Genomic DNA, 72,089 nt, shown 5'->3' on the forward strand with positions numbered 1-72,089 from the left:
CCCTTCTAGATCCATTTTTGAGCATTTTTTTGTATGATTATGTAGACACCTATGGGTGATTTTATAGCCATTTTGAGATATTGACATCATTGTATCATGAAATTATTATTTTTTGATATATATGAGATGAGACCTATTCATAACATTTATATGCTTATGTGATGATGCAATTATGCACTTTCTATGATGAGATGATTTCTTTGACGCAACAATGATGTATGCTTATAGATGCATGATACCATTATGATCTATGTGATGTTGTTTATATGATGCAATGATGTAATTCTTATGATGCACTTATTTATGACATGGTGATTCATATGCCCCTAGTATGATTATGACGCATATCCTAGATTATGATGATGCTATGATGTTATGCGATGGGTGTATCCATTTATGATGCTTATGTACTAATGCAATGGATGCAGGATATATGCATGATTTATTTTTGGTGTGTCATTATACTTAGTCAAATGATTTGTGGTTACTTAGGACGAAGGAAAATGAAGAAATTAGGCAATGGAAGGTAGAAGATATGGAGGTAAAATGAGCTTATTGTGTGTTTATCATCATTGAGCTTATTATGGTAAATGTGTTGTGAGCGACTAGATATAGGTTCGACCTAGATAGTCATTGTATCATTTGCATAAAGATCAGACAGTTGCAAACAAGGAATGCCCTTGTTCACACTAGATCCATAGTGTCCTCATATCCTTGGATGAGCCATGGTATTACTAAGAGACCATCCACAAGAAACAAATAGGTGATTGTGCCCCATCCCAACCACTCTAGTCCATAGACATCCTTGAGAAGCATAGAAAACATGACACCACAAAAGATCAAATCAAAAGAAAATCAAAGACTTGACACTAACAGATACTGAAATCTTTAAGCCACAAATGCTTCTTGCCACATGTGTTAACGTTTTTGATCTAGTCACAATTTTGTCATCTTGATAAAGGAAAAATAGTGCTAAAGAAACCTATTATAGTCAAAGTCTGCCAAAAGATTGATTTTTTGAAAGCCCACTACTGCTTGTGTCTCATCTGAAACTAACTTACTCCATGAAACCAATACTTTATTGCGGAGAAAAACAAAAACTTTATTATGGATTGGCGATGCAAGTGATCTTTTATTACGTATTATGCACAGAAAGAAGGAAGGAATGAAAAGACGATGCTCCTCACAACATGCGATGCCAAGGATCGACTTCCATCACTAGGTTTAGGATATGCTCCCAATTATAGATAGGACCTGATTTATTATGAGTGAAGGGAAAAGTGGAAAGACTTATGATGGATGGCGAATCAATCTTAGGTGGATCAATAACAAGCCATGATGGGAATGGGAAAGTTTATTATGGAATGATAGGATATGAGTGTGAGAAAAGTGAAGGGATGATATTGAGTCCTGAAGGAGGGAAGAGCAAAAGTCTCTACGCATGGATGACACCGATAACCCAATTTCCACCATGGTACTTACCCAGGGCACCATCAAAGTGGTTTTCACCATTGGACGAATTTATTTCTCTTTACTTTATTCAAATTTTAATTTTTTTTGGTGTCACAAGGCCCCTTTTTGTCATGTTTTCACCAAAGTAATGATTTATTATTATTATTTTTGCTCTTTTTTAATTTATTTTACTTTTCATTAGGATTCTCTAAAAAGCTATGTGTAAAACCTACGAAGGTGCATGCTATTGATAGGACCATCCAATGGTTCTCCTTCTAGTGTTGATAATTGATATGCACCTGAGGCATAAACCGTTGTGATGACATAAGGCCCAAGATGATTTGGTTCAAACTTGCCCCTCTTCTCTCTATCCTACTGATTTTTGGGGTTTTTTTTTAGGACCCAGTCACCTACCTAAAATGTGTGAGGTTTGACCTTGTGATTGTAACTGCAACTCATACGGTGTTGATATGATTTTAAGTGATTGAAAGCATTTTGTTGATGCTCATCTAGTAATTCAAAATCCTGCAAGCGTGAGACCTTGTAGTCTTCGTCACTGATCAAATTGCGTAAGGAGACCCATAAAGATGGTAACTCAACCTCAATGGGAAAGATGGATTCAAAACTATAGAAAAGTGAATAGGAGGTATCTCTAATAGGTGTACGAACACTTGTGTGATAGGCCCATAGTGTGGGATTAAGTTAAATGCGTGAATTGTGACAAGCATCATCGATTGTCTTTTTAAGGATTTTGGGAATAGTTTTGTTATATGCCTCAACTTGATCATTACCTTGGGGGTAGTATGAAGTGGAAAGTGATAGTGGATATGGAATTGGTGATAAATCTCATGAACATCTTGATTTTTGAAGGGACATCCATTGTCTGTGACGATGGAAATGGGAACATCTAGAGATAATGTAATTGATGATAAAAGTTGCAATTTGCTTATTAGTGATTTGTATGAGATGGATGACCTCAATCCACTTTGTGAAATACTCAGTGGCTATGATAATTAATTTATGGTTGTTAGACAATGGAGGGTGAATCTTGCCCATGAGATCGATTCCCCACTAACAAAAGAGCCATGGTGTAGTGATTGGTTGAAGTTCTTGTGTCGGTGGATGTATTAGGTCTCCATGAATCTAAAACTTCTTGTATTTCTTGACAAATTGATATGCATCATTTTCCATTGTAGGCAATTAATAACCAATCCGCATATGTTTCATGGCTAAGGTTGGACCACTAGAGTGAGCCCCGCATATACCTTTGTGGACTTCATGCAATTCAATTTGAGCTTCCTCACTCTCTAAACATCTAAGAAGATTACCATCAAGACCCTATCGGTAGAGTGTGTTGGCTATGATGATGTAACAAGAGGTTTGGCGGATGAAGGTACAACCTTGGTTATTGGAAAGGTCGGGTGGAAGGGTGTTATTGCGAAGTTAAGTCAAAATGTCATTGTACCAAGGGGAATTGGAACCAATAACACATATTAATTCAGATGGAGTGATCTCATATGCGGGGACCAAAAGATTATCCACCAAGAACTCACATCAGGTTGTGTTTTGTGGCATATCAATCAAGGAGGCAATATTAGCCATGGCATTTGCAGCTCGATTGTTTTCTATTGGTATCTGCCTAAAGACTATATCTGTGAAGTAATTCTTGAGGTCATCCATAATTTTCTTATAAAGCAATAGTTTGTCATTTTTGGTTTTATAATCATCGTTTGTTTGATGGATCACAAGTTGAGAGTCACCAAAAACATGAAGCTCTTGGATCTTCTATTGAACTACAATCCATAAACCTATAGTCAATGCCTCATATTCTACAATATTTTTCATACAAGGGAAGGATAATCGATATGATTTACAAATAGAATCCCTTTGAGGTGTAATGAAGATTATGCTTGCTCCCGCTCCATGTTGTGTGAAGGATCCATCAAAAAATAGCTTCCATAATTTTGATTTTATCACTGTGAAGATGGATTCATCCAAAAATTCTGATACAAGAGGGGAATCGTCTATCATTGGTGCATCTGTGAGTTGATCTACAATTATTTGTCCTTTGATGGATTTTTAGTCAACATACCCAATGTTGAATTCACTGAACATAATTACCCACTTGGGAAGCTTTCCTGTAAGAGTTGCCTTGTTGAGTAGATACTTTAGTGAATCAATTTTTGCTACAAGCTTTATTTTGTGAGTTAGCATGTGATGACACAATTTCTACGAAGCAAAAACTATGGCAAGACACATGTGCTCAATTGAAGTGTAATTAAGCTCATATCCTACCAATGTGCGACTAATGCAGTAAATGGCTCGTTCTTTTCCTTCATAGTCCTGTTGTGCCAAGAGTGCCCACAATATTGTTTTTGTTGATATGTAGAGTAACAATGGTTTTACTTGAATTGGTGGAATAAGTACTGGTGGATTCAAGAAATAGCCTTTGAGTAGTTGAAAATCCTGTTGGCACTTGTCATCCCACTTAAACTTGATATTCTTATGAAGAAAATGTTGAAACAAATGACAATTATCTGTGAGTTGCACTATGAGTCTACTAATTGATTGGAGCTTTCCTTGCAATGATCATAGTTGATTGATATTCTTAGGAGGAGGCATTTCTAAAATTGCTCTAACTTTGGTTGGATCTACTTCAATGCCTTGACCTGGCGTTGTGATATTATGTATCCTAGCAGTTTCTCAGAAGTCAACCCAAAGACACATTTATTAGGATTTAATTTGACTTTATACTTTTCCAAACAATCAAAGACCAATGCTAAAACATCCAAATGTTCTTCCCTTGTAACTGATTCTCTTAAAAGATCATGGACATAGTCCTCCATGATAACATGCATGATGCCATGAAAAATTATTGCCATGGCTCTCTGATATGTGGCACCTATATTCTTTAATATAAAGGGAATGACATTCCAACAAAAAGTATCCCATAGACATGTGAATGTTTTGTGTTGATCTTCAAGTGCTATCTTGATTTGATTGTATCCGGAGAACCCATCCATAAGTGACAATATTGCAAGGCATGTTGTGGGATTGATGATCAAATCAATGTTTAGTAATGGGAAATCATCCTTGGGATAAGACTTGTTTATGTCTCTTAAATTTGTGCATATCCTTATGTTGCCATCTGGTTTTCTAACATGTAAAATATTGGAAAATTATTCGGGGTAGTCGATTGGTCTAATGAAGCCAACATCCAATATTTTTTCAAGCTCAACTTTCACTAATAATGCCATTTGTGGATGCATCTTTTGTAACTTCTATTTAACTGGTTTGGCACTTGGAGTTACTGCCAAATGGTGCATAACCAAGTTAGGATCTAGTCCAGGCATATCCGCATACGACCATGCAAAAATTATTTGTCTCTTTGAAAAACCTTGTGAACTTTGGCTGTTCAATTTCTGTCAATAATTGATCAAGGAAAATATTGTGTGGCACCTCCTCGGTCCCAATGTTTGTTTTTCTGGTCTCTTCAATCAACAAAGATGACTTCTCCTGGTATGATGTCATGGGGAGGGTGTAAAGCCTTCCATCCTCCAATTCCTGAGAGAGGTTTTCACCATCCAAAGTGTCCTTTCTTTTTACATTTTTGGGGTCAGAAAATGTCATGATGCAGTTTTCACTAAAAGACCCATCATTTGTTTTTGTTTTAATATTTTTTATGGATGGAAGGTTTGACACCCTCTCCAAAATACGCCACACTATTGGGTTTAATGGTGTATCTTTCTTTATGATCCCCAAGAGGGAGATCATCTCTTATGCTCAGGTAATCAATGAAGGCCTCGTCTTTTTGGAAAGTGTCAAGTTGTTGAGATCCTTGTTGGTCCCAATCGATGAGTTGAGGGTGAATGAGGGGAAGGCCATCGATATATTGAAAGTCAGCAGGCGTAAGGGTAAAGACACAAGAGTCTTTGGATATGTAAATGAAGTCATCGGGGTCATCGTTGGTACTCTCCCCATTAGTCTTGATTGTAAGAGAATCTAAATTGGCATCACTAGAAGGAAACTTAGCAATGAGGGTTCTCACTTTTCACAATTTTTGCCTAGAGCCTCAAGACGTAGAGGGTTCAAGTGATAACTCAATGATGAACAGTGAGTACCAAACTGGTATTGAGAGGGGGGGCTGAATCAGTACAGACACAAAAACTTTTCCTGAACCTGTTTGATTGCAAACAGTGCACTTGACAGACAAACACTAATACCGGTCTAAACCATATTACTACCGGTTAAACATAATGAGACTGTGAAAGACATAAATCGGCAACACTTAGCTTTCCATACAATCTACTCCCTCACTTCCACTTTATCCTTATGCATAAATAGATAATCTATCATCAGAGATACAATAATTTACTAGAACAACATGATTCACCACTAAACAGGAAATAACAAAACATCACATGAAAGAGGCATCACACATGACACGCATATTTTTCACATGGAAACCCAACTGGGAAAAACCACGATGGGGATGAATACCCACAAGCTGTTTTTGAACTCTTTAGAAGTCTGCTCTGTTAGGAGCCTAGTCCGGTTAAAGACTATTACAACAGGTTCTGTTAGGAACCGATCCTATTAGGGATCACCCGGTTAAGGGATGGCTAGAATACCCAGTTAAGGGTTAAACCCTGTTAAAGGTTACCTTGTTAGAGGATTTTATGAACTCAATGGCTTTGAGTCACCCTGTTAAAGGATTTATAGCAAGCTAGTTAAAGCTACCGTGTTAAGGGATTTTACAACTGTTGAAGTGATTAGAGATCAACAAGTATTACAATGATCTGGTAATAGCACTCAATACCAATGCAGATCCAATTTAGTTCCTTCCTTCTGCACACACACTTTGCAGGTATCAATTCTCTTATTTGGTCTGGCAAGAATCACGTATCTGTGCACTTAGATACACACACAACATTTGCCAACAAACTCAACATGAAACACAACATCGACCTTATAGGAAACAGATAGGTCGGTAGCATAAACCCTAAACCCTAAACATTTAGGCTGAGCAATTCAGTCGGTTCAATATTGACCATTGAACACTTTGCATTTGAATACAATGGTCTTGAACAGATCTCAAGACATTCTCCATCATTCGTTCTCCACTGCTTCATGGAGGCGATAACCCATCATGCGTTCTCCACCGTTTATAGAGACTACGCACATTCCCGAGGTAGATAAGATCAATCCCCTTCATGCAAGATCCTTCACGCGCACGAGGCTGACGTGGAAACACGATCTAATCTCCATTACAATGCTAACTCATCACATAATGCCATCGGTTGAATCACACAGGCTTGAAACACTTCAACCGGAAACCCTGGGGCTGGGACTACCAACCAGTAGTCATACCATATTAAACCTTGATAGAAAACATTCCATATACTGGTTCACTTGGACAAATGTACCACTTCACCTTTTGCACATATACCGGTTCACAACATTATACCGGTTCACTTTTCCAGTTGCTTAACTTCAATAAACCGGTTCACTCTTCAACATATTATCGATTCACTCTTCAGCATATTGACATCAATGACAACACAATATCATCATGTCAACATACTCTGCACATATGCCAACATCGAGATGCCAAACATTCTTTATCAACACTTCACCACTATCTTTCTTATCTTCGGGTATAGAATATGATGATGCTTGACCATCTTTGAATAATTCTCTAGATTTTTCTTCCTCGGTGAGTTTGCCAGGTTCTCTAAAGGTTTCTGCAAGCTCATAGTCACTGGATGATTTGTCGGAACCTTGTTCCCATTCATTTTAATTTGTGGGATAATGACATTCCTCATGTTGATCATTTGTGGAAGCGACATAAGTAATTGCAATGTTGCTTGAGAATCAAGACCACGTAACCTCAAAAGTGCAAAACCAAGTCCTTTTGTCCTTTGTTTCTTTGGTACTAACTTAGGTTGTAACGGTTCCACGATGCCTTTCTTTTGTAATCCAAGAGGACGTTTTCCATCATATCCCATCTTTTGTAAGAACTTAAAGCTTTTTTTTAATGATTTTTAATTGGTGTTGTGATGTGGTCTTGATTAGGCTCTTCTTTTGGTTCTTTGTAGAGCATCTTGTAAATGTCTTCTTCCATTTCATCCCATCTCTTGAAAGTGATGGGATACTATTTTATGATTATTTTTTATATCTGTTTTGAAGGATGTGGTCTACCATAAATCTTAGGAGACTCCATTAATTGCCCTAGATACACGGTTTGATTTAGATTATATTATCCCATGTCCTTGTCCTTGAATTTTTCTTTGAGCTCTGCTTGCTTTGCTGTGGAAGCATTTAGTGATTCGGGATCAATATATGCTAAAGATGGATCAACTTCCCAATTTTTATGGACTATTATTTTATATATTGGTCAAATATTATTGCAATACATGTATTTGTGTGGATCACCTTTAACTGTGACTTTGGTTCCATTGTGTGGGAACTATATTGTATGTGAGATCAAGATCAAGGACTTGGAAAACCACATCCTTTGTTATTGTCCCAATTCAGAGAGTTAGAGTGATTGTTCCTTTTGAGGAGCATTCTTCATCATCATATGCTTTTATAGTGATCTTGTTTCTAAAATCTACAACATTTTCAGAGAATCCCAATGTTTTGATTAATTAAAAACGGGTTTTTGAAAGGATCTTGGAACCTTGTTACATAGAAGGAGAAAAATAAAGCATGAAAAAGGCATGAAACAACAGTCCCTGGTCACCCATACATAAAATAGATCCCAGTCAAAACATAAAGGGAGCACAAGACAAAGAGATCAACACTAGACAGGCCAAGGAAAGCACAAAGACAACACTGAGACAACATAAGGACAGCTAAATTTTTTTCATGAGTTCTTCCGCATGAACCACCATCTGCTTCATATTGATCGCATAATTTTTCATCTCTTCCAGCTCTTTTTCCCAGAGAATCCCAATGTTAAGACAACTTTTAAAGTGTAAATATTGAGACCTTCTCCTCTAGATATCAAGACTCATTTTATACAGTGTTTATGGAGGAAAGATTCAATGTGAAGTGGTGCATTGTGTGGTTGTTGTGGAGATGTGTCATCTGCTTCGGTGAATGTAAGGCAATGAGGGGTATAAAGATGTCCCACCATGGCTTGAAATTGGTCCATGACTAGATCGATAGGAACGAATGTCTCTTGCAAAATTTTGTTCAAAATAGCTTTGTGTGAAGTTAAAATGTGCAAAATTTCAAGGATCAAAATGAGTGTGTGTGTCTTTCCCAACTGGTCTACAAGGTCATATTGGTTGTTGGATGATGAATTAGTTTTGGACGTAGCACCTTGCAAAGTAACTTTACCTCGTTGAGTAGTGACATTGCATTCAGGGGTTTTTCCTTTTATGGTTATGGTAGACACATTGTTGTTCAATTCGGTGATATGGTTGACGGTGTAATCATAGGTCACATTAGTGTAATTGGTATTAATGTCTATTTTAGGGGCCTTTCCTTTATCATGTTTTGGAAATGGTTCTTTGAAAATTGCATGTTATTCATTGGAAGTGTGACCATCAACTTCAAGTGTGCCATAATCAATAAGATCTTGAATGAGATTCTTTAATTTGTGACAATTGCTAGTCTTATGGCCCTTGCTCTTGTGATATTCATAAAATTCATTGTCATTCCACCATGAGGGTTTTACCCTTGGCTCAAATGGTCGACTATCCGGTAATGTAATGAGCTTATTGGCAACCAACTTTTTCAATGCACTTTCAATTGGTTCTCCCAAAGGTGTGTACTTCCTTGGAGGTCTTGGTTCTCTTTGGGTATTTACTTGATTATTAGATGAACTAGCATTAGGAAAACTTATCATTGGTTTGACCATATTGGCATCAACCCCATCATTGACAGTATTCTTATTCTTATTCTAAAATTGGGGTTTGTATTTCCCATTTCCTTCATCTATGTTCTCTTTGAATATCTTGATGGTGCCTTGCTCAATGAGGACCTTCTCAATAGATAGATGCTTTTCAATAACTTCTTGGAATGTGGACAAACATACTTTACAAAGGTCATATGCAATGTCTTTATTCATATTTTGGATAAACATCTCAACCATATATTTTTGTGGAATATGACATGGGCATCGACTAGCCAAGATTCTCCATCATTATAAAAATGACACAAAAGTTTCTCCATTTTTCTGCTTTGTGTTACATAAAGAGGTGACTTATACTTCAAATTCAATGTTATATGAAGAATTTTGTATAAAATATTTTGCCAATCCATCCCCTGACTTGATCCCAAGTGGTAGTTGTGAAAACCATTCCATGACTTGTCCACCTAAACTTTGTGGAAATAATCACATCAATTAAGAGTCTTCTCATGCTAACTCTAGCAAGCCATGAAAAATTCTCTAATGCGCGCCTGTAGATCTCCTTTTCCTTTATATTTGTCAAATTTAGACACCATGAAATATGGAGGAAAAGGTGGCATTGGCATCCTTCTATCAAATGGGTAAGGATATATGTCATGAATTATGTACTTCTTAGTTGGTGTTTTCATACTTGTCATTTGTTGTTGCAATTATTTAATTTACTATTGCAAATCATTGTTAGGTGGTACTTTGTCTCTTTGAGCTATCCCTATGCTTGAGCCACTGAGAGGAGGAGGAGGGACATATTGCATGTAAGGATGATATTGGTCACAAATGTGTTCTAGTGGTGGAGGAATGTAATTTTTGTATGAGCCATCTGGTATGTTATTGTGATGTAGTGCACTAGGCCTTGGGTGATTGTACGTGTCATGACCATGTGTATAACTGGTATTGTAAGCATGATCTTGGGTATGGTCATCAAATCTGACATGAAGTCTTCTAGTATAGGCCTTATCATGATCTTGAGTATCCTCTTGTTTTTGGGTATAAACATTGGTATTCCTTCAGCCTAGAAAAGCACGTGCATGTGGTTGTTCATACATTTGTCTAGCATAATTGGTATGAGTATGAGCATTGGTCACTTTGGGTTTTTGAAAGAGGGATGATGATGACTTAGGCATGTTACACTCAGGTATATGTCCACCATCATTACCATTATCTTGATTTGGATCTTCTTCCAAAAATTTTGTCAGATCAAAATTATGGGATAATCTTACACCACCATGAATTAACATATGAAAAAATATTTGATAATGTCTTCTCAAAATTGTCTCAAGCAACCTATTAAATCTTGCATCAAACATATGATCTTGAATTTTTGCGATTGTAAAGGGCTCATTGTGAAATTATTGTGCATTATGTTGTGGATTATAAAATTCTTCGTCATCAAATACATATGAATCCATGTTTCAAGATCCTTGAGCTTCTTTGACTTGTCTTCTAGACCATTGGGATTAGGTTTCAACCATGAAAAGAATTTGGCTAAAATGGAGTATGAAATAATAGATGGAAAATGGGGTTATGAAAGATAAGGTAGTTATTAAAATGGATAATGAATCTAGGGTTGTCTTGCGATGCTCCCAAATGTTGTTCCAAAGTTGATAAGATGATCTAAGCAAGGTGTGGCTTCCTAGAGATGACAAATTCCTAAGAGTAAGTTGACCTTAACTTGAGATGTCTAAATGGTACCTAAGATGATAAATTTGATGTGGGATTTACTTAGAGAGGTATATTATGTATTTGAAAGATAAGATAAGGACTACCAAACAACCTTTTTGTTGGCATTGTATTGGCATTGTGTTGTCATTGATGTCAACCGGTATGCAAGTTGATGTTACCAGTATACAAGTAGGAGTAATTTCAAATTGTTGGCATGTTGATGTGAATCGATAAGCAAGTTGATGTTACTAGTATGCAAGTTGATGTTACCGGTATGCAAGTAGGAGTAATTGCAGATTGTTGGTAATGTGGATGTCAATTGGTAAGTATGTCAACCGGTAAGCAATCAAAGAGACAAATTGAAGGACTCGGATAAGAAGATGAAAGGATGCGAAGTGTTTGCCACTTTGGCAAAATGGTTCAGGCCTATCACCAGTAAATGATAACATGTCCTAACCGGCAAAACAAAGAAGTGCACGATATGAAGGTTAATCGGTTAATATATATCGGTAGCATGTTCGGTCAGTGACCGAGTTTGAGCTAACATAGTCAAGTGAGTTGGATGCTAACAGAGATGTCATTTGGAAACTAGGTGGGGAACATGTAGTGTTAGGTGAATGGTGCATTGGTGAGGTAGTTGCCGACCAGGTCGGTATTAAATGAAGACTACAGAAATCACATATCGATTGCAGGGGATTGCGGCTCAAAGTAGATCGAAAGGAAGAGATTTTATTTTTTGGTGTCATGATCAAAGTAGGATATTTGATCATATTGTTGATCTAGAGAAGGAAGTAGCTAGATCATTTATTTTAATCGACAAAATCAAGGCCGATGAATAGGATCCAGTTTGCTAAATATAATAAACATTTATTGGAAGAATAAAAAAGGACAAAGCCTTTTTTGTTGATCTGTTGCAGGTTGTCGATTCAAGAAGATGAGATCTGATTTGATATGGATTGTGGTCAGTGAAGAAAACCCTAGGTGCGTAAAGTTTGAGTTTTCATTTTGGTGGGAAAGCATGTGTATAAATATGTAGATCAAAGACTTAAGTTGAAGGTTGTCAGATGTGTGATGAGAAAGTGTGATTCTGCTAGGTGAGAGTTGATAAGTTTGAGTGTTTATAGCAAAAATATTGAAGTGATTGAGTGTTAGAAGAAGAACCGGTAAGAGGGGTTTAACCGACAAGCCTTAAGGTAACCGGTAAACAGTTATAGAGTTTAACAGTTCATCTAACCAACTGTGTCTAAACTGGTAAGATAGTAGCAGAGAGTGAAGGAGAGAAGAGTGATTATCAGAGGAGGTCCGATAAGGTAGAAGCTAAGTAGAAGAGAATTCAGTTAGAGAGAAATGAGATCCAGTAGAGAAGAAGAAGTGTGACAAAAAATAGTTCAATCGCCAGAGTGAATAGTTTATAAAAGTTACAAAACTCATTTGTAACAAGGTGCTTATCATTGTATTGATTTTATATCTCATTGTATTTCACTGAGTGGGTGCTCAGTATAGGGGTTGGTGCTCCTTGAGTTGGTGCTCAGAATAGATCAAGGGTTGGTGCTCCTTTGGGTAGGTGCCCATAAATTGTTAGGGGTTGGTGCTCCTTGGGTTGGTGCCCTGAAACATTGTAAAACTGTTATTTCATTGTGAGGTTGGATTGGAGTAGTAGATCTCCAACAATATTTCTCACCGAGGTTTTTCCCACATTGGGTTTTCCTCGTATATCTAGTTTTATGTGATGTGCTCTTGTGTGTGGTTTCTTGTTAGTATTTTCTTTATCCTACTGGTTGCACACATTTTTTGAAATTGTTTATAATCACTAATTCACCCCCCCTCTCAGTGATACCTTGTGTTCTACACTTTTGACTCTCGTTCAAAAGTGTAAATGAGGGGTTGAAAGTGATATCTGAAAGTGTTTGAAAATGGATGGAAAATCGTGAAAAGATAATAGTTGACTAAATGGAATCCTATGGAATCAGTCTTAGAAGCTCTTTGAATCTCAAAACCACAAACACAATACTAATCCATAGACGCATCAGAATGTCTCAATAATGTAGTTTTAAAATCCAAAAACATAGTTTCACAATTGTAGTGCAAATCTCAATTTTGTCCAAATACACAGTACAATGTCTTAAAAACATACCATAAAGTTGCACAAATGCAACATAATATCTCAAAAATGTCTTTTCTTAGTCTGTAATGTTGTTTCAATTTTGTTTGTAAACGAGCCAAAAAGTTGTATAGATGCGACAATATGTCTCAAAAACGTGTTGTATGTGAACACATACACGACTAGAATGATCGTATATGTGTTGGAAGATGCCACATACATGTTTCTAGTAAAATTTTCTATTTTCTCAAATATGTCCAAATTTTGAAAGTTATGAAAATGTGACTAGATCTTAATGTTGATGTTTTGTGGCAAGAAGACACTGTCTGAAAGTGTTTTTGTCCAAATATTGACGCAATGTGTATGTTTTATAGGCCAAAACAACCTAATTTCCATGGGTATTTGACACAAACAAATTCACTTCAAACACTTCCTAGTCCTAAGGTCAAGATCTCATGGCTATAACTCTAGCCTACATCTTGGAATCTTTGTTGACTTACATGTAGGGACACCTTAATGGGTGTGTACACTATTTTGCCTTTACATGAGAGGATAGGTGGGGGCCTCCAGGACTAGAAGGATGATCTAATCATCCTCTCCTTGAAAATCTATAAGTAGCTTATTCTAAGCCAAGGATTTTTGTCTCATCTCAAGGGAGCCTTATGGTGAGTATCTTGGGAGAAAAACTAGCTATACCCTTGCATTGAAACTATTGCAATGTTCAAACAAAAAAGGGTGGGCCACTACTAAGGTTTTCTGTCATAATCTGGGGTCACCAACACCCTGTGTGCATTTAAATCAACCTTACTTGAATTATGAAATCTCTTTTAGATTGAAGAGTACAACAAAAGCTAATATCAGTTGGGCTATGACTTTCGTCACACCCTTTTTTATATAGCGGACCAGAGGAAAGTATCACTTCGGTCATTCCCTCTAACAACATGAGGTAGACCTTCTAAAAAAAAGAGTTGCTCAATGATTTCTATTACACCCAAGGTCCGTGAAGGCAAGGGGAGAGGGTACTATTAGGAAACATCTAGGGTTCTACAACATATTGGACAAGTGCCCCAAACACTTCAAACAATTGTTCTTTTTAGTGCACCAATGGAAGTGTTTCTAATCTAATAAAAACAAGCACTCTACTAAATTACCCCTACAAGCACAAATATATTAGTAGTTTTAAAAAATTACCCCAACCTGCAACCACAAAGTTTAGATCACAAAATGAAATCAAAGGGCCTTCGACAAACGATTTGAAAGCTTCAATCTTCAACCAACCTGCAGGACAAAACATGATAGAACATACCAAAAATACGTTAAGAGTTCACAAAAATGTGATAATATCGAAACCCTATACGCGATAGGACAAGCCATAAATGCTACAAAAACACACCAAAAACCTGCAAAAATAGAAAACAATCAGAATCAGAAACATGGTAATATTGATCGTAGATGCAACAATATTAGCCAAAAACGTGGCAGGACATGTGGCAAATACAATAAGATCTAATGATGCTAGAAGCTCAGAAACCAAATGAATCAAAAAATGTGTCAATAATGCACATAAATGTACTAAGATTTGATGAAAACACACTAAGGATGACCAAAAACATACTAGAATCAAAACGTACACAAAACCCTAAAATTTACAAAAAAAAACACGATAGAAAATCATAGGCATGACAAGAACTCGCAAAAATACGTTAAAAAATAAATGACTCTATAGAAAACACAAATGTAATAGAAAAGACTGCATACCCGCTAGAAATTAAAATCATCGTACATTTCGGATCTATAAATCTAAAAACAATAAAACAACACTAAATTGTTAGAAAATAGGGACTATGGTCCCACCGAGCAATGCCAAAATATATATGGTGAAATTGGGAATTCAAAATATTGTAAAACATAAATAATATTCAACCACATAAAACCCTATTTCTACAACGAAATCCATCATGTACACCAATGAAAAACTTAAAAACATGTATAACAACGAATATGAAAGTTACCATTCACATGCTCATTAGGACTGTTTGATCTCCATTGTTTCCTATCTCCATTGATCTTTCTTGATATTGATTATGGTTGCTCTTAGATTTATGTGTGCACAAGAGCTCAATAGAGAACTGAATGTGGTTGTGTATGCAATTCGACAGAGGTAGTTACTTAAATTAATTGATTGATATGAAAGGAGAGAAAAATAGATCTCTTTTATAGAGAACACCTTAGAAATGGAGGGCTAGGGTTAAGAGGTGGAGGGATAAATGGTCGGCTAAGATTAGAGGGTAGGTATAGAAAATAGGAAAATATTAGAGAGGTGGTTAAAGGTAAATTAAGAGATGAGTGACAAGTGTCATGGAGGGAAAAAGCTAATGAATTAATTAAATAATGATTTGTGTAATTAATAGGAGAGGTGAGACCAATTAAATAAATAAAATATCTATTTAATTTAGGGAAAGGATAATTTAAACTAATAAAAATATTTATTTAAATAGGGAAAGGCTAGAAGAGGATTAGTGAATTAATTAAATAAATAAAAATCTATTTAATTAATAGAAGGCTTAGGATGAAATAATTAAATAAATAAAATATTTATTTAATTAGGCTAGGACAATTTTAGGTGTTTACACAAGATAATATATATATATATATATATATATTTCCTTGTTGATTTAATTTCTCATTCTCTTTTAAGGTATACACCTTATCTTATCCATAGTAGGTATCTTAGTTTATTAGCATACCCAACTACTATTTATTCTTCAAACTTGCATATATTAATCTAAATTGAAGCCTCATAATTATTTTGATGTAATCTTGTATCATTGATCTCTTTGTTTCAAGTTCTAAATTTAATAAATAATTTTCTGCTAATAATCCAAATCCAAAACTTGAGCTCTTATATGTTTTAACATCTTATGCCATAGTTTGATTTTTTATCCTTTATATATCTTCTTATGGAACGTTGTAAATTATCCCACCATAAGGTAGCATGAGACTTCAATTTTGATACTACAAATTTTACCATTATGGCCATCTTTTTCATGCTTTCTAGACCTCAAAATATCATTTTAACTCCTAGACCTAGTCTAGAAATAAATTTGTTTGAGTTCACCTTGGATCCTTGTCTAGATATGGCTTCAATGAGCCTACCCATAGGGTCTACTTCCCTAGATACATTTCCCAAGTTCTCTTGTTTCCCTTTAGAATAGTTTAGATATAGTCTAGCCTCAACAGCTTCTAATATTTTGGGCTATTTATTAACATTATCCCTTTGAAGAGTTGAATTCCTCTTGCCTATTCCTCCCAAATTTATATAGATTCCCCTCTATGCCACTATTATTTTCCTTGATATCACAATGATGGAGACAAGCTTCTACTCCTATAAGTTTGACCTTTAAGATATACTTCACTCTTGTAAATTATACCCAACACTAGATACACAAACAAAAAAAAACAAAAAACAAAGAAGAATTGTAGCACAAAGAAAAATCAAGCAACACAAATCAACACACACACATATCCTTAATTAAAATGTAACAACAAACATATAGGAAGAACTCACAATGAAAACTCTTCCAAGAAATGCAACAAATATCTTTGTATTTATGAAAAAATAAACTTTACAACCTCTACTTTCTCTACCTACCCAATTTATCCACACATTTATATTAATAATCCCAATTCATCCATAACTAAAACCCTACTATTATGAATCTCTTTCTAACACTAGAAATTAGCATATTTATTATCCCTTATACAAAGTAGTGTAACAATAATATTATTAAAGAGAAAATCCTAAAATATCTCAACCTAAAAGAAAACTAATAGAAAATGGAAGAATCTTCATTAAAGGTGTTCTACATTAGGTTTGGGATTATAAATCTTGGTTTTCTACACTAACTTCTTGGCATGCAAGTTTGACACAGATAAGGCAAAATTTATCTCTTAAAATAAGTGTTCGACATACTATTTGAGCAGGTTTAGGATGAAAGACTATAAGAGTGTTTCTTTTACACTTACTCTGGGTTGAACTTGACCATATATATGGTAGGTGAGATGTTGATCTTACCTTACACAAACAACTTGTTAAAATATTTAAGTACTTAACTCACATAAGTGACCATATATCTCTTTTGTAGTATATGTGGTTTTGATATTTTTGAGTTCTCCTGAGGTCCCACTTTGGATGGAAACAAAGAGAATAGTAAGACATGTAACAAGACCTTGACTATGGATGTTTATTCTTATGTTGGAGACCTAACAATTGTAGGAATTTTTCTTTGATATTTGACACAATCTATATATGATGTAAAATACACCATTGTGTACATTTTCTCTCTTTATTCTAGCCTAGTTTCATGGGATAATGAGAAGCGTTCTATTATTGCCTTATTGAATAAAAGGGATAAATATACATGAATAATGAGACAATTAAATAAATTATTTGGTTATACTAAAGTACTATAGTAAAATTGTAATAGGTCTTCTTCATTCCATATTTGCAATTAGAGTCCCATCTAAATTTTCAAGAATCTAATGTTCCATATTATAATGAAGCATATTGAAGTTCACCACCATTACATCATACACCTCATTGAGTAGTAGGTGATCCATATTTAGCATTGCAAGAAAAGGGACTAGATAATTGATATTTTCATCAAGGCCTTAGGTGAAGCCAAGTTTGTATATCTTAGAGGTCCTTTAGGCTTGTAAGAGGTCATATGAGTATTTGACATTAATATTTTATAGGGGATTGTTGTGAATGCCAAACCCCATTTTTAGATGCATTTTATTGAGAATTGTAACCCCTAACATTAAGGGGGGATGATGCCAGGTGTGTATGCCTCCACCTAGGACGTAGGAGATCAGGTATAGGGGATCAGGGGCATCAAGTCCCAGAGCAGGAGGTTCCCACGGTTGAGTGGGTACCTATGACAGTATCACGGGCTGAGCAGCCACAGGCAGAGGCACCTTGATGGATTCTCATTAGGATGTTGTCTCATCAACAACAGGATTAGATTACAGACTTACAGGCTCAGGTTCAACAGCTAGAGAGTCGACTAACATAGAGGGACTCTCAGATGGCCCAGCTAGAGACTCATATGGCTTGTCTCATAGTCGAGAGAGACGTAGCTAGGGATAGGTGTCGACAGGCCAAGGCACAGGTACAGTTGTCAGGAGAGTCTATTTCAGGGAAGACTTCCCTGAAGATGATGTGCTAGGGGATCCAAGAGGTTGAGTATTACAGAACCTTATATATTTTACTGTTGTTCTTGTTGATCGGAGGGCTCCAGGATTTTTACAGCTGAGCAGGAGATCAGGACAGAGCCAGACTGAGAGTCGAGGAGTGACAGGGCCACTTCAGAGAGCTCCCCCAGGTGGGGACTCAGGTACAAGGGTAGCAACTGGTGCTACTATATTTGCCGCATCAAGACAGAGTTACGCTCCGCGTCCTAGTGGTCACACTGATATGGGACATTGATCCATTCATGTACACACCTTTTTGTGACAAGATATTGATGATTCCCACGATGTATATTTGTGATGTATCTCATATATTTTGTGATATCATTGTACCTTGGACATTGATCTTGTTTTGATGATATGATATGCAGTCGATCCTATTCACTTTACATGACCTATGAGATGATAGATGCATTCTATTTGATATATGATTATGTTGTGCAATTATTTTCATGATGTATTCTTGATGTATGCTTTAATTTCTATATGCTTATGAATTCTAGATGATGGATACATGATGATGCAGTATTTACATGATGTATGCAAATGCAAATATGTATGGTGATGCTTTTAAGTGCTATGTGATGTGTGTGCAATGCAATGCTCTCTATGTTTATGATACTTTTATGATTTTCTCATGCATGTTAATATGAGATGGATGTAATGCAATTCAATTGTGCTACTTTATATGATTTGAGATTAGATGAATGCCATGCAATGATCTAACTAAATGAATGAATGATTTGATGCTTTATATGAATGATGCCTTAGTATGCAATGGTTACATGAGATGAACTAACTTATCATGCAGGATGAATGAATTGATTATTTTTGTTATTGTCCAATGTACTTAATCACGTAATAAAAGAGATAACACCATGTTAGTCTTTGGCCTTGGAAAAGATTAGCATTGTGATCCCATGCAGAATGAAATGCAAATCTACTTTAAAATGCAAATGAAAAAATGAAATGAAATACTGTGATCTGACTGGTCATGGATTCATTGCTTTGTTTCATCAGTGAGCCTGTAAAATGTGGGAAGTGAGTGCAAACATCAATGGTATAATTGAACCATAATGACCTGAGCACTACTTTCCTGGGTTTTGATATTGCAAGCTAGCTCAAGCATCAAGGTATAATTGAATCAAGATGACCTGAGTGTTGCTTGCGTAAAACAGGCAGTATTAACCATTTCTATATGCAAGTCTGAAATGTCTTCCATGATACTCCGATGATCATGTCTTGAGACAACTTTGCACATATTAATGATTAATTTACAGACAATAGACAAGAAAAATATCATGTTCCTTCCTCGTTCCTCTAGTCAAAGACATCCTGGAGTTACTCAGAAATCATGATAGCAAAAATCAACATAAAATAGTTGAACCATTATTGCCAAAGTGTTAAAATCATGAGTCAAGATATATCATCCATTGATATGTGTTTTGTCATGTTTAGATTGATATGTGATAGTTAATGGTTGACAATGTGATCTTATGTTCAACGTTGGATGTGTCTCAGTTTTTCGCTTGACAAGCATTGTCTAACTATTGTTCTACCTGTTTGATTAAGCTCAAAATGATCGAAACTTTTTGACCCCAGCTAGGTTCAGGATTTTGCCCCCAGCCTAGAAAAACAAAACTTTATTATGATATATACAATGATCCAAACCATGACAAGAAATCACCTGGGATGCCTGCGTATGTACAAAGGCTTTATGATGGATATGAATAGCATTGAAGGAAAAGAATGCAAGCAGAAGAATGCATGAACCAATAGACGACAGAGCTAGCTGACCGATAGCGCCTGTTTGCCAGGTTTTCACCATCTGTTTTTATTGTACTTTTTCTCATATTTGATTTTTTTAATTTTATTTTCTCATTGTTTTTCACTATTTTTGTATTTTTTGCATTTTCATTGTTTTGGGATTTTTTGCTTTTCCACTGTTTTTGGATTTTTTGCTTTTCCACTGTTTTTGGATTTTTCTGCTTTTTCAATGTTTTTTTATTTTCCTGTTTTTTCGCTGTTTTTTGATTTTCTGCTTTTTCAAACATAAAACTTCTTTAGATGCATGTTATTGATGGGTTCCTCGCGTTGATTCTCGTCTTGTGTTGATAGTCAATATGCTCCTGACCCAAATATTGTTGTGACCACAAACAAACCTAACCAGTTTGGTTCAAATTTTCCCCTCTTTTCTCGATCTGACTGGTTTCGTGGATTTTCCTTTAGTACTAGTTCCCCAACTTGAAAGACTCGTGGTTTGACCTTGTGATTATAACTCCTACGTTGATATACCTTTAAATGATCAAAGGCATTTTGTCTTCGTTCATGGATCAATTCTAACTCTTGTAGTCTAGATACTCGTTGTTCTTCATCTGGGATAAGACCTTTTAATGATACTCATAGAGAAGGTATTTGTACCTCTATTGGCAGTATTGCTTATGATCCATAAACAAGAGAGAAAGGTGTGGCACCTGTTGGCGTGTGAATACTAGTACGGTAAGCTCATAGAGCAGGGTTTAATTGAATATGTCAATCTCTTCCAGCATCATTCACTGTCTTTTTTAGGATTTTCAAAATAGTTTTGTTTGATGCTTCTGCTTGCCCAATCCCTTGTGGATAGTAGGGTGTGGAAAATTTGTGTTGGATCTTGAATTTCTCACATAGCTCTTATACATCCTGATTCTTGAATGGTCGCTCATTATAAGTGATAATGGTCATGGGTATTCCATAGCGACATATGATGTAGTTCAAGATAAATGCAGAAATTTATTTTCCTGTGATATTTGTGGGAGGTACTGCCTCAATCCATTTTGTGAAATATTTTGTAGCTACAAGGATAAATTTGTGACCATTAGATGAAGAAGGATTTATTTTTCCTACTAGATCAAGACCCCATTGGCAGAAAGGCCAAGTTGTTGTCAAAGCATGAAGTTCTTGTGCTGGTGCATGAATCAAATTCCCATGGATTTGACATTGTTTGCATGTTCTAGCTATCTAAAAAGAATCTCATTCCATAGTTGGCCAATAATAGCCCAAGTGTATGAGTTTTTTTGAAAGGGTAATACCACTTGAATGAGTGCCACAAGTGTCGTTATGGACTTCATTTTAAGACCTTCTCAAATTATTCTTGTTTGAGACATCTTAAAAGAGTACTGTCCAGACCTCATTTAAATAGGGTATCTGCAACAAGAGTAAAATGGGAGGATTGGCAAATAAAGTTTCTCTTTTGGTTCTTTGATAAATCGAGAGGTAGGGTGTTATCTTTTAGGCATGTGTAAGTTTGTCCATAGCGGGAGGAATCATGCCCAACAAGGTGACATATAGTTTGGGAATCAGGACAATTATGAGCGGGGTAAAACAACTCTTCCACCATGAATTCATAACACTCTTGATTTTTCTGTGTCTGAAGTAGAGAAGCAAGTGTTGCCATGGCATCTGCTGCTTTGTTGTCATTCCTTGGAATTTGCTCAAAATTTATTTCTACAAAATACTTCTTGAAATCATCTACCATCTTTTTGTAAGGCATTAATTTGTCATCCTTTGTTTGGTAATCATCATTAATTTGATTGATGACGAGCTAAGAGTCTCCAAAGACTTGAAGTTGTGTAATGTTCCATTCTACAACCATTTTGATACTTGTAACCAAAGCTTCATATATTGTTGTGTTGTTGGTGCATGGGAAGCTTAATTGGTATGCTTTCAAAATTGTATGACCTTGTGGTGTGATGAATAGAATACCTACTCCTGATCCATGTTGTGTATACGAACCATCAAAGTATAATTGCCATGTTTTTGTGGTGACTGTTAGGATATCAGCATCGAGAAATTCAATTTGCAAAGGACGATCATCTTGAAGTGATTCCTCAGCTAGTTGGTTTGCAATGACTTGTCCCTTGATAGCTTTTCTGTCTACATACTCAATATCAAACTCACTTAGAATCATGATCCATTTTGCTAGTCATCTTGTCAATGTTGCCTTGCTGAGCAAATACTTCAATGGATCGATTAGCTATCAACTTGATGGAGTGAGATACTAAATAGTGTCTTAAATTTTGAGAAGCAAAAACTATCGCCAAGCATGCTTTTTCTATTGGGGAATAGTTGAGCTTGTATCCCACTAGTGTTCTGCTGATGTAGTAGATGGCCTTCTCTTTTGCTTCATTATCCTATTGTGCGAGCAGAACTCTTAATGATACTTCAGTGGTCGAGAAATAGAGTAATAACGACTTTCCTGGAATTGGTGACATTAGAACGGGTGGTTGCATGAGATATGCCTTGATCTTGTTGAATGTGTCCTCATATTGATGGTCCCACTTGAAATGAACATTTTTATGCAATAGATGAGTAAATGGTTGACATTTATCTGCTAGTTGAGCAACAAATCTCATGATTGACTGGAGTCTTCCTTGGAGTGATTTGAGTTGACTTATATTCTTGGGAGATACCATTTCCTTGATTTCTTTGACCTTAGCTGGATCTATTTCGATACCTCTAGCTGAAACAATGTATCCCAATAGCTTTCCTGAAGTGACACCAAAGACACATTTCTTAGGATTTAGCCGTAGCTTGTACTGTTCTAACCGGTCAAAGATCTTTTCCAATATCTCTATATGTTCTCTATTGTATGATTTGGCCAAGATGTCATCCACATAGTCTTCCATGAATGTATGCATCATGTCATGGAATATCGTTGTCATAGCTCTCTGATATGTGGCACCTGTGTTCTCTAGTCCAAAAGACATGACGTTCCAGCAGAAAGTACCCCACAGACATGTGAAAGCTGTCTTTTCTTGATCTTCAAGTGCTATTTTAATCTGATTGTATCCGGAGAAACCATCCATTATAGAAAACATGGAGTGTCGAGTTGTTAAATCTACAATGATGTCAATGTTAGGCAAAGGAAAGTCATCCTTTGGACATGCATTATTAAGATTTCTGAAGTCTGTGCATACTCTGATACTTTTGTCTGGTTTTGAAATAGGAATGATGTTTGATACCCATTGAGGATATGATATAGGTCTGGTGAATCCTACATCCAATAATTTCTTTAGTTCTGCTTTGACCAGGAGAGCGATATGTGGATGCATCTTTCTTAATTTTTGTTTGACTGGTTTGGCTCCTGGATTGACATTTAAGTGATGCATAATAAGCTCTAGATCCAATCCTAGCATGTCTGCATATGACCAAGCGAAATTGATTTGTTGTTGTTTGAAGAATTCCATATATTGTTTCCTTTCTTCTTCTGACAGAGAAGTTGCTGGATGTAGGATCTTCGGTTGCTCTGTTGTCCCAATGTTAACTGCCTCTATTGGTTCGATCAAAATTGATGACCTTTCTTGATAGTACTCAGGTAAAGTGTCAAATCTCCCATCTTTCGGTGCCTCGAGGAGGTTTTCACCATTAGATGCATCCTTTCTTTTTACTTTTTCCTGATCTAATGTTGCCAATAAATGGTTTTCAACATTAGACCTGATATTGTTTTCTTTATTTTCCTTTTTGCGACTAGGAGATTTGGCACCCACTTGACTGGAAGATGTGTTGCTGAAATTCCTGGTGAAAGTTGTTGCAGGTTCGATTGCATTAAGATACATGGATATGGTATGGTCATTCGGAAAGGTATCAATGGCAGTATGTCCTTCATTTTCCCAATCAATAAGTTTGGGGTGGATTAGAGGTAGGGGGTCATCAGGTTGAGATGTTTCGAGAGTATTTAGGGTCATGATTGAGCTATCAAAGTTTTTGATATGTATGTCAATGTCTAGAATGGTACCCTCATTAGAATGACCTTGCACAAGAAGTTCTTGATCGTCCTCAATTAAGTTCAAGTCAGTCGAATGTGATTCTAATTCAAATGAACTAGTTCCTAACGTTTGCCCTGCATACGTGTGAACTACATAGACTCCTACATCTTCTTCAAAGCAATTTTCTTCAGTTGATTCTTTGGAATGATAGGAATCCCATTCCCATTCGTCAGAATCTGTCTCACTTGTAGCTTGCAATCTACAAATTTGTTCATATAGATTTTGATGTGTTCCTTCTATTTGTCTTTCTATATCTTTTCTTCTTTCATATTCAACTTCTTCTGGAATGAGATTGAGTTTTGTCAACTTTACTATCAACTCTCCTTGATTAGTACTAGGTTCATGCTTGTTTTGATTGAGAGTTAATGCTACTTGGGAGGTATCATTGGTTTGTTTCTCTTGTCGATTTGAGGATTGCTTATTTTGCCATTTCATGTTTTTTTGTGCTTGTTGCTTGGCAGATGCTTCTTCCCTTTCAATTGCAAGTTGTTCTTGTCTATTTTCATATTCCTCTTGGTGCTGGTTAGAGGATGTGTTCTCTGGTAGAGTAACTTGTTTGTACCCTAAGCATGTTTTGTTTGTAGCCTACTGAGTATGAGGTTGGATAGGTTCTGAGATGCCTTCTTGTCATTTTCCTACAGAACCTGTTCCAGTGTATCCCATTTTTTGAAGAATGTTAAACCCTTTTCCATACTTTTTAGTGGGTATTTTGACATTGTTGATCTTTTGTTGGACTTCTTCATCTTTTTATAGCCACTGTAGCACATCTTTGTCTTATTTTTCCTTTGATAAGGTTCTAGCACTAACATGTCATTGAGTTTGAGACCAAAAATATCCTTGTATTGTTCATTATTAAGGGGGGGTCACTTCTCTTTTGTGTCAATTTGTTCACATCAAAATCTTGGGGGAGTTTAGCACCAAATTTTGCTAACATTAGGAAATATTTTTCTTTTTCTCCCTCCAATATTTTCTGCATAAGTTTATCGAATTGAGGATCTTTTTTGATGTCTCTGACATGTTGTTCTGTTATTTCCTCTTCAACTTTTATTTCATCTTCGTTTTCCATATTTCTATAGTCTTCAATTATTTCAAACGTTTCTATTTCTGTTTCTGCAATCTTTCGTCTCTGAGCCCTGGTTAGAACGGGCATACACATGTTTTGAATGTTTTTGCGAGATTTAAATCTTGCTTAATGTTTCGCAATAAGTGATCAATTGTTGAGGAAATGATCTTTTCACGTATTTGTTTGTTTGCAAGTTTTTCCGTCTTAGTTTTGGAGTGCAGATTTTGTGATTTTTGATATGACCAAGTTTAATAAGAACGATATATCCTATGATAAAGAACGAGGTTATTTTGATCAAGCGTTATAGTTTCGTGATTAAAGGATGATAGATCTTGATGAGAAACTATGTTTGAACAATCAGTTTATCAAAGAAAATGTGATGTTGCACTTTAAGGTGTTAGATCTTTAAACTTGTTTGAGGTGAAAACTTGAGAACCTTTGTGTGTCTTGCTCTTGAATCTGTTTTGACAGAAGATAATCTGATTGAATGACCCAAGAAGATGACCTAGTCTCTATGTTTGACTGTTTGAGAAATGGGTTGTTTTTGTTTTCTGATTTTGATGTAGTTTACCAAAAACGCTGACAAATTGACCAAGAACTCTTCTATACTGACCAGAAACGCTGACAAACTTACTAGAAACACTTCTATATTGACCAAAAATGCTGCTATACTGACCAAAAATGCTGACAAATAGACCAGAAACGCTGAGAAATAGACCAGAAACGCTGAGAAACAGACCAAAAACATTGACTGACAGACCAGAAACGCTGACAAAATGACTAGGAACTCTGTTCTGCAATACAATGAATCTAAAGTTCAAATAATGATGTGTAGACTTAGCAAATTAAGTGTTAGAACTTAATTTGCAATTTTAATCCAACTTTGTGATTTTCAAACTCAGAGAACTGATATTTAGACCTAAAAAGTACAAACTAGGAGATCTAATACTGTAACATGAGAAATTTGACATTCAACTCATAAGAGTTGTTGATTAGACCAAGGGAGTTGACCTTTAGACCAAGAGAGCTACTGTTTAGACTAAGAACTCTGCTGTTTAGACTAGGAACTCTGCTATTTAGACCAGGAACTCTGTTGTTTAGACTAGGAACTCTATTGTGCTCAACCTTGGAGAGTTAATGTTGAAATATGAGAAAGTTAACATTTACACCAAGAGAGCTGACGTTTGGACTGAAATGTGACTGTTTGGACCGTAGGTGCGACTGTTTGGATTGATAGAGCTAATGTTTGGACCAAAAGAGATAATGTTTGGACTGTGAATGCGACTGTTTGGACTGACAAAGCTAATGTTTGGACCAAAAGAGCTAATGTTTGGATTGTGAATGTGACTGTTTGGACCGTAGGTGCGACTGTTTGGACTGAAAGAGCTAATCTGCTGTGAAACTTGTGAATTTGACAATTTGAAGTTTGAGTTTTCAATGTTTGTTGTATTTCAATGGATGAGATCTTGACTTGACTTACAAACACAGAAATCAGATTGTATTTTTGTCCCAAAGGACACATAAAGTGTATGTTCAAGAAACTTTAAAGAAAGCCCAAGTTTTCAAGGGTTTTGAACAATTGAAAACACATCAATCAGTCTATCCTAAGGAGATTAGATTCATTATTAGTTCTTAGCCCACAACTTGGTACCTTGTCAGCTCACACAACCTTGTCACCCCCTAAAGGGCACCCGTGTTTTTGCCTTTGCGAGAGCTAGTGGAGTCCCATTATGAGCCTAGCAATAAGGTCTCGAAAGGGGAGTTCGCACATACGCTCAAGAGGGACATATGGTGAGTATCTTAAGGAGAGATTCTTCCCCCTCCATGCACTAAGAATTTAATAATGTTCGGAGGTAAACCAGGTAGCTTCTAATTTAATTGGAACTAGTAAGGGATCCGTTCGGCGCGTTAGGGTATAAACTCAATTAAGAGGTCTCCCAGCCTTAAAAACCAAGGTTTGATATACCTGAAGGTACGGAGGAGAGATATTCCTGAGCACTGTCGTTGACTTGATTTTCATCAAATCACATTTATTTTAAAGTGGGTTGGAGTACTTGGCGTTAGCCGTTCCCACTTGGGTCGTTCCCCTCTCACCGACCTTAATGGCTTAGAGTTATTAGCTCCTCAGGAGGGCAGGCCCGCTAAAGATATGCACTATTGAAAGCAAAGGATGAGTCTGGCTTTCTGATCACCTAAGAAAGGTGAGAGCATACTTGCCTATCATCAAAACACATAAGACATGTTTGTTCATTTCCATTGTAATTAGTCTATGTGCCTAATTTATCAAAAATAAGTGCAAAATCATGTGGCTGCAAACAAAGTTAGTATTTTATATTGCATTCTTTGACAGTGAAATAGTTTATGACTCTGGTCTTTCACAACGAAATAAGTACCTGCAAAACCAACAATCTGCAAATTAGGTTTGGGAAAGTGACAGTCCAGAAGCAGAAATGAGGAATGCAACATACAATATTCACAAAATCAATAAAAAACTGAAAACGCCATCAAATTGGCCAAGAACACCATCATATGTGCCAAGAATGCTACCAAATGGACCCAATACGCTACTCTGCACACCGAAAACGCTGCTCTGCACACCAGAAACGTTGTTCTGCACACCAGAAACGTTGTTCTGCACACCATAAATGTTGTCAAACAGACTGAAAACGTTGACAAATGTGCCAAAAATGCCACAATACTTACCAAAAATGCTAAAGTACAGACTGAAAGCGTTAAAGCATAGAAAAACATAAAAATAGAGTTGAGGAATCTTCCATAAATGCCATTTGAGGTGTCAGAATGCTACAAAAGAGGCCAAGAATGCGATTCGGGAGCCCAAGAGAGCTAAACTGCACTCCAAAAGAGCTAATCACCCTGTCAATGAAATTTCCTGCAAGCAAACTTGTTAATGATCAAAGGGGCTAGGCCCCACAGTGGGCGCTAATTAATGTGATGCTAAAAAAGTGGTATATAGAAGGCATACACATATAATGAGACAATAAAATGTAATTGAAAAACTTAATTAAAAACTAGATTAGAAATGCAAACCATAAGCCTTCCTTGAAATGTCCCATTCTCCTCTATTCTTGAGGACCTTGAAGGTGTTGGATTGATGGGCTCTCAGTGGAGCAATGAACTCCAAAGTGGCAACTCAAGAGTTGAGTAGCTATTTGATCATGATTGACTATGAAGATGATATGAAATGCATGATTTAAGAAACTAGATTAACATGCTATGATTAATCCAAAAGCTAATTGCTAGATAATTGAAATGAAAATTGCCTATAGTAATGATGCTAAAGCTATGAATGCAAGGGATCCTTATTGCTCCAAAATGGGGGATATTTATAAGAATTCCAAGGCCAAAGCTGAGGTGGCAGGAATCAACACCAGATCTGATCTGAAGATATCAAGGGCCAAGATTGAGGAAGTTGGAAAAGAGGTTAGAGGAAGGGACACTTGTCATCTTTGTGGTGACAAGTGTCAAGGAGCCTTGCTCATGAGAGGGCAAGTGTCCATGGGAGGAGACATGTGGCAAAAGTGCCATGTGTCTCAAGGAGGGAATATCCACACTGTGAGAGGTTAGGATAAGGAGGTTAAAATGTGCAAGATAGGATAGGGTTAGTTAGACCCAAGATTAGGTGGAATGGGCTAGGTTAGGTGGTTAAAAGTTAGGAGCCATGTGCTCATTTGAATTTAAAAATTCAAATAATTGAAAAATGATAATTAATCTCAGCAAACTTGAGTTTGTTAATCTTAATTAGGGATTAGAAGAATTGATTTATATGGGGGGACATTAATTAATTTAGAATTAATTAATCAAAGGGGGATATGAAATGAACTATATAAATAAATCATGTACTAGTAGATGAATAGAGAAATGAATTAAATTGCTTGTGAATTCAATTAATTGGGAAGGGGAATTAATCAAATAACTGCGTATTTAATTAACTATCTTTAGACCATTTTTAGGTGTATACACCAGGTATCATATTAGGTGCTAACATGTATAATACAAGAAGTTATTTTTAGCTGTTTAAGTTAATTGGCGGTGATTGATTATGATCTAATTTGCTTAGTGATGAGTTATTATCCATATATCTATATATTCTCTTTTATATAAATCAATGCATCAAAGCTTCTCACTCATAAACCCTTTGAATTATATATTCTTTTTGAAATATATTTATTTTATTTATCTTCATTAATCTATTTCCCTTTTTCTATTATTATTAGTTGGACACTCGGGTGGGAATATTAATGTAATCAATGTATTTAATTTCTTTTATTATTTTAGTCAATGATAATTACAAATTGAAAAATTTGAGCTACAATCCTGTTAGGGTTTCAAGCAAATCCGAAGCAAATATGAACTAACAATTATATGCAGATTTAAATACAAAAGATAAAGAAATAAAACAAGACACAGATAACACAGAGATTTAACATGGTTCACCCAGAATGGGTTACGTCCACCATATAAAGTCGTCCAATCTTTCTTATTATCCAGCAAAAATAGTACATCAACCTTACAATGCCTTAAGCATCCCAGTTGCTTATAACATGCGTTTTTAGGGCAAAAACAAAGTCGGCCTTTTTAGGGTTTTATTACAATGTTGATTTTTATCAAAAAAAAAAAACCCCCAATTTTTTTTTTCTCGGGGGCTCCCACCCCTGAACCCCCACTTTTCTCGGGGGTTGTCGCCCCCGAATCCCTGCCCGGGGCTCGGCCCGGTCTCGGACCTCGATAAGGATACGTGCTGAGTGTACAATACTTTGCTGATCAGTAGCCACATTTCAACAATCTCCCACTTGGAGACTGATCAGGCTCCACACTGAACAATCTCCCACTTGGAGACTAATACTACATGACACCACTGTACATGCAACATCTGCTGGATAAAACATTAGGACTCGACTGGTATAAATTCCACAATTATCAATCAAGAAGACCAACAGAAACTGGTGAATAAATCAGCTTCTCCTGTGGAACTGCCTTCGTGAACATATCGGCAGGATTCTCACTTGTGTGAATCTTCTCAAGCCGTAACTGGCCCTCCTCCAAAACAACCCGGATGAAGTGGTACCTGAGCTGAATGTGCTTTGTCCTTGAATGAAAAGTAGAGTTCTTCGCAAGATGAATGACACTTTGGCTATCAGTATACAATGGCCGATCCTCCTGTGTCTGACCCAATTCCTCCATAAAACATTGTAACCAAATCATCTCCTTGCTGGCTTCTGTAGCAGCAACATACTCAGCTTCAGTGGTTGAAAGTGCAACAACCTTTTGCAGCCTAGAAATCCAACTGACTGCAGTTCCCCCTATAGTAAAAACATACCCTATAGTGCTCCTCCGTGAATCACTATCACCTGCCAGATCAGAGTCAACAAATCCACTCAGAGCAACATTAGATCCTTTGAAACATAATGTCTTCGTAGTGGTTCCTTTCAAATACCAAAGGATCCATTTCACAGCATTCCAATGTTCCATACCCGGATTACTCATAAACCTGCTCACAACTCCCACTGCATGTGCAATATCTGGCCTTGTACATACCATTGCATACATCAGACTGCCAACAACTGATGAATACGGGATGTTAGACATTTTCTTTACTTCTTCCTGTGCCTTTGGGTACATCTCCTTAGTCAATTTGAAATGACTAGCCAAAGGTGTACTAACTGCTTTTGCATCCTGCATGTTAAATCTTTTCAACACCTTCTTTATATATTCACTTTGGGACAAATTCAAGGTTCTATTTTTTCTGTCCCGTGTAATCCTCATACTCATAATTTGCTTAGCTGCACCCAAATCCTTCATCGCAAATGACTTGGCTAATTTCTGTTTAAGATCATTTATGTGTTCTATGTTAGAACCAGCAACAAGCATGTCATCAACACAACGCAACAGGATAATATAACTGTCATTATCCAATCTCTTAAAATATACACAATGATCAGAATGACATCTATGATAACCGTGTTCAGCCATTAAACTATCAAATTTTAAATACCATTATCAGGGTGCTTGCTTTAGGCCATACAAACTTTTCTTCAACCTGCACACCAAGTTCTCCTTACTTTTGACCTCATATCCATGTGGTTGCAACATGTAAATTTCTTCCTCCAAATCTCCATGGAGAAAAATTGTTTTCACATCTAATTGTTCAAGATGTAAATCATCTGCAGCCACAAGACTAAGTACAGTTCTAATTGAAGTTATTTTTACAACTGGAGAAAATAGTTCATCATAATCTATACCCTTTTTCTGTGCAAAACCTTTTACCACAAGTCTGGCCTTATATCTTTTCTGACCTCCTTCCTCCTCCTTCAGCCGATAAACCCATTTGTTAGGCAAGGCTCTTTTTTCTGCAGGTAAAGGGACTAAGTCCCAAGTCTTATTTTTCATCAAGGAGTCCATCTCCTCTTTCATGCCTAGCTCCCATTGTTGTTTGGCATCCACCTGCATTGCTTCTTCATATTCTTTTGGTTCACCAAAATCAGTTAATAATATAGAATACAAAGAAGGAGAAAATCTTTCAGGGGGTCTACTTGATCGTAGAACGTCTAACACTTACAGGAGTTTGTGGGACATTCTATTGTTGCTGAGCATCAGGTACCCGTGGCATTTCATTTTCAGGAATCTCATCCAACACCACATATTCTTGCTTGTCCTATTCATGCTTCTTTTCCTGCATTTGTTCTTTATACATAACCTTCTAATTGAATATAACATCTCTACTTCTAGTTATTTTCTTATTTTCAAAATCCCATAACCGATAGCCATATTCATCTATCCCATATCCAATGAAGGTACATTTCTGAGATTTAGAATCAAGCTTGGTTTTGTTTTCTTTATCAACATGGACAAAAGCTTCACAACCATAAGTTTTCAGAAAAAAATAATTTACCTTTTTACCAGTCCATGCCTCCTCTAGAATACCACCATCCAAAGGGGTTGAAGGTCATCTATTTATCAAATAGACAACAGCATGTACAACATTTGCCCAAAAATGTAAGGGCAATCCAGCATGCAATCTCATGCTCCTCGCGCGTTCCATGATAGTCCTATTCATTCTCTCTGACACGCCATTTTCTTGTGGAGTTCCTGGAACTGTCTTCTGCTTTCTAATCCCATTTAAGGAGCAGTAATCTTCAAATGCTTTGCTGCAATACTCACCTCCATTATCCAATCTGAGACACTTCAACTTTTTTCCTGTCTCATTCTCAACCAAAGCTTTCCATTTCTTAAAAGTTTCAAAAACATCTGACTTTTGTTTTAGGAAATATACCCATGTTTTTCTGGTTGAGTCATCAATAAAAATAACATAATAACAAGAGCCACCAAAAGATGATACCTGAGCCGGTCGCCACACATCTAAATGCACAAGCTCTAACTTCTCACTCTTCTTCTCTTTCCCAACCTTGAGAAATCTGACTCTTTTCTGTTTGCCATAAACACAGTTTTCATAGAACTCTAAATCAATCTTCTTTAGTCTTGACAATAGATTTTTGGAGTTAAGGATTCTCATTCCTTTCTCACTCATGTGCCCAAGCCTATGGTGCCACATTATCGAATCTGTTCTTGCAACATCTATTGTTGTTGTCCCTGCAATAACTTTATCTGTAGCAGCTAAGGTAGAGTAAGTGTTACCAGTACACAGATATAATGTGCCTATCTTCGCACCTTTAGCTACTACTAATGATCCTTTACTGACCTTCCAGATACTGTCTGAGAAGGTAACTATGCAACCTTCACTACCTAGTTGCCCTGTAGAAATTAAATTTCTTCTTAAGTTACCTCCTGCAGAAACCAGTCATTTCCATTCTGCAACTTGATCTTTATCTTTCCTTTTCCAACAATTTGACAGGGCTCATCATCACCCAAATATACCTGTCCAAAATCACCTTGAACATAATCTAGAAAATATTTTCTATGGGGTGTAGCATGAAATGAAGCCCCAGAATCTATTACCCAGAAATCATTAACATTATCCAAACATAAGATTAAAGCATCTTGTAAAGTATTACTTGCAATATTAGCTTCCTTACTGTCATTTTCATTTTTGTCTTCTTCTTTGTTTTTTCGAGACCAACAGTGTTTCTTTAGATGACCAGGCTTTTCGCAGTACTAGCAATCTTTCTTTCCTCTAGATTGAGAGCGTCCTTTCTTTGACTTCCCTTGTGACTTCTCATTCCAAGGGCCTTTTCCTCTTTCCTTTGATCTTCCTCTGTTCTCCACATTCAAAACACTACTTGATGATGTTGGAGTCTCACCTGTGCTTTTCCTTCACATTTCCTCATTTAGGATAACACTAACAATATCATCAAATACCAAAGTATTTTTATTAGAGACAGAGTTACTTACAGCCATAACCAAGCTATTCCAGCTTTCTGGCAAAGAACATAAAATCAAGAGAGCCCTAACCTCTTCTGCAAAGGTAATTTTTACCGAAGACAATTGACTGGTAATTGTATTAAATTCATTTAAGTGCTCCGCTACAGATCCTCCCTCACTCATTTTCAAATTAAACAAACGCTTCATAAGAAATATCTTATTCGAAGCCGAGGGTTTCTCATACAACTTAGCCAATGTTGCCATCAAATCTACAACCGTTTTTGCTTCTGTTATATTGAGTGCTACAGACGGCGCAAGGCACAATCAAATGGATCCCAGTGCCTTTCTATCTAAAATGTCCCACTCTTCATCTGACATTATGGTTGCTTTCTTTGCCTTTCCTTCTAATGGCCGCCACAAATCCTTTTGATACAGGTAATCCTCCATCTGCATTTTCCATAACTGATAATTCTGGCTGTTAAACTTTTCGACCTTGAGTTTGGAATCCTCCATTGCTCCCACTCAAATCTGAGAGTCCCGCCAATTTACAGAATACCTTGTTCTGATACCAATTGTTAGGGTTTCAAGCAGATCCGAAGCAAATATGAACTAACAATTATATGCAGATTTAAATACAAAAGATAAAGAAATAAAACATGACACAGATAACACAGAGATTTAACGTGGTTCACCCAGAATGGGTTACATCCACCATACACAGTCGTCCAATCTTTCTTATTATCCAGCAAAAACAGTACATCAACCTTACAATGCCTTAAGCATCCCAACCGCTTATAACATGCGTTTTTTAGGGCAAAAACAAAGTCGGCCTTTTTAGGGTTTTTTTTTCTCGGGGGCTCCCGCCCCCGAACCCCCGCTTTTCTTGGGGGCTACCGCCCCCAAACCCCTGCCCGAGGCCCGACCCTGGACCCCAGCAAGGATACGTGCTGAGTGTACAATACTTTGCTGATCAGTCGCCACATTTCAACAAATCCTACAATTTCCATTTTATTTTCTATTTTAAATAATTGTTTATCTTTCTTCCTATTGAATCATGTTGAAAAACTCAATGTAAAAATCATTTTTTTCTTTTCTTTTGATAAATTATATGTTAACTACATTTAATTCATTAATAAAATTTCAAATCTATTAATGACTTGAAGGACTATCAAATATATCATACTAATCAATTTCTCTTATAAAATGACATAATAAATTAAAATGGAAATAAATTTTTACCTTGACAAAATTATATTATTGACTTAAAAGAAACTTTACTTATAGACCATAAATTTTTTTTTTTGTAAGGGTTGGTCCTATGGTTTCCTCATGTAACAGCATAACGAAATTTTGTGTGGAGATATAAAATATTATTTGTCTGATACACAAAAATTAAACGTCCCCCATGCGGGGGAGAAGCTCAGAAATCATGTAGGGGCAAGGAAGATTGGGTCTTTGACCTTGTCCTACCCACACAAGGCAGGAAAGTGCAGAGAAAATGATGGGATGAGAGTTGTAAGGGAGTTATATAATGTTTGGTAAACCAGTGGCGATCTTCGTTATTAACGTAGACTCTAGAGCAGGCATGTTCCCGCTTGTAAAATGGAACTCATCTTATTATTCCTGCTGTTTTCCTCTGTGAAATTAATTGATTCAATGCCACAGGAAGTGAGAATCGGAGGCTTCCTCGATTTGGAAAGCTATCAAGGCAAGCAATGTAACGTGGCCATACAATTGGCCATGCAAGATGCGAATGACCACCACACCCTTCTTAATGCTACCCGTCTTCAGTTTTTGAATGGTCAGATAGGAAGCAGCGCTCTCATAAATGCAGGGAATGGTAAAAATTCATTTCCTTCCTTTTTCTTTGGTTTTCTTTTTTCTGTCTCACACAGTTTTAATTTTTGCTGCGGAAATTAATTGCAATTGCTTGTTCAGTGATGAAACTGTTGACAGCAAATGTGGTGTCTGTGGTGGCACCCATGACAGCATATGTTTCCAACTTTATATCCTTGGCAACTGATTCTTCCCAAGTGCCGCTCCTTACATTTGCAGGCAATGATGCATCCATGTCCATGAAACATTCTGCATATTCTATTCAGATGATTGGCAGTGACGTAGTGCAAATGAAGGCAGTAGCTTCTCTAATTCGCAAGTTTTACTGGAGAGAAATAGTGGTTATATTTCAGGACGATGAATTGGGTGTGGGGGGCATTCTGGCTTTGAACAATGCACTCCAAACCTTTCCTGCCAGTTCCAGGATAGTTCAAAAGTTTCCAGTGTCTGACCAGTATTTCAATAGCTCTTCTTGGAAAGCAATTCTGAAGAGTATAGACAAGAACAAAACTAGGAGCCGTGTATTTCTTGTTCATACTAGTTATGGATTGGCCAAGAAAATCTTTTTGGAGGCAAAACATTCGGGCATCATGCAGCAGCAGGGCTGTGTATGGATTGTAACAGAATGGGTTGCGAATTATTTGGACGTTGTAAATGACAAGAGTATGGATTCAATGAAAGGAGTCATTGGGGTTCGCAGACGCATCCCAAGCTCTCCACGCCTTCAGAGTATCAACACCAGATGGAATGATAACTTCACAAGAATGTATCCACATGTAACTCACTCGGACAATATAGGTATAATTGGAGCCTACGCCTATGATTCTATCTGGGTAATTGCTAGAGCGATTGATGCTCTGTTCCGAGTCAACAACCGTACTGAATTGGAATTTAAGTCTTCAACGGATGCCCATATATTTCAGGAAGGAAACGCCATGTTTAAGATAGCAGCAGAGAACAGTTTCAAGGGAATTAGTGGTCAAATAGCATTCACAGAAAATGGGCTTCTTGAGGTTGATTCATATGACATCATCAATATAATCAACAGGGAAATCAGAGTTGTAGGATCATGGAGTAAGGAAGGCTTGAATTTGATAAGGGAAGGACTGGAGATCACATGGCCAAATGGATCTTCAATACCACCCTCTGGTTACAGAAAGTTTCTAGTGGGAGTCCCTCCACATGTTGTGTTCGCTGAATTTGTTAACATAACTGACGATAACAAGAACTTTTCAGGGTTCTGCATAGATGTATTTCTGCGTGCTTTGGAAAAGCTTCCTTATCATTTAGATTATGAATTTCAGCTTTCTGAGGAGTGCGACGAAAATCCAAACTATAATGACCTGGTTGACCAGGTTGCAAATAAGGTACCCTAACATTTCTATCTTGGTTTGGTTTCTTCTTTCTTTTACTTAGAAACTTGTTGACAGATGCATCTTCTATTAAATCCAAGGAAAGGAGTCATCAATACTGACTGACCTCCTACTCATGGCAGCTTAGTCAAATGATGACTTATGATTTAGATGCATGCTCCTTTGAAATGTTTTAATCCGTATATAAAAGCAGAGATGCCAGTATATCCATATAGTCCAGTTGTTTCTATCAAAATTAAATAACTTTTTGGGAGATAGCTTCCTAGAAAGACTGTCACAGCTAACATACGTGGCTCTGAGCCAAGGGGCATCGACTCAACATCTTTGTTGATGCTCAAGGATTTACCCAGCATGGGTAGGATTGATAGCTCTGATTTTTCAGTCCAGTACACATCATTGTTATGGATATTTAATATAAACAGCTTCAGTGAACATTAGGGTTATGCCTTTTACATGGCCTGTAATTAGTTGACTCGAAACATTTACAGAATCATTTAGTTGTGGACATTTTTAATAGAGCATTTTTTATAATCAACAATTTCTTTAATGAAATTCGAATAGCTTATTGCAGTGAAGAAAAGATCGTGTCATGTTTTTTTCATATTGTTTTAACACTAGTTCACTTCTATTCAGTTTTTTTCTGTTGTTGCATTTTTTCATCAGAGATGGAGACCTTTCAAGCATTGTACTATTGTTTTGTCCAGTGCCGTAGAATAAGTTGTCCCGTTCTTGCATTATTTCAAGGTCTGTGATAGATTGTTCAAAATATCTTTCAAATTTTAGGAATGATCGAAAGTTTTTAAAGAGTCTTTTTCTTCGGGCCTCAAATCTGTTGAAAAAGGCTGATTTAGGTTGATTTGCAATCTGATTAAGGGGCATTATTGAGTATATGTTTTACCCTTGGGCACTATTTCCAACAAAATTACCTTTGCTTAATTATTAGTTTGAGGTCTGTGGTTTTCTGTGTTTGAAATCCTGTGATAAAAAATAAAAGTACTTGTTTGGAGTAGTTTTCTGCCTAAGATCTGTACATATTTTGATCTAGATGGTCCTGATTAGGTGTTAATTATAATGGCTATAAAAATTTGGTTCCACTGTCTACTATGCTGAAAGCGTTAGCTGTCAGTCTAGTATTTGTATAAATATACTTCAACTTTAACATCGGTACATCTGAAAATAACTTCAATTGCTTTGTGAACATTATTTACTTAGAAAATTTTTGACGATTTATAATATTATTTTTTTCATGTATGCTAAAATCTTATGTTTTCTAATCCATATCAGAATAATATGCTGCTTATAACATTAGGACTTTAGAAGGAATATACGAACCTTGAACACATCGAATACTTATTAATATGCTTGCTGGTGGCCAGACATTTGATGCGGTTGTAGCTGATATAACAATACTCACAAACCGCACTGCAAAGGTAGATTTTACACAGCCATACACTGATACAGGGCTGGTAATCATGGTGCCTATGAAGAAGACACCATCTTCTGCGTGGCCCTTTCTACAACCTTTCACAAGATCCATGTGGTTGACTGCAGCAGCATTTATTCTTCTTACTGCTTTTCTTCTTTGGCTATTGGAAAGGGATGAGAATGATGCTTTCACAGGAAAGCCTGCCAAGCAAATGGAAGTCTCTCTCTGGTAAATGCTTCTTATACTCGAAAACTCTTAAATATATTACTTCAATTTTAGGGATTATATGTCATAGAAAAACATATAATGAAAACTGATACGCACCAAGAAACCAAGCAAGAACACAGTATACTTAAGGGAGAGAAATAGTTCTTGTCTATATTAATGAAATAGCAGTGGTTACTCTATAGGAAATCAACAATATAAACTTTTAATCCCAAACCCTAAACATACTTAAGCGAAAATTAAGTCATGTTTATATTATCTGATGAAATGAAATAAAGTCATAAATTGACTTTATTACTAAGCCTATCGCTTAAGACTAATATGTCCGGTGCAACTTTCTATTACATGACTCGAGAAAGAGATTTAACCCTCTCATCTTTAAACATCAACTTGACCTTTCCTTGGTGAATGTTTTTCTGAGACATATTGTCTCCCAAAAATACTTCACCTCCATTGCAGCTTTCATATTCTAAGAACGACTCCTTGTCAAGAATCATATGAAATAAAGCTTTTGAACCAGCCAACCTTGCATCATTACATGCATGTGTATTCAAAGATGTCAAGAACACTTCTGTAGGTTCTTCATCATTGGAGAAATTCGTATTCGGTGGAGAAGGATGATTGGATCCATTATTAGTCTTCTTAAGTCTGTACCGCTTCTTGAAATGGACTAGTTTTCCCCTAGTTCTTGTCATGAAGAGTATCAAGCTATGAATCTTGAAGGAGGCTCCAACACCAACAAAGGAAAGAAAGGTTGAAGTTCAAAGAAAGACGATGATGATAGATACCAATTGTTGATGTTCAAATCTACACTTGAATGCAAGCCCACATGCAAACTTGCATCATCATGGGAAGTTCCATAGGTGTGGGACTTGCACCTTTGAAATAACTTCCAAGATTAAGAATCCAATTCTTCATAGGATTGTTTGTTGGTATAAAAGGGTTGTTTTACCTAGCTAATTCATCAGTATCACCTTGGTCCTCTTCACACATGTTACTTAAGTTTTACTTAGGGTACACATAGGATAGTTATCACTTTAAGTGGATATTTATCACTTTATGTCTCAAGCCATAAGATTAAGACACATGTCATAATTTTATGCAATCCTATGTTCACCTAGGCCTATATAAACGAGGGGTCCCCTTTGTAATTCATTCAAGTTGTTTTTAACCTATGATTTGCATCCTTTGATATAATAGCATTATTCTTTCATAGCTGATCTCTCTTGTGCTTTCATGAAGTTCCTTGATCTTGGATGGCTACAGTCTTCAGCCAAATCTTGCATGGTATAGAGTATTCTATACCAACTCTTACATTTTCAATGAATTTACTTCTTGTTGGGTAGGTGTCATAACCCCATATTTTTGTAAATTATAAAAAAAAAAACATTCATACTATTGAAAATGAAACATTTATACTATTGAAAATAATTCCTTATTTTATATTAATATAATAATAATGTTTAATTACTTCTCGTTTTAACTTCACCATAAAATGTTGATTAATTAATAAATAATTATTGATGCATATAAATTGTCGCTAAATAAATATAAATATATTATAAAACATTTAAATACATTATAAAACAAATGAATACCTTTTTACCTTGCGATAATATTAATGTTAATGAAACTCATGCAAAGTGTGTTTGGTTCGATACCTAAATTAAATAAACCATAGACGTTAACATTGCTGTGCATAAGGAGAAGTCTTCGGGCGAAACGGTGCCTTGTTTTAAAAAACGCCGAAAGACGTAGCGGGTGGAACCAGGAGCCACGACCCCTGGTCACCCCTCCCGCAAGAGCCACGACCCATGGTCGGGTCCCCGCAAATATGTATTAAGGCAGGACGCTAGCGGGGGCAAGGGGAGGAGAAAGAAGAACGCCGGGAGAGAACACAACGGAGGGTAATTTCGGGCGAAGTAAGAGTGAGCGCAGGAACCACGGGAGTCCAGGTAAGGTCTATCGCTGCTGAGTGTTATTACGTAGCAAAAGAAAATTAAAAATATAAGTTCAGACAGAAAGTATAGATAGTTAAAGTTTAATAATAGTATCAAGTTTCATTAATACATTATATTTTATATAAATGGTGGTTAGATATTAAAAGTTAATATAATTAAAATATATATATATATATATATATATATATATATATATATATATATATATATATATATAATGATTGCACAATATGAATAAATTATCATGGATGAACAAGTTAGCAGATAGTTTAATAAATGAATTGACTAACAAACCACAACTCTTGATTAAGGAAATAACATCATTATGTAATTAAGGGTTAATAGATATAATATGCATTACTGCTAAATTATGAATAATATGAATAAAGCAATTACATATTTAAACCTAGTGGGGTAGATGAGGAATTAGGCAACAGGGATAGCAGGAACTAGGCCTCTGCCAGGTAGCCCACCCACTGCAGTTGACAAAGGGCTTCTGACAGGAGGGCCAAGGGGGTATGTACCGTCCTTGGGCCTGATAAGCGCTACGGGCATCCTAATGTAGCTTATCCCTTTTATCCCACTAGGAATTAAATATGGAGTTGATTTATTGATAACTAATAAACTCAAATGAATTTAGACAAATTATACCCTAGATGAGTTAATCAATCATTAAAAATCATTGTTTACGTGTTTTTCTTAGATTTGCGAAGTTGGGACATTACAATTGGTATCAGAGCCTGATTCTGCCATCCTGTAAGGGTTGTTAATGCAAACTTATCAAAGGAGAACCAGAGGAAGTAGTAACCACATGGGTGAACCATTGGAAAATGAACTTAGAACATTCATGGAAAACAATGATAGAAAAACTCAAGCTCTAATGGAGCAAAATGAAAAAACAAGTTAGGCTTTGCTTCAAGCCTTACAAGATATGAATACCACCATGAACACTCTTAGAAATCATTCCAATGGCAGAGAAGAAAACTCTAACCATTCTGAAAACACTCATAATACATCTTCTAGCTCCAGGATACAAAAACCCAATTTCCTACCTAGAGAGGGAAATAATAGGGAAGAAACAAATAACTCCTCCATGAATAACACAGAAGAAATAGCCATGGCCTATGCTAGATTAGGGCCAGAAGTAAGAGAGATTGTATCTTTTAGGGAGTTTTGTGAAGCAAAGAAAAATGAGACCCCTAGGAGAAAACCATTCAGCAAGGATCTAAAACACAAAGTAAATAAACTATCAATACCTAACTTTGATGGCTCCGGAAAAATATCAGCCCAAGCATGGATACAAAAACTTAATACATACTTAAATCTCAGCCCCATGACAGAAGACGATGCAGTCCAATTTGCCATTTTACACCTAGAAGGTTTAGCCCATGAGTGGTGGTATCATGGCACCCTCACACAAGGTCATGATGGCATAACAACATATGACGAGTTCACTCAGAAACTCATTAAGAGATTTGAGAGGAAACACCCACAAAAAGATTTCAAAGAACTAACCCTCTTAAGACAAAGGGGAACAGTGGAAGAATACATCACTGAATTTCAAAAAATTTCCGTAAGGGTCTCAGGAGTGGATGAGGACAGGCTCACCTATCTTTTTGTGGAGGGACTCAAAGACTCCATTAAAGGATTGATGAGAGCATTAAAACCCCCTACCCTTGACGATGCCATAGATAAAGCCTTGGGCCTAGAAGACACTTCAACTTGGGAGAAACCCTCCAAAACATTCACTAGAAATACACATACTAAAGAATGGCCTAGGAAGGGAAACACCTTTAAAGAAAGGGAAGAGCTTAAGAGAAAGAACGTATGTTACCATTGTCATGAGAAATGGGAATATGGTCACAGTTGCAAAGAAGGAAATGAAAGAGATATGCTTAAGGAAAAAAGACTATGCTTTAAGTGCAAAGAAAAGTGGCAACCAGGTCACATATGTGGGAGGAAGAGCCGAGCCCACAACTTGGAAGCCTTAGCTAGTGATGAAGAAGAAGAACTCAATGAAACCCCAAGCAAAAGAGAAAAAATTACTGAAGATGTGCAAGTATCATTAGCCGCAATTTCCGTAGCTTCAAAACACCATCCATTCAGAATCAAAAGTGCGATAAAAGGGCAGAGAGTAATTGCACTCTTGGATAGCGGGGCTACCCACAACTTTATTGATAAAAGCTTGGTAAAAAGGTTGAAGCTGACAACACAAGAGTTTAAGGGTTTCCAAGTAGCTCTTGCAGACGGATCCACTTCCTCATGTAATAAAAAGATCCCTCAATTAAACATAACATTAGGGAAATACCCTACCAAAGAAGATTTTTATGTGGTAGAGTTAGGAGATTCAGATGTAATCCTAGGAATTCCTTGGATACATTCCTTGGGAAGATTCTACCTCGATCACCCCAAATTGGAGTTATGTTTCACTCAAAATGGACAGGAAGTACTAATCCAAGGGTTGCATGAGGGCACAACCAGAATGGTAACTTCCAAAAAGATGGAAAGGATTTTTAGACGTAGCCAAGGAGAGTGGGCTGCCCAATGCATGGTACTAGACAAAAATTTAAACCAAGGGGAAGCCATTCATGTTGATATTAAACCCATTATTAAAAAACATAAAAAAGTGTTTGAGGACATCCCAAAGGGACTGCCACCCAAGAGAGGATTTGAACACACTATTGAACTTGAAGAAGGTGCAAAACCAGTAATCACCACCCCTTATCGCCATCCAAGGGGGATATAAGGAAGAAATTGAGAAAGCTATCAAAGAGCTTCTAGAAATGGGGCACATTCAACCTAGCTCCAGTCCTTTCGCCTCCTCTGTTGTATTGGTAAAAAAGAAGGATGGGACCATGCGGATGTGCATTGATTATAGAGCACTCAATAAGAAGACTATAAAGAACTGATACCCTATCCCTAGGGTGGACGAACTTATAGATGAATTACATGGAGCAGTATACTTTTCAAAAATAGATTTGAGATCAGGATACCATCAAATAAGATTAAGGAAGGAAGATGTTCCGAAAACAGCTTTTCGATGCCACTATGGCCACTTTGAGTTTTTGGTCCTTCCATTTGGCCTTACAAATGCCCCTGCCACCTTCCAGTCATGCATGAACCACATCTTCAGGGGACAGTTGAGGAAGTTCCTGTTAGTATTTTTTGATGATATATTGATTTACAGCAAAACTTGGGAAGCACACTTGAAGCACATAGATGAAATATTGGGCCTACTTGAACAACATTCTCTTTTTGCCAAAATGTCGAAATGTGAATTTGGGATGGAAGAAATTTTGTATCTTGGTCATAAGATCAGCACCCATGGAGTTAAGGTGGATGAAGAAAAAATTGAAGCCATCAAAAATTGGCCAAGGCCCCGAACCCTCACTCACCTCAGAGGTTTCCTAGGTTTATGCAGTTACTATAGAAGATTTGTTAAAGGATTTTCAAAACTAACTTCCCCCGTAACAAATTTAACTAAGAAGGGAGCGTTCTTATGGTCAGAAGAAGCCCAATCCGCATTTGAAAAACTTAAAGAAGTAATGAGCTCTTGCCCGGTTTTAGCAATTCCGGACTTTTCAGCACCTTTTGAGCTTTATTGTGATGCTTCAGGAGAAGGCATTGGAGCTGTCTTAATGCAAAAGAAACATCCCATAGCTTTTGAAAGCAGGAAACTTAGAGACACAGAAAGAACCTATTCAGTTTATGATAAAGAAATGCTAGCTATTATGCATGCATTAGAGAAGTTCAGACAATACTTGATATGTGGGAAGTTTATAGTTAAAACCGATCATAACAGTTTGAAGTTTTTTCTCAATCAAAAAGATTTGAATGATAGACAACAGAAATGGGTGAGTAAACTTCAGGCATATAATTTCGACATAGAATATATGAAAGGGAAATATAATGTTGTGGCAGATGCTCTTTCAAGGAAACCTTACTTGGGGTCCTTATCAGTCCTATCTATAGATTGGAAGACAGCTCTAAGTACCGAATATGCCAAAGACAAATTCTCTAGCAACATTCTAGAGGGAAAAGAAACAGATGAAAACTATCGAGTAATTGATGACCTCATCCTCTACAAAAACAGAATCTATGTTCCATCAAGGTCAAATATGAAAAAAGACATTATAAGGACTTATCATGACCTCCCTTTAGCAGGTCATCAAGGGTATTATAAAACCTACAAGCAGATCAGAGAAAGATTTTCATGGAAAGGATTAAAGGAAGATGTATTGAAACACACCCAAGAATGCATGGTGTGTCAAAAAAATAAAGAAGAACACACTTTCCCTTCAGGATTACTCCAACCACTACCAATCCCAAATCAAAAGTGGGAGAGTATATCCATGGACTTCATAACAGGACTTCCAAAGGTACAGAATAAAGATTGCATTTTTGTAGTGGTGGATAGATTAACAAAATATGCACATTTTCAGGCCATTCCTTCAAGTTTTGGAGCATCACAAGTGGCTGACGTCTTCTTTAAGGAAATTTTTAAGTTACACGGTTTACCTAAGAATATTGTGAGTGACAGAGATAGACGATTTCTTAGCATATTCTGGCAAGAACTATTCAAACTAGCAGGAACGGAGTTAACACCAAGTACCAGTTATCATCCACAGACCGATGGGCAAACAGAAATCGTAAACAAATGGATAGAAGGTTATTTAAGGAATTATGTTTCAGGTCAGCAGAATGCTTGGGTAAAATGGCTTTATCTTGGAGAGTATTGTTACAACACAACCCATCATATGTCAATTCGAATGAGTCCCTTTAAAGCCCTCTACGGGTATGAAGCAACATCCTTTGGGGATTTCATCCGATCGGAAAGTCATGTACCAGGTGCAAAAGATTTCCTCCAGCAAAACATGGATATCATGAATGCCCTTAAAGATAATCTTCACCAAGCACAAAATCAACAGAAACTATATGCGGACAAAAAAAGAATTGAAAGGTCTTTTGAAGTAGGAGACTTGGTATTTTTAAGACTTCAACCTTATAAGCAATCATCCATTAAAATCAGTGGAGCTGAGAAATTGAAACCACGATTCTATGGTCCTTATAAAATTTTGAAAAGGATAGGTGAAGTGGCCTATGAATTGGAGCTACCAGATCACAGTAAAATACATAATGTGTTTCATGTATCTCGACTAAAGAAGGTGTTGGGTCTACACGTTTCCCCTTGTACCGAGCTACCCCCAATTGATAATGAAGGGAAGTTGATTTTGGAACCTGAGCTCATCCTTGACAAGCGAGAAAGAGAATTAAGAAGGAGGATCATAACAGAGTATTTAGTCAAATGGAAGAACCTTCCTAGGGAAGATGCCACATGGGAGGGAGGTGAGACCATTAATCATCTTAACCCCAGTTTGCTTGAGGACAAGCAAATTTGAGTGGGGAGGGCTGTCATAACCCCATATTTTTGTAAATTATAAAAAAATAAACATTCATACTATTGAAAATGAAACATTTATACTATTGAAAATAATTCCTTATTTTATATTAATATAATAATAATGTTTAATTACTTCTCGTTTTAACTTCACCATAAAATGTTGATTAATTAATAAATAATTATTGATGCATATAAATTGTCGCTAAATAAATATAAATATATTATAAAACATTTAAATACATTATAAAACAAATGAATACCTTTTTACCTTGCGATAATATTAATGTTAATGAAACTCATGCAAAGTGTGTTTGGTTCGATACCTAAATTAAATAAACCATAGACGTTAACATTGCTGTGCATAAGGAGAAGTCTTCGGGCGAAACGACGCCTTGTTTTAAAAAACGCCGAAAGACGTAGCGGGTGGAACCAGGAGCCACGACCCCTGGTCACCCCTCCCGCAAGAGCCACGACCCATGGTCGGGTCCCTGCAAATATGTATTAAGGCAGGATGCTAGTGGGGGCAAGGGGAGGAGAAAGAAGAACGCCGGGAGAGAACACAACGGAGGGTAATTTCGGGCGAAGTAAGAGTGAGCGCAGGAACCACGGGAGTCCAGGTAAGGTCTATGGCCGCTGAGTGTTATTACGTAGCAAAAGAAAATTAAAAATATAAGTTCAGACAGAAAGTATAGATAGTTAAAGTTTAATAATAGTATCAAGTTTCATTAATACATTATATTTTATATAAATGGTGGTTAGATATTAAAAGTTAATATAATTAAAATATATATATATATATATATATATATATATAATGATTGCACAATATGAATAAATTATCATGGATGAACAAGTTAGCAGATAGTTTAATAAATGAATTGACTAACAAACCACAACTCTTGATTAAGGAAATAACATCATTATGTAATTAAGGGTTAATAGATATAATATGCATTACTGCTAAATTATGAATAATATGAATAAAGCAATTACATATTTAAACCTAGTGGGGTAGATGAGGAATTAGGCAACAGGGATAGCAGGAACTAGGCCTCTGCCAGGTAGCCCACCCACTGCAGTTGACAAAGGGCTTCTGACAGGAGGGCCAAGGGGGTATGTACCGTCCTTGGGCCTGATAAGCGCTACGGGCATCCTAATGTAGCTTATCCCTTTTATCCCACTAGGAATTAAATATGGAGTTGATTTATTGATAACTAATAAACTCAAATGAATTTAGACAAATTATACCCTAGATGAGTTAATCAATCATTAAAAATCATTGTTTACGTGTTTTTCTTAGATTTGCGAAGTTGGGACATTACAGTAGGAAAAAGGGAAAAAGGAAACTTGAAATAAATTCTAACTAACAAGGCAAAATGCCGATTATCAAACCCTCTTATTTGCATATTGCTTAATGTGCACAAAAAATGAAATTAGAAAGCTAGATAAACAGAAATGCAATAATGAAAAGCAACAATGGCTTAATCATTAATTTACTAGTAGAAATGGTTAAGTGCACAACTAAACACTACATTTGATTTCATTTACAAAATAGATTAACAAGTTAATGTGAAAAGCTAGGTTGCATAGTCGCAATAATATTATGATTACAAAATGTTGCCATTAAAGGCTCGAGTGCCGAATCCAGCAAAGTTTTGCCAGCCAAGGAATCTCTTTTCTTGAATGCACCAATTACAATATATAGAAGAAATGAGAAAAGAAGAATGGAAGAACAAAAGAAAAATCTAGAAAATAAATCCCCAATTTGATTTCATCTCTTGCATGATGAACACCTCTAAATGATCACTTGAGTCTTCGCCTTGCTTTCTGCTTTCAAACATGTGTTATTTAGATCCAAAATCTTCCTCCTACTTTCTTCTCTTCCGATAAATTGAAGCTTTCTCCTTCCTTTCTGAAGTGTTCTTGACGAACTTGATTCTTTATTAAATAAATCTTTTTTTCTTTATTTGCCCATGATTATTTAAATAAAATTATGCATGCTTTTGATACTCTTCACTTAAAGTTCTTAGGCCCCACATCTCTTTTTGTGCCTTTTTTGTTTTAAATGATTTAAAATGACTTTTTTTTATGCATGGGGAAATCAGAAATGGAATGAGAATTTCATGTTTGGTTCCTGCCAAGCCCACATGCCATATTGGATAGAAAACAACCAGTGGGGCGATTTCTCCAGCCAAGTACATTTGAAAACTCTTGAATGGTGCACCATTGGTTGGAGGGGCTGTTAAGTTGACAAAGGTGACTGATGGCACAACTGTTAGAATAAAGTACAACTGACAATAATAAAACTATATGCCTATTGTTGGATCTAGGAAATAATCCCATGGTTGAGATGTGAAAGGGTTTGAATCCAATTGGTCTGTTCTCATTCTCCATTTTGCACTACATATGAACTTTCTTGTGCTTCATTTTCTCCTTGGTAGCTTTGTGCTTGGCTCATTTGCTTCCTTTATGACTCATGCTTTGCTTTCTTGGTGGTTTTTGTTAAAGTGGGTCAGATTATATATAGGTAACTTTTATTTTATAATATAATACTTATTAACAAAGATGTCAACTGCTGTACGTGCAAGGATATGACTGCTGTATATTATTTCAACAATATTGATTGCTCTTGTTTATCACATTAACCTTGCCTTTGATCCAAGTAGTTGCAGATTACAAAACGTGATACACACAAGTGGTTATCACTTCCACGGCTGTCACCTTTTCCAGATTGTCGATCTGCCATCTGTCTTTTTCTTTTTACGGATAAATACAAGACAAATGTCTAAGGCCGTAAGGCCAATTAGACATTTGGTTCAGCTGACCGATGCTATTTATTTTAACACTCCCTCTTAGCAAGCGAGGATAATTTTATATCCTTCAATAAGTAATAACACCTTACAATAGTTCCATTTATTGTGTGAGAGAAGGATATCACCTCACTGTGATATCAGAAGTTATGGCATATCCACGGATATCATGTCACATGATGTCCACCATAAACCTTTTAATGTAATACCCACCATTATGGCTTGTCCACAGATATCACGTCTCATGATATCCACCATCATGGTATATCTAAAGATATTACTTCATGGCATGTCCACGGATTTCACGTCGCATGAAATCCACCATGAATATCTCTTTATGTAATATCCACCATTATGGCTTATCCATGGATATCACGTCTCATGATATCCACCATTATGGCATATCCATAGATATTACTACTAGAGATATAAACCATTATGACATATCCATAGATATCATGTCCCATGATATCCATCATAATGGTATGATCAATCAATATCGTAAGATCGTTACCTTACGTTAATGATCAGATGTACAAGTGTTCACTATTGAGAGATCGTCACCTCACAATAATGTTCATAGGGGCTCATCAAGCACTGAACCAAAATTGTCATGGAGTCACACACATGACATCCACCATGACCCATATCAGAGGGTGTAGATAAGGGCCTTTTCCTTGAGTCTCTCTCAAAGAGAAATGCAATCACAAGAGTTTACACTTTAAAACATCTTTTGAAAAGAAGAATACATTAGTGAATAGCATACCTTTCCACCATGTCTCTAACATAGTGATACTTGATCTCCACATGCTTTGACCTTTCATGAAATACAAGGTTGGAGTCTGCATCACTCTTGGTGTATTCCAAGCTCACCAAGTATTCATCTATCCAGGAATACCATGCCCTAGAAGTCAGTATAAAGGCCTTCCAGCCTACATAAATGGGACTCCATCTCTTAAATCATAGTCCTTTGACTGATCACTAGAGAAACTATCCTGACATGGTCCACTCCCTCTGAACCAATATAACCAAGATCCTCGGATATCAATAGAAGCACATCCTCTTAGTTGCTCCCTTTGTCACGGAAGCATCCCCTGCTCGCATGGTCCCAATCATGGAAGATATCTTTCTTTAGGAGACTCATCATCTGGTATGATCCTCATACGGTTGGGAGTGCTAGATCCAAAACCACCATGGATCTACTGTCATAAGATCAAGCCCTAGGCGGGAATATGATCATCTTGAGATTTAGAACAAAATCCGCCTTCAGTATGCTCCCTCTCATTGAGAGAGCCCTCTTGTCTCAATCTTGGCTTTGAACCCTAGATGCTATCATTACCAGCACAAGTGCCTCTATGACTTTCACAAGTGAATTGTTGCACCTCTGCAGGTAGATATTTGTTTTATAAAAAAATGGAAATGCAAAATCTTAGAATCTTCACTAAAGTCCTCTGCATATTCCTCCTGAATTTAAATCTCTTCATCACAAATAGAACTTCAAAACTCTATAGCCTAAAAAACAACAGACTGTGATTCTAAAGATGTCCTAAATGTAAGGGACAAATTTCTCATAGTAAATTGAAGAAATTTAAAACACAAGATATCCAAATGCAGTTGTTGTAAGCGAACATCTACTGACAAACTTGTTTCACAAATAACACGCATAATGTAATTACATGAATTAACAAAAACTACATATTAAATTCATTATTCAACCAAAAAAGAAAACTTGTCTCTTTCAAATCAGAATATGAATCCATCTGAATCCTTTTGTGGAGGAGTTTCACCAACATCCGCAATGGAAGCTTGAGGCATAGTCCTAGTTGGACATTGCATTGCATAGTGACCATATTTGTCACGTCTAAAGCAATGGATTTCTGAAATATCCTTCCTTCTTTTGAAAGTAGGAGCACCATTAGATTCCTTATCTTTCTTCCTTTTTGAAATGTCCTTTCTACTTTTCATCTTTGTGGAGTGGGAGGCAAGAACATGAATATCTTCATTTATGGAGCTTTGGCCAATGCCTCTGATAGCCAATCTAGACTCCTCTTGAATGCAATCTTGCTTTAATCGATCAAACTTAGGAGGTTTTGATCTTGCCCTTATCCCTTGAATAAATGCCTCCCATGAGGAGGGGAGACCATTTAGTGACAGCATGGTTAACTCTTTGCTCTCTATTGTGTGACCTATAGTAGAGAGTTGATCTTTTAATTCAGTAATCCTCATGAAGTATGAGGTGATGAATTCGCCTTTTGTCATTTTGACATGATGGAGTTGTTGCTTTAGAGCAAGAGCTCGGCTTGTGTTGTTTATCTCATACATGTTTTCTAATGATTTGAACATGCCATAGGCAGTCTCCATCTTGGAGATAATTGGCACAATATGATCTTTCACTGAGTCAACTAACATCTTCATGGCTTTATTGTTCTTTCTCATCCATTGAGGCTTTTCATCTTCTTCTTCTAGTTCTGGTGTAGCTTTCTTTACGAACTCATCTAATTTGTTTTCTCTTATGCAAGCATGATCCTAAATTTCCAAGATACAAAGTTGGAAGCTCCTTCAAGTCGATCCTCAAATCTAACACCATTCACCATTTTGATGTGTAGAAGGGAGTTGAAGAAATTCGTGAAGATATAGAGCATAATCTCACCTATAAGTCTGATTAGATCTTTTACTTATGCTGGCTCTGATACCATGTTAAAGTGGATCAGATTATATATAGGTAACTTTTATTTTATAATATAATACGTATTAACAAAGATGTCAACCGCTGTACGTGCAAGGATATGACTGCTGTATATTATTTCAACAATATTGATTGCTCTTGTTTATCACATTAACCTTGCCTTTGATCCAAGTAGTTGCAGATTACAAAACGTGATACACACAAGTGGTTATCTCTTCCATGGCTGTCACCTTTTCCAGATTGTTGATCTGCTATCTGTCTTTTTCTTTTTACATATAAGTACAAGACAAATGTCTAAGGCCGTAAGGCCAATTAGACATTTGGTTCAGCCGACCGATGCTGTTTATTCTAACAGTTTTGCTAGAATGTTCGTGCTTTGCCTTTTGTAAAAGCTACTTTCCTCTTTGTGCTTGGTGCTAGAATTCAAATGTGACACTTTGATTGTTATGTTTTGCCAATTAATAGGCTGCATTTAATTATATTACCAGCTGTGCCAACTTTGTCTTTCATGCAATAATTCTTGATCAAACTAATCAAATGACCGACCTTCACAAAGTTAAAATTTTAAAAAGGGAGTGCTTGAAAATGGCACTACAATTCTTGGTGACTTGTGGGGAAAGCATGGCTACATGCATCAAACCTAGATGCAAAGTGCCTTTACTCCAATGGCTATCATAGTAAAAAATACTGAAATGAATAACTTTGAAGAGCAACGTACTACCATTACAACCTAGAAATTTCAAAGCAAACCTCTCTAAAATACCATTGACACTGGAAATTGCCATTGCCAACACTTGGATGGCACTGCAATTGTTCTTTATTGAAAATAAACAAACTGAAAGCTGGAAACTACTGCTACAGATTTCAACTTATTCCTTGACCAATTGAAATGAAACTATTTCATGATCATGAACGGGAATGTGCCCATTTGCAGAAGTTGTAAAGTAACTTGCCTAATGATTTTGCTCCATGCAACCCATTTTGAAAAGAATAGAGATCCCACAAACCGCACAAAGAAATACAGAAAAACTTATACCTCTTTGCTCCTCGATGTTCTTGCATCTTTTCTCTCCATCCACGATGCCAATTATTTTGAGATGCATGTTTCTCTTGATTTGGTGCAAGTCCCACGCTTGTGGAATTTCCCATGTTGATGCAGGTTTGTCTTCAGGTGCAGATTTGAACATCAACACAAGGCATAGGTAGAAAGGACTAAGGCTAGGACAAATCTTCTCCAACACATTGAGATAGAATCATATACGAGGATTTCTTTTAAGCATAAATTTGTTATTTTGGAAGGTCCATCATTCAATACAAGAAGTTTTAATACATTCTAGAAATGAAACATTTTATTTTCAAGGAAAAAGTGCTTTTTGATTTTTTTTTCTCTATCCCAGATGGAGAAGATAAGCATGAAAATCACAACTCTCTATTTTTAGAAAGTCATTTTTTTCTTTTTCAGCAAAAAGTAATAGAGAGCAATGGGAGAAGTTCAATAGTATAGATCTAATCTTCCTTGGATGAAAATGGTTTCAAGAGGCCTTAAAATGATGGAAAACTTGTTGAAGTTGGGTAAGTGTTCAAGATTGGAAAAATGGAGCAATTTTAATGAAAGATTAAAAGTTTCTGTGAAATCCTTTAAAAGCTCATCAAAAAACACTTCAGTGCACATTAATTGTTCATATTTGATGTCACATTTTAAAATCTTTAGTTTTGGCATCCACCAAGGGTAACTCTTGATAATTGCCAACTTTTGTTTTTGGTGTTCAAGGCATAGAATTTCCAATTCAGCATCATTTGAGAAAAATCCTTGATGAGTGCCAATTTGGCACTAAGTGGTCTAAATTCTTAATTTGGCATCCATTAGGGAAAATCCTCAATGAGCGCCAAAATCAAAGTAACTCAATATTGGCATCCACATAAGAAAATCCCTAGTGAGAATCAAACTAGAATGTTTTATGATGCTAGGAACAAGTTATTTAAAAAAAATGGTCGCTTGAGTTTTGTGGGACACCAAATAACATGTATTCCTTGCCAAAATGAAGCGGGAACCTTTAGCAAGTGGGATACCAGAATAATATGTTTTTCACGAATGGAATTTTTTTATTATTTTTGAAACTTCAAAGAAGTTGCAGCTAAAGGCTATAAATGTGTCATTTACACATAAGTTGGAATAGAAGTTGATGCGAGACTTATGCTTTAGAAATTGTCATTCAAGATCAAAGTTTAAATTAAATTTTTTAAGTGTTTGTGTATAGTGAATGAGAAATTGAAGGTTGCTTATGCTGCCAATATTTTCATTAAAAGCTAGAAAACTCCATGTTTGTGATTAAGGATCAAACAGGTTTTGAAGGGACTTGAAATTCTATTTACAAAATGTTGCCATTAGAAAAAAAACAGAGAAAGGGCAGCCAACCAACAACAAAAAACCAAAAGAGACCAAACAACAACAAGATAACTAATTTAGTTTTTTTAAGGCCTCAACAGATTCAACTTCAAGCTGGGATATATTCAAAGCTATTTTCTTGATATCCTGAATGTCCTGGACTAATTGATCAACAACCCTCTTTAGATTGCCACAAGTGCGTTTGCAAGGACCCTTCTCCTCATCAGGCAGCTGTTTTCTTTTGTCAGCAACATCCACCTCCACCACTTGTATCTTGCTTTGGTGCATTTTCTCAAGTTTGTCAGACATGGTATTTATGCTGTCTGCACTACTCTTGACAACCATATGGCTGAGGGAAACCGGAGTGATGAGATTATCATTGTTGTGCTTTACTTTAGACTCTAGACCCTCAATTCTTCCCTCATAATCTAGTTTCAGAGACTCAACATCTTTGATGGCCTTCTACAGAGAAGCAACAAGATTTCTCCCCTCATTTTCATCCCAAGGAGCTTCCGTTTTGTTCTCCTCAATGTTGGTGATAGCATGCAACTTAAGGTGGATATCCTTGATTTCATGAAATATCCACTTATTGGTACTGAAATAATCCACCACCACATTCCTTGCAATGCCCAAAAGATCATTAGGGCTCTCCTGCTCCAGATTAAGAAGGGGGGAATCAACATTCAAGTCTTGAGGTAAAGGGGTTCTTCTCTGTTGGTAGCAGGCATAGAATTCTCAAAATCATTGTGAATAGTCAGGTTAGTATCCTCCTTCCTAGCAGAGACAGGGGAGGCCCTTTTCTTCTTGACAACTTTCTTACCGACTTTAGAAAGCTTACCCTCCCGCACCAAAGAAACAGGTTCAGAATCAACATCAGTGCTCCAACCATTCTCCTTCGAATACAAGCACTCAGACCCCTCATCTTCAAAACCCACGACTTCCTTAGAAGAAGCAGGGAAAACTCTACATTTTGATTTTCAAGGGGAGGGCAAAGACTTGTAGTATTCATATATAAGCAACAGGAGCCCCTCATGTAAAACAGGTTTATTAGGTTTCTAGTTGTGATCCTTTATGTTAGCATTCAACGAGGACAAAAGATAGAAAGGGAAATAAATTCTAATCTTGTGCCTAAAATGGTTAAAAAATGGTGGACACAAATTCTAGTAAAGCGACCATCTAGGGAAAAATATTGCATTAGTACCTTCAATACTATCGCCAAAATCGACTTGATGGAGTCAATGTCATACCCATTATTGGGATTCTTTACTAGCCTTTTCTTTTCCTTACCCTTGGGAAATTTCTTAATGGCCACCTCAGAATGCTTCCTTTCCTTGTAATTTTTGTCGCCATCCATTGATAGATCCGTAACCTGGGCAATGACTTCCTCAGTAATGTTGAAACTTTGATCGAAGAGGGTAATGTAGCCATTTTTCCAGCCCTTAGCAAATAGGGTGGTGACATTAGGGTCAAAGTCATGGAGTCTTTCTAGAAAGGGCGTAACACCCCCCTTGTCCAAAATACTTGCTATAGTCGCATCCTTCTTCACTTCATAGCAATTTATGGGTTCCAGTGCTGTAGTTGGCATAAAACGCATATTGTTATCTTTGATAATTTTGGTTACTCGATAGTGTATTAATTAATTTTATTAAGTGGGTTGTCACTCTCGGGTAGTTATGCGTCGGTTGGTTGACGGTTGTGTACCTCTCGGCAACCATTGGGTTCTTTAAATATGTTGTGTATTGCCAAGGAAAGGAGTATGGTATAGTCGGATCTATTGTAATCCTTGGCCAACCATCTCTGGTCTCTTCTTTGTAATAATTGTATGTGCGAATAAAGATATATTTTACTGCTGTGTCTGGTATGCATTGTCATGTACATTATTATTTCCTGTATTTAATTTATCAGTTGTAGTGGTAAACATTTTGGTGCCGTTGCCTTAAAAGAAATCTGGTCAGCCTTGAGTGATTCATGTCCGTAGACCCCATTAAAGGTGAGAAGAGGCCACAGGGTGGTCGAGACCAAGCGATTAGGTGATCCACCGACCCTCGACCGGATGGAGCACAAAGAGGAGTCGGTGCCTAGAAGTACTTGGAATGTTGGGACGCTGGAGATGGACATGTAGAGGACGCGCGTGCGTGTCTGAGAGTGCAAGGAAAGCACTGGAACGTAGCGGTCGGAATGGTCCACCGGAGTGTTGGGGACACTGAAGGTGGATGTGTAGAGGACGCCCGTGTGGCTCAGAGTGTAGGGAAAGCACCAGAACGTAGTGGTCAAAACAGTCCACCTAGGTCAGGCACATAAGGCGAATCCACATGGTACCTTCCGAGTGAAAACAATGGTGAACACCCAGGAGAAGCAGAAACTGCCAAAGTTCATGGGGGATGGATCAGAGGACCCCATATGACATTGCAAAACATGTATAACCCTTTGGGGGGCAAATGGCCAAGATGACTAGGATTATTGATTGAAGGCATTTCCGGCCGCCCTTCAGGGGATGGTAATTGATTGGTATACTAACCTCGATGCCAGTACAAAACAAGATGGAATAATTTGAAGAAGGCCTTCGAGGAGGAATTCAAACTCTTGAGGGATGATAATGAGATTGTGGCCGAAATCTATAATACCAAGCAAGGGAAAAATGAGAGTGTACGCGCTTACAACCGTAGGCCCAAAGAACTTTGAACAAGATGGAGAACCAGCCAGCTGACGAGTTGAAGAAGAGGTGGTTCACGGAGGGATTGATACCCTCACTACACAAGAAGATGAAAGTAGTGCCTTTGTCCTCGTACGTCAATGCTTACAATCGGGCGATGGACATCGAGAGTGAAAACAAAACCTCCTCCTGAGAGAAGAGGAAGACCGACGATGATGAGAGCCCCGAAGGTAGCAGTGACAAAGAATCCAAAACCGTACGAGCCCTTCGACGGGATATGTTGAGAATGATGAAATAATTGAAGGCTAAGAAAGGAACCAACAAAGAAGGTAATGAACTGTGGTGTACTGAGTGCAAAAGTGAGGGGCACACGAAAGGTAATTGTCCTAGAAATATGTTTTGTGAAATTTGCCAAGTGCTGGGGCATTCAATCAAGGAGCGCCCGTACAATTTGAAGATGAGAAATACAAAAGTACTCTTCACATAGGGAGAGTCCAGCCCATCGAAATCACATAATGTATTGCCAAGTGGTTATGGAAATCAACGAGGGCGAAACCAAATACAGTACAACTCCAGAGGACGTCCTATCATACAATGCTGACAATGTAGTGAATGGGGACACTTTGCGAGAGATTGCAATAACAAGAAAGACAACGCACAATTATTGTGCAAATGATGTGGACCAGGTGACCATGAAGACACCAACTATCCAAAGCAGAAAGGGGTAAATATGCTGGACGTCAAAGAGCAAGACGAGGAGATACTCGCAATCACGAGGTTACAAAGCAAAAAAGAAGTGTACCCCGATCCCCATACGGAGAAGGAAAGACTCTGAGAGGCAAAGGTGGATGTTGAACGGGCGATGGCGGAGGAGCGAAGGGCCTCACATGATGCCGCCAATACTCCATCACGGTCGGAGTTTGAGAAAACTATCATAAAACAAATGTTGCAAGCTACCGTACTAGTATGGGTATTTGACCTTCTGCAGACTATGCCACAATTGAAAATGGCCCTCACAAATGTAGCTGGCAACAATATCATCGGATAGGAATGTCACGAGCCGATGACAAAATTACCTGGCACATCTGCCATGGACCAGCCAGCGACAAAACCATCTGACACATTGGCCGCGAACCCCATGCTGCTCACTATGAGTATTGGCCAGGAGCCAGCTGTAGTAGAAATGGAGATCATGGGACGGAAGCTAACCAATACCATCGTGGACGGTGGCTCTAGAGTAAATGTATTGCCGGAAGAAACATGGAGGGGTCTGGGCAAACCAACTCTCTAGCCACCAACATTTCATCTTGTAGGTTCCTACCAGCATGGTATCAAACCCTTGGGAACACTTATGGCACAAAAAGTTGTTATCGGCACCCAACATTTCTTCCTCGACTTCATCATCATTCCATTGGAGAAAAAGGCCTATGACGCCCTCCTTAGAAGAGGTTGGTTGATCATGGCAAAGGGAAATCATAACTAGAAGAGGAATAGACTCTCCATTGAGAGTGAAGGCATAAATATGTGATTGACTTGAGGAAGCAGGCGGTGAGTGAAGAACTGGCATCCTTCGACTCAGAGTCTGAGGGTGGAGAGTTTGGTATGGACAAAGGGAGGAAAATCATGGAACGCAACGATGAAGGGGTGCTCGAACTGGAAGATTGCTTTGAAAATGAGACGAGTTCCCTGAATGGACTATTCCATTGGCAAATGGAGGACTATGAGGTATTTTCACCAACATGTAATTTCCTTGAAGCTACAACTCTTGGTGAAGAGCAACCCATGGAAGCATGTAAAGTTATCGATGATACATTTGGTAATACGGAGGTGGAGAGTGGAATGAAAAAGCCCATGAAAGAAGAACAAAGGTTGTATGAACAAGGGAGCTTGCATGAAAGGAAATCATACTCGTACGAAGTCAGATTATATGGCAACGTATTGTCAAAAAATATGGAATTGAGAGAAAAAATCAAGCAGAAGGAACCGTACAAGCCACAATGAATTCCATCTTAGCTGTACGACACCAATCGAACACCCTACGAAGATTGCACAGCAAGGAGACCATACAACCCACAAAGATATGCGCAGAACCTAGTCCGTACATTGCATGGGTACGAAGCAGAACGTTGCACAAGCGGAGGCCGTACGTCATATGGGAAAGAGTGTCTCACAGGAGGAAGGACTATAATAGTTCTTACGTCATACGGTACAAGAGTAGATTGTGCGATTGAAGGAGAGAGTTGTCCGTATGCCATTCCAAGCACATCACGCAGACAGGAAGCATCGTATGCGCCTGTAGGGAAAATAGACAAGGTAAATTTGTACGGACCCGTACGAAATCCGGTAGAAGACGACAAGAAGATACTATACACACCCGTACGGGACCAGGGAAGTCACGTGGAAAACAAGAAGGAGAAGCCCTACACATCCATACAGATGCATTTTGGCCAAGAACGAAGGCATCCGTACGGGAAATGGAGGACATTGACAATGATGGTAAATTGCCGTACTAGTTTGTATGGGTGGAAGGTACTTGATCACTGTACAAGTTCGTACAGGAGGAAGAGGAAGACATTGCCTGGAGAGTGGAATTACTGTACGATTCCGAACGGAATCGACAACTTGCTGAAGGGATAATTCGTACTAAAGTCACAAAAGTCCGTATGAAGAGCCTTATAGGAACGACAAACATCAAGAATTCGTTTAGGGCAAATAACGTGGAGGGAAATCCGTATGACCAGGCACAAGAAATACCGTACGACCAAGGATAAATTCTGTACGGACAGGAGTGTATGGGGAGGATAATGTAGTTGGCCTACACTCTTGTCAATAGTCTTTCCAGATATTACTTAATGTTTACTTGTCATCTGGAAGACGACTTTTTCTTTTGGGGGGGATAATGTAGTTGGCATAAAACGCATATTGTTATGTTTGAATAATTTTGGTTACCCGACAGTGTATTAATTAATTGTATTAATTGGGTAGTCGCTCTCAGGTAGTTATGCGTCGGTTGGTTGGCGGTTGTGTACCTCTTGACAACTGTTGGGTTCTTTAAATATGTTGTGTATTGCCAAGGAAAGGAGTATGGTATAGTCGGATCTATTGTAATCCTTGGCCAACCATCTCTGGTCTCTTCTCTGTAATAATTGCATGTGTGAATAAAGATATATTTTAATGTTGTGTTTGGTATGCATTGTCATGTACATTATTATTTCCTGTATTTAATTTATCAGTTGTAGTGGTAAACATTTTGGAGCAGAGGTTTTGAAGATGACAAGAATGACAATGGTGAGGGTTTTGAGGCAAGTGAATCTTGGGAGGATTTCTAGGGCGAGGGGTTGGATGAGGACAGGCTTCTTCTAGACATCTTGTTGGAAGCCAAGCTGCACGAGTTGTTTGCTTGTTGTGTGCCCATTGATCGTAGTGTTTCTTCATCAGGGAACTTTGTGCTTAGCCTAAAAAAGGGTTTCCTATCCTAGGTTTTGAATCCTCTTTTGAGCAAGGATGTTGTTTGTGGAAGGGGCCTTGATTTCGTTGGGCCATTTTATGAGGATGCTTCTCTCCTTGATGCTGGGGTGGGTGTTGTCTCTTTAGAGGGGTACCCTGATGCTTCCCCAATTTCTGCTCACTATGCGTCCGCTAATATGGATGGTGCTTGCGGTAGGAGCCCTATCTTTGATGGGCTGTTTTGTGAGGATGCTTTTCTTCCTATTGCTGGGGTGGGCACTACCTTTTCAGAGGGGCCCTCTATTCCTCCATTGCAGGTTGTTGATGTCTCTCAGGTAGATGGGCTGCTCAAGGATCCTTTGGCTGATCCTAAGATGGACGGTTTTCCCTCTATGGAGGATGGTGTGGCTATTTGGGTTTAGATCCTTGATGTCTTGGTCGACAAGACTTTTGCTTCTATAGAGAATGATCTCATTGGGAGGTTCTTTGGATCTTAGTTGAATGTAGACTTTGTTCGTTGTTGGGCGTTGAAGTGATGGAGTGTTGTTGGTTAGCTGTAGGTGGTTGCTATGCCTAAAGGGTTCTTCCTTTTCTCCTTCCAAAAATTTGAGGAGAGCAGGGATGTTATGTCTAGTGTTCCTTTGTTCTTTGGTAAATCTTTTCTCTTTTTGAGAAGATGGTCGACTAGTTTTGATGCATTCAAGGAAAAATTCAACTGGATCCCTATTTGGGTAGGGCTCCTAGAGCTTCCTCTAGAATACTGGCATGAAGACGTTTTTAAAGGTATTGCTAAAGCTCTTGGCTCTTTTTTAGCCTTAGACAAAGTTACAAAAGGTAGGATATGCTTTATTTTTGCCAGATTTTTTGTTGGAATCGAGTTTGGCTCGATTCTTCCAATGTCTATTAAATTATAATCCAAGTTGGGTGTTTGGGAGCAGATTATGCACTTTGAATTTCCCTCTATGGTGTGCTCTCACTGGCATAGAGTTTGATATTTCTCCTAATAGTGCCAAGTTTTCAAAGATTCCCTCCTTGCTAGTTTTGTAGGGAATGATTTGGACTCGTGGTGTTAGCCTCATTGATAACTCTAAGGGGTCCCCCTAAGGGACAAGCAAGAAGTTGTGGTTCATGATGTGGATGAATCGGTTGAGGCCTTGAGGGGAACCCCCCTCAAGGATAAAATGATTGTTGAATATTTTGTTGAGGCTTTGAGGGGAGTCCCCCTCGAGGATAAAAATGTGGATGAGTCTGATTCTTCAATGTCTCGGAACTCCTTGGTTAGGCTCAGCTTCAAAGCTCCTTCAGACTGTTTGTTGCTGTTCAGCTATGTGAATTTGTTGGGGCCTTTCTTTTTTAAAGCCAGTGTCTTGTGTTCCTGTTCCTTGTTGTTGTAGTCTCTTTGATGGCTCACTTTAGGCTTTCTGGTTGTTTCTATCTAGCTCTGTTATTCCTGTTTTGCTGCATTTTGTAAATAGTTTTGGGTGCCCTTCAAAACCAGTTTTCCCCTTAATCAAAAACAATTAATTGTTTTCATTGTTTTTCTCTAGATCATTGCTATTCCATATGATATTTTCTCTTTTTCAAATCAATTTGCTGATACAATTTCAAGGGATATCTATTTTAATCCTTTGAGAGTATTCTTGACTACATTCTAGCTGTCATAATGGAGAAAATCATGCTCTAACTTCTAAGATAAGAAACAGATAGGTCAAATTTTCTTATTTATTTTATCTTTATCTAAAACTGTAAATAACAAATTATACAATGTTAATATTAATAAGCTTGTTTTCTTTTTAGATTTTAGAGTTGATTAAATCAGGTAGCTACACCTATGAATTTGAAGAGGAGTTTTCCTGATCCACTATTTTGTTTTACATTGTCATGAGAGTGACAAATTAAAACACCACAATATCACATATATCCAATTCAAATCCATCTCCTATCTTATTCTTAGTTTTACTATAACAATATCATAGCTTACGGTGTCTTGATAAGTATGTTATCCTTCTCTATGTTAGGGATTTCTCATTCATTCCTAATTACATAAGATTGTCATACCAAAGTTTCATTTGAGATGAAGAACCTTAAGTTTCTAGTGTATTTTATCTAACTCCAAAAGACATCCTTTGTACATATCTATGTCCAAGGAATCAAGATCACATGTAGTTCTCCCATTATGCTTACATTTTGATTAGCAATGAACTTTTCCACTATTTTTTGATCAATTGTTCATATTAGTACATGTACTTAGAGACAGTCAATTATTGAACGATTGGTCAATGATTTCCAATTCCTATCTTAATAGAGTTAGATAACAGTCTAAGATTTACACATAGTTTTTAGATTAATTCTGACAGGGAAAGCACTCACCGTTTTACGATAGATATGGCAATGAAAATCAGAAGTTGGTCACTCAGGACCTAAAACATGCATTTTCAGACATTTTTTACAAAAACTGTTGTAGATACCTGAACAGTGCAGATCTGATCTATAAATCACGTTCTTGACCTTTTTAGAGAACATAGCTGCTTGATTAATTGCAAAGAATCTATGAATTAAGTATGGCTAATTGGTGAGAATGTTCAACACCTAACTTATAACAAAATATCAAAGACCCAGATTACCAGTTGTAAGATATGATAAAAAAATATTTTCCACAACAGCAACCTGCAAATTATGGTATAAACCTACAAAGTGTGGTAGTGACCTGGTAATGTGTTTTTACAAATTAACTTCCGAAGTTCTTCCATTAGGTTTTCCACTAGACTTCGTTTAGTTGATGGGTTAATCCATAATTTTGTGCTTGAACTCAAACAAACTGGGAATAAGCAAAACATTTTTTCACAAGTGTCTAAAACACAATTCCCAAGTTATGGACAGAAATTGATCATGCACAAGGACTCTAATAGACATGTTGAACATGCAGAAGTACTCTAATAGACCTGTGGAACACTCAGCAAATCAAATTTGACATAGAAACATTCAAGATATAATCAAATCTTAAGTTTGAAATAAAGGTTTAGGGTTTTAACTTTCCTAGGCTTGATCACTCTAGGGTTCAACATATATTGCTGTTTTTTTCTGAGTTTAATTAGCTGAAATAAAGTTACTCTTGTTACCTAATAGTAATACTCGGAACACCCTTGAATTTGATGATTCATCTATTGTCATAGATTTAGATTATCTAGTTTTTCAAATTTGCTTTTTCTTTCAAAATTTTACTAAATCCATACTTTCTTGAATTCTGATTTACTCCAGCCTTATTTTTATTTGGCATGAGATTCCTATTTACAAAATTTGTATAAGATTAAGATCCTAGCTCTCAATGCTTTCCAAAAACTTTGAGAACCTTGTTGAAGACCTTTAAATCCTTCATCTTTTCTAGACTTCCTGAAAATCCAGTTGCAATTGTAAACTTGTGTATCTACCTAAAGCTTCCAATGCTTTCTAATATGAGTCAGATTATATTTTCACACAATTCACTACTTTGCTTCTTCTACAAGGTTTCATCTATCGATAGTCTATCCTTAATTAGTTTTTAGTTAATTCTTCGAATCAAATCTCATCCAATAATAATGTAGGATAATATAATTATTAGTCATTTATTAATCCGCTGCTATCCTTCAATACCCAAAATCAAAGCATTTAATTATAAATAGATTTACTTTATTCATTTATTTATTTTCTTCTGAAAAAAATTGCTTTAATATTATTATTCTCTTCTTCTCCACATTATTTATGAAACCAATCTTCTATTCACAGCATTGTGAGGATTTTGGAATTAAAATTAGAATCCTTTTTTATCTAATAATTATTTCAAATCAATAAATATCCTCTTTAGAAAAATATGATAATTTAAATTAAAATTTCCAAAAAAGTACCTTGGCACATAATTGACAAATTTGTTTGTCCAAATTGTTCCAAATATTTTTAATAATAATTCTTAAATAAAATTTCTAAACATATATTAGATGTTTTATTCTTCTTTTAGAAATATTAAAGTAATTCTTTCATGCATATTTAGGCATGAAATAAAATTACCAATTACCATTATTAACTTATTCTCCTCATAGATTAATAATCAAATAATCCAAGTAATACAATAATGCAAAAATATCAAGTATTGTATGGGGTGGGTAAATTTATTCATTTATAGAAAACATTTGTTTACAAAAGACTTTGTCTAATGCAAAGCCCTTGATTTCCCCCAATGTTTATTCGCAGTGTTTTCAACTGAGGTATTTAAAAGTATTGAATCAAAGAGACAAAGTTGAATGGTGCTTCATGCCTTTCTATAATGTTTTGCATTGTCACCTGGAACCATTCCCCAAGGAATTAATCTAGTCACAACAATCCATTGATCACAATTCACAAGGAGATCCTTCATCTTGGGCTTCCAAAGCTTAACATTATAACTGTTGCGCTTCTTAATCTCCATACTAGAAGTGCTTTCCATGTCTTGCACTTGAAACTTAGATCCACCTACTCACAATTCCCACTCAAATAAATATTATGATGAGCCAAAAATGCCCTCCCTCTCATGGATCTAAATAAGCACAAAACCTAGGTACCAAATAAAAGGAAATATAATTGATAATTCAAACAAGAGGATTTATGCTAAATTTGTTCAAATCCTGTAAAATTCCCGATTAAGATGGATTGTATCAGAAGTAATTGCCCAATGTTCATAGGAAGTGTAATGTACCCTTCCTGATTGCTATGACTGTAACAGATGTAATTGCCCAGTTTACACAGGAAGTGTAACGTAGACTTGCTGGTTGTCCATGAGTTTAATATTGTCACACATCGTAATCTTCAGGGTTGTCTATGAGTTTAATATTAACACACATGTGAACCCACTGCAGAATTTCTTACCGACTTGGATGTAAAAAAAAAAATATTCATAACTTAACCAGTGCTTTTTCTATAAACAGAATGCTTGTTTCACATAGCATTAATTAATCATTATACAACAGAGTGTTATTGGTGCACCTTAATTTGAAGTGTCGAAGACTGCACATTGATTCGATGTAGATTGCCCCTCTATCTGCTGCTAAGACCCCAGATTATATGTTGTATGTGCTACTGTGCTACAGGCAATGGTTCCTCAGTCCGTGGTTGCTCCGTAATACATTCTGACGTGTTCACCTTTCCGCGTAATGATTGTGACCAAGTATTTCATTTGACCGTGTGGAATGCCTCCCGCGTGCAGATGGAAATACCCATGAATCTCCCACTATTGGTTTGCACGAAGCCGCATAGACACCATAGGGTATTTGGTTCGGAATTGTAGAAGACGCAGAAAACCAATGCTGTGTTGTCTCCCGTGGCCTGGAGGTGATAATATATGCCGTGGTTTGTTAGTAAGCCACCATGTACTTCAAGCATAAGCCAGAACGCATTGTGAATTCACTCAGAAAAATAACCAATGAATGTTGCTCCCTATTCATAGACCAATAGGCCAGCCTGAAAACTGACGAAAGGTTCCAGATCACTGGAATGTGTGTTGTCACACGCAGTCCCAGTTCTATTCCTTCCTGAATTGCTTTAATCAAATCTCCTCCCCCTCTTCGGGTGTCACCCCTCCTTTTATTGTTATCAATTAGTTGAGAATCCCGTAATAGTTAGAGATAATTACGGTTGTAGCAAATACATGAAAATATTAATTATATTTTATAAATGAATGGGGAAATTTATAAAATAATTAATATATTCTATACTTTCATTATTCATATATTAGGGGGACATGACAAATCCACAATAAATAGAATAGAGCAAAGCATTCACACATGAAACAACAAATATGCCTTGGCAAAACTTTGAAGAAAAAGTGTGGTCGGCAGTTTATGTCAAGTTGTTTATGAATAAATTTTGATTAGTCAAAGTGTTAAGTGTGTAGTAATTATTCAACTATGTTATGTAATGGTGTTTATTTGTTGCCGATGAGTACTTGTTACTTGACAATTCCTAGAGGTTGGTAATCTTAACCAACTGTGGGCTACTATTTATGTACTCATTTTGCATGTGTCAAAAACTTGTTACTATTGTCATGTACACATTGCATATTAGAATAAATGATCTATCCTTTGAAACTATATTGTACTTCGTATTCTATGTTCCGATATGCCATGTTCTATAAGTTACTTTCGTTTACTCTATATGTAAGTAGCATTACCCTACCTAAGTAAACATTTGGTGCCGTTGCTGATATGAAGCTTGGAAATATAAGTCACAGACACGTAGTATGGTGAGAGGCAGTATGGCAATGTAATGGGTTGATCGATACAAGAACTAGAAGTATCCAAAATAGAAGAAAAGGAAAACATGGTAGAGGATGAATTGGTGCAAGACTTGGTGTACTTGTGGGAAGTATCTGTCAAATTGTACATTCAAAGGAAGGCTCTCTAGCGAGAGAGAGCGTTATTTGAGATACCTTGACAATGAATAACGAAGCTGACCACCTTCTTCGGGTACTACCAAGGTTGTTGGCACGAAACTTCATTGCCCTTCATGACCTTTGAGAAGAAAGGGACTAAGAGCAATGAAGGCAGTAGATATTGCAACAATATGAAGAAAAGAACCAGAGGGAGGAAGAAGAGCGTGACACAAGTATACATCGTACCTCTGACAATTAATGCCCCTGCGACCAAACAAGGGTAGAACACGTACTGCAAGCAGTTGAGGAGAAGGAGAGGGATCGTTGAGAAGATCTCTTTGGCTTAAAGAGAAAAGTGAACGATGATAGAGGTTGCGGAGAATCATCGAGGAATTGCAAAGTCCAGCAAGAAGTAGAAGTGTCAGCCGAAGCCAAAGGCATAGTCGGTAGAGATAAACCATCTGGCAAAGAAGGCACAACACATTGTACGTGGGAGGATATTGCCAAACACCTACCACTCCCCAACGAAGTAAAGGAAGAACTAGCCAACCAAGCAAACAACCAGTCTGTACAGTCATTATTGGATGAAGAGGACAAAGAAAACTTCGGGACTGAGTTTACAAAGAGTAACTGGCCCACATAGTTTGCACAGGACGAAGAAGACAAAGGAGGGAACCATGAGAACGAGGTTATCAAAAATCTTGAGAATAATTTGCATCGCATAGAGAACCTATCCGTATCAGAAGAACAAAGAATAGGGGGAGTTGAGTGGAAGACCCCGAGGAGGAGAGAGTCTAGAGACAAGGAGGAAGCTAACCAAGGTGCAAGGGACACTAAAGGTGGATGTATAGAGGGCTCACACATGGTCATGAGTGTAAGTGTAGCACTGAAATGTCGAGAGCAGAATAGTCCAATCAAGTCCTAGGCACATGGTACATACCGACCGAGAATGATGGTGACTCCCTTGACGAGTCCAAATATTGATAGGCAAAAGCTCCCTAAGTTCATGGGAATGGATTAGAGGACCCCGTAAGGCAGTGTAAGACATGAAACCATTTGGTTGGCAAGTGATCAGATTGACAAAGATTATTTGTTAAGGGTGTTTCCCACAATGTTATGGGGAATAGCCATCAACTGGACTGGTTCTTAGAACTAGAAGATGAACACACAACGGTTTGAGAATTCAAGATGTAAAAACGGAAGTTCTTAACTGCTTTAACAACCGCATAGGCATTCTTCTCAATAGAGGAATACTTGAGTTCATGAGACTTCAAAGGACAACTCATGAAAGCGATAGGAGATTCAATTCCTTCTGAATTTTTCTGCATCAGAATAGCTGACAGAGTATGCTCGGAAGCATAACTATACATGATGAACTCCTTGGTGTAATTGGGACAAACCAACACGGGTGCATGAGCAATTGCATCTTTGATTTCATTGAATGCTGCCCTTCCTTCAGAATTCCAATGGAAAGAAGACTTTCCTTTCATCATGTCCACAATATGACGAGTCTTCTCCGCAAAGTCAGGAATGAATCTTCGCAGAAAATTTACCTTACCAAAAAGGGAATGAACAGTAGTCTTGTTGGATGGCAAAGGGAGATTCTAAATAGATTTAACCCTCTCAGGATCAACTTTTATACCCTCCTTGGAAACAATATGACCAAGAAGTTTTCCCTCCGTCACCCCAAAAGCTGACTTCTTGGGATTAAGAGAGATGCCGTGCTTGCGACATCTTTCAAGTACATCTTGTAGATGAAAAAGATGATTATCACGATCTTTAGAAAAAACAGTAAGATCATCAAGATATACTACAATATACCTTCCCACAATACCACGGAAAGCCAAGTCCATAGCTCGCTGGAAAGTCGCCCCTGCATTGATCAACTCGAAAGGCATTCTGCGGTATGCAAATGTACCCCATGGAGTGGTGAATGTAGTCTTGTGTTGATCAGGTTCACTAACCTCAATCTGATTGTATCCCGAAAATCCATCTAGCATAGATAGCATCTCGGAGCCTGTCACCGTTTGCAAGACTTGATCCATGATTGGCAATGGATAATTGTCCTTGAGTGATAGCTGATTAAGATTTCTAAAATCAACACAGATACGTATTTCTCCATTCTTCTTACGCACCGGTACTATATTCGCCAACCATGTTGAATGATGGATGGGAAAGATAATCCGAGCATCAAGCATCTTTTGAACTTCAGAAAGAATGGTACTTGAAATCTTCGGATTATACTGGCGTTGCTTTTGCCTGAAAGGTTCCGCACCAAGCTTGAGAGGAATGTCATGCTGCACTTCCTTGGGTTGGAAGGATTTTAGATCATCATATGAGTATGCCAAGACATCATGGTATTGGCACAAAAGCTGAATAAACTGATCTCTCTCATCTGAAGTGCAGTTATTGCCAATATTGACAAACTTTGGATCTCCATCAGATCCAATATTATATTTCTCATATCCCATAGGAGAATCAGTACTTTCTTGTTGTCGTCTCTTGATATAACGATCATGTTGATCGAAAAGTTTTTCAAGAGAAACCAACCCCTTGGAAATTTTATTTCCTTTCAACTGAAGGATATTTTCATCTGATTCAGATGATGTATCAGACATTGAATCTGATGACGAAGAAGTAGGAGAATTACTTCCTTCAAAATACAGGTTGTTGAAACCATCCTCAGCTTGAAAGAAATTATTGATCTGCTTATCATCATTGAAGATCTGCTAATGATCCCAATTGTCAGGCACACCAGGTCTGCAGATTATCTCGATAATATATTTATCTTGACCAAAGTCAAGATGGGGAATTAATGAAGTAGCTGAAACAGCAAGAGAATCAGCTCTGTCATTGTTTTCACGAGGAACAGCTGAGATATTGAAAGAATCAAAATCTTCAATATTCTCCCATACCAAATTGCGGTAATGCTTGAGTCTGTCATTCTTAGTTTGATATATGTTTCTCACTTGACAAACAATTAATTCTGCATCACCTTGGGCATGAAGGTTTCTGATTCCTCTTTTCAATGCAACACTCATTCCTAACAAAAGCGACTCATATTCAGCCGTATTGTTGGTATTAGCAAATTGCAACTTGAAAGAGTAAGGGAAGATCTCTCCCTTGGGAGATATAAGAACTACACCAGCTCCGGATCCATTCGTAGCGCAGCTGCCATCAAATTCAAGAGTCCATACATCATTTGAACTGTTGTTTTCATTGGAATGATTATAGCTGCCTTCATCCGAGATGGGCGCATTATGAAAAGAAAAGTTGTCATCTTCTTCCATAGTAGAGGATGAACTTTCCTCTTGAATAGACGAAGAATGAAACTCATCTTGTCGAGGAGGTAATGGAATACTTTCATCAGCAAGTGAAGATGCGACTTCTTCAACCATAACATATGAACTGGATGACCCACCTTCTGATGCTTGATCCTGATCAGTATCAACAATCTTTTCATTTGCTGAAAGTAATGAAATGTCGGAGCTGCTAGAAGGATAATCTTCAGCAAATTCTGAAATTTCATCTATATGGAGATAATAATTCCCAAAACCTGAAGATTCAAAAAGAATCTGAGCATGAGGGTCATTGGACTTGACAACCGTGTACTTGGTTTCTCTTTTAGGAATTAACTTCTGCACAACACCTTTGACAGGTATTCTTGCTTCCGTCATATCCATGTTGAGTTCACCTCCAACATCCTTACAAAAATTACGGCCAAGTAACATTCCGTATGATGCAAGAACGTCAGCCACCAAGACAGTCATCTTTATTTTATTATCCGGAAAAGCAGCAAATGCAAATTGCGCATCCTTGATTTGCCCAATAAGAGGCACTTGCTTGTTCTCCATGGAATAACAATGACCAAAAGTTCTGGTCAAGGTCAGCCCCAAAGCTTGAGCAACTTTCGCGGGCATGACGTTATCAGAAGCACCAGAATCCAAGACACAATTGCTCAACTGAAAACCATTGATCAATAGGGAAATGTAAAAAGGTTCTATTTTTCCCTGGGTGGTAGATGGAATGGTCACCAAATGATTGGGCAAACTCTTGGGTTCTTGTGAGATAGTGTTTTCAAGTATAGGACGAGTCTCCTTACTTTTAACAAAATCAGTTAATCTATCAAATTGATCGGGATTAGCTTGTAAATACTCAACTTCAGACATTTGAATCTTAGTCTTCCTAGCATGGTCAATAATATCAAAGGCTTGAAATGAACTAGCTAGAAAGGGATTAACATTGTCCGATAATGGTTTGGGGTTGGGCATACTAGGTTTGGGATCAACAGATGAAGCAAGAGGACTTTTGTTACTTGGATTTTCGCTGCATCCTTTGGAATATAGGGCAGCGGTGTTCCTCTTTTAGCAATAATAACAGGTGGTTGTAAATCATTTGCGATCTTTACAGCTTCTTCTTGTTGGGCCAACCGGGTCTGGGATCTTGTCATTACAGCAAATGCTTGGCTATGAGTTCTTTCGGCAGCAACAGAGTCATCATAGTGCATGTAACGTATAGTAGAGTCGCCAGTCACTTCTTCTTCTTCTTGTTGAGGAAGAGCGACTTCGTCGGACTGATAATCAAAATAAGAAGACTCATTTTGATCAGTCTCATAATAGCCAACTGCTGCCTTTGAAGGAGGTGGCTCAAGCGCAAGTCTCTCCGGAGGGGGAGGCAACTTGGGTTGATTTTTGGCAGCATAACTGGCAGCAGTATTAGGATATGTCCTTCTTGGGATATCCTTGTACGGTGCGGGGTAGGAATTCTGAGATACTTGCTTCTTTAAAGCAAGAAGTTCATTTGCCAATTTCTGTACCATAGGATCGGTAGAACCAGAAAATGAACCATCCATATGTGAACCTCCTTTGGACTGATTAGAATCCTTTTTGATCTTACCAGCTAGGATCAAATCGTCCTCAATTTTAGTAGCCATTGATTGAGCAACTTCTAAATCAGCAGGAGATGCTCGCCTTAAGAAGAAACTGACCTCGGGCAACTGAGTGTTAATGAAAAAACACTTGAGGTTCTCAGGAGTAGGCTTAGAATTAACAGGAATTCTATTTGCTAATTTGTTAAATTTAGCAATGAATTCGCGCATGCCTTCATGCGTATCCTTCTTCATTTGTGTCAACAAGGCGTGCTCATCTTTTGCAGGCTTGAAACGTTCCTCGAACTTGTCTCTCAACGAGTTCCATGAAACAATTGAACCAGCAGTAAGATTGAAAAACCAGTCTGCTGCAATACCTTGAAGAGTCTCTATAAACAACCGAACAACAACATCTTGATGTTTAACTCCAAGAACACCACACGCCATATAGAAAGACTTGACATGTTCATCGGGGTGTTGCTTTCCATCGCCATAAAATTTGGGAAGATTTTTGCGTGAACCTTGTGGAAGCGAATGAAGAGGTGGGGTTAATGCCAAAGGACCAAAGGCTACTCCCCATGGACCGGGAGGAGGAAGCGGAGGTGGATTAGCCATATTAGATAATGAAGGTATCAGTGGTTTGAAAAAGAAAGAGGAATTTTCACTTGGGATAGATTTCTTCTTTCTTGAGAGAGGATAACTTGTGGTTCGTGATAGGGAAGATGTACTAGTGAGTAAAAAGAATCTAGCTCTTTCAGCAGCAGATATTTCTTCTGAATATTTACCTTTCTTCCGACAAACATAAACATGCAAACTTTCCAGCTTAAAGAAATGAAAGAATTTCCAAGCTCTTCTTTCAAAAACAGCAAGACACTAGTCTTCAAACAAAAGCGTGAGGCTTCCGAATGCGTCCGTGTCCCCAGCAGAGTTGCCAAAAAACTGTTGGTTGAAAATTTTGTACACTTGGGAAAATATACAAAATTGTGGTTTCAACCACAGCACACGAGTAAAAACTCTCCTAATTAAGAGAAGGCTCCCCCTATCTAACTAAAACT

At 37.2% G+C, this 72,089-nt stretch overlaps 1 protein-coding gene across 1 annotated transcript; it reads left to right on the forward strand.

Moving 5' to 3' along the window:
* Window positions 1–34,937: 34,937 nt before the first annotated feature.
* Window positions 34,938–38,454, forward strand: LOC131075076 (glutamate receptor 3.2). Its single transcript, XM_058011880.2, has 3 exons — window positions 34,938–35,427; window positions 35,526–36,790; window positions 38,173–38,454. Exons 1-3 carry the CDS (start codon window positions 35,190–35,192, stop codon window positions 38,452–38,454), a joined length of 1,785 nt encoding a protein of 594 aa, XP_057867863.2. The 5' UTR covers window positions 34,938–35,189.
* Window positions 38,455–72,089: the final 33,635 nt, after the last annotated feature.

Source organism: Cryptomeria japonica, chromosome 3 (assembly GCF_030272615.1).
Source record: "Cryptomeria japonica chromosome 3, Sugi_1.0, whole genome shotgun sequence".
NCBI classification, from domain to species: domain Eukaryota; kingdom Viridiplantae; phylum Streptophyta; class Pinopsida; order Cupressales; family Cupressaceae; genus Cryptomeria; species Cryptomeria japonica.

Bases quoted from the DNA above. Each gene is read 5' to 3' on its own strand.
- LOC131075076 (XM_058011880.2), top strand. From the start codon at position 35,190: ATGGAACTCATCTTATTATTCCTGCTGTTTTCCTCTGTGAAATTAATT. The intron at 35,428-35,525 runs GTAAAAATTCAT...TTGCTTGTTCAG, and splicing joins TCTCATAAATGCAGGGAATG to TGATGAAACTGTTGACAGCA. The intron at 36,791-38,172 runs GTACCCTAACAT...GCTGGTGGCCAG, and splicing joins TTGACCAGGTTGCAAATAAG to ACATTTGATGCGGTTGTAGC.